The sequence below is a fragment of the Dipodomys spectabilis genome, unplaced genomic scaffold (assembly GCF_019054845.1).
Source record: "Dipodomys spectabilis isolate Male_0828 unplaced genomic scaffold, ASM1905484v1 ptg000061l, whole genome shotgun sequence".
Taxonomy (NCBI): Eukaryota; Metazoa; Chordata; class Mammalia; order Rodentia; family Heteromyidae; genus Dipodomys; species Dipodomys spectabilis.
In genome coordinates this window covers 4,969,973-5,042,061 of record NW_024870738.1, presented here as the reverse complement: position 1 = coordinate 5,042,061, position 72,089 = coordinate 4,969,973, and the positions used below count along the sequence as shown (strand labels likewise).

The 72,089-nt window shown below is 38.0% G+C and overlaps 1 protein-coding gene across 1 annotated transcript; it reads right to left on the bottom strand.

The window, feature by feature from the left end:
• Positions 1 to 45,863: 45,863 nt before the first annotated feature.
• Positions 45,864 to 70,214, bottom strand: Grpr (gastrin releasing peptide receptor). Its single transcript, XM_042680537.1, has 3 exons — positions 69,802 to 70,214; positions 48,035 to 48,386; positions 45,864 to 46,253 (listed from the first exon to the last, which is right to left on the bottom strand). The coding sequence occupies exons 1-3, from the start codon at positions 70,212 to 70,214 to the stop codon at positions 45,864 to 45,866; spliced, it is 1,155 nt and encodes a 384-aa protein (XP_042536471.1).
• Positions 70,215 to 72,089: the final 1,875 nt, after the last annotated feature.

Here is a 72,089-nt window from a genome sequence, read left to right as displayed (position 1 = left end):
GGCACTGTGTTTCATGCACATTTAGAGTGTGTCCCATAATTTCTTCCTGGACCTATGTTTGCAGAGCTCATTATCATCTCTGTCCCTCATCAGTCTGCCCTGACACCCTAGCCTCCAAACGAGAGATTCTCTGTCTTTTGTCACTGTAAACTTTGTGCTATTTTTACTGCTGCTGGTGTTGCTCTTTGCATATCATCAATACTCTGTCACCCAGGCCTTTTTATTCCCCCCCCCCCAGGACTTTTAATTTAGGTCTTCATTGAGGACTTTTCCCCCTGATTAAACTCTTCCTCTATTAATGTTATGGGCATTTATTTTCCTTCCAAGTATAGTCACTTGAGTGCTTTCAAAATAAAATTCTTTATTTTGTTGGCATTTATTATTTTTGGTCTACACCTTGTTTATTTCAACATTCATTGAAAGAATCTAAACTTGGTTTGCATTCGCTTATTTATTATCTTTTAAAATTCTTTTATTCTGAGCTGAAATACCTATGTAATTTATATTTATTGGCATATATATTCTAGTACAAGGATGTCCTATAGATGTGTATAGTGGACTTTGACAAGTTTACCCCTCTGTGATATCTTGATGCACATCTTTGAGCATAGTTTTCCAATGCAGAAATACTATGCTCACTTACAAATGGAAGTTATGAAGAGAATGCAAATAGAATTTTCAACATAATTTTCTCCTTTGGCGGTAGAGATTTAGAGAGGTTAAGTGTCTTGTACTACATTATAGGATGAAGTGAAGGCAGATTTGGGATAGGATTCATTCATCTGTCTTCTTTCCTAATTCTCTTTTCACTGTATAATGAATGTCCAGAATGATAAAATGGGAAAGGAGTATTCAGGATCACTCTATCAAAACCTCTTATTTTAAAGAGCAGAAAGCAATACCAAAGAAAGGTAGAAATTTGCTCTGCCAGTGATATACTTGGTCTTCCAATAAGCACTTCTCATCCTTAATTTTTTTTTTTATTGTAGAGGTGATGTACAGAGAGGTTACAGTTATTTAAGTCAGGTAATGAGTACATTTCTTTTTGAGCAGTGTCACCCCCTCCCTCATTTTCTCCCAGTTTTCCTCCATCCTCATCCTTTTTAAAATCATAAATTAAATGTGCTATGAAATCTCCAGTCTCAAGGAGACAACTCAGAAAAAGATGTGGCAGCTTCTACCTATATTTTAGATGGAGAGACATCCTCATGAGTGGGCAGAAGAAGGTACACTAGGAGATCTCTCCCAACCAAAATATCAGCCCACACCCATCCTTTCTGAAGATTAATTCTTCTGGGTTTGGAAGGCTTCATTGTATCTCTCACAGCATCCTGTTAAAATGTCCACAATCCTAGGAAGTGAGTCATACTTTAGTCAATTTAGTTGTTATTTGTGAGTATTCAGGTTTTTCTTTGAGAGAACGACATCCCTGATGTACTTTTGTAATAAAGGGAAAAAAAGAGTCCTGAAATGAAAAATCTGCCTTCTAGTCAAGCTCTCTAAGCCATGCTTGCAACTGAGTTATAATTAAAATCTTGTGGCTTATAGAGGCGACAGTACATCATGCCATCAGGAGGAAGCACAACACACAGAATACTTTCATCTAAATTATGTAAAGTGTAGGTACAATTCCTAGATTTCTTCCCCAATCTCATTTTGCAACTGTTAATGATCCTTTATAGAGGGAGGGGGATAGCTTAGAATGGAAACTTCAGTGAATTAATCTGACCACATCTTTGATTTTATTCACTATCTACTTATTTTATCATTTTGAAGTCATTCTTCCCTTTCTTCATTTTAACTTTTCTGAAACCAAGAAGGTTCCAATGGTTGGTGGTACATTACAATCATTGACATCCCGGTGGCCATTATCCCATAGTTATTGCACGGAAGGGCACCAGCTTGATTTGTGCTCATATTGTCATTTCAATTGATTTAAATATACTGTTATTACAACCCATGTTACATTTAACTGGGATTGAACTTGTCTTCTATGAATTATTTTATGATGTAGGACTAACACACTAAGATATTGTGAATGTGAGGAAGAGAATCAGAGGCACCAGGATGTAAGTTTAGTATTGATGAAACTGGGACCTGTCATTGATGGGATGATGATTAAATCACACTTTTTTTTCACTGCAATGACCAAGTTCTTTTATGAGTTTTAGGAAAAGATTTGCACAGGTAGACAAAAATCCAGCTGCATTTTATTATTCATCTGTATGTCAAAGCTTTTCCTATATGTCACCCAAGAACACTTGCCAAATGTTGGCCCCATGGAAGGAAAGCTCTGGAACAATGGTGGAGTACTATCCTCAGAAATGCTAATCAGCAGATCTCTCAATAACACAGAAAACAAAGATCATTTATCATATGACACAGATGTTAAAACAAAACATGGACATGGAAATCTTGTGTTGGAAATGATTTGAGAGAGTTGAATAATAAAGTGGAAAAAAATCTTTAAGAGCTGAATCAATTTAATCCATTCATATTTTTCTTTTGATCTATGCATAATAGTAAAATGTGATTAAAATGTATGTTTAAACGAGTCTAAAGATTTCTTTAAAAATTAGACAATAAAATTACAAGTAACTAAGAAGCATTTTATAACAATTTAGCTTGAAGTACTTTTCCTTTCTTAGTGTTAGATAAATAATGGTACACCTTCCAGTTGATGGCATTTTATATATTAGATTTGGTTTTATTTTGTGACAAAGCCTGGGGAAAAAAATCCAGATCTTCTGATTGTTTGTGGACCTCATGCTATGTCCATTATATAGAATGCATTGAGTAGAAGATAGTTGAATTAATAAAGAAGAGCAATAAAGACTATGAAACCTGCCTGAGGTGAATTCTCAGGTAATAGCAATATCTACTAGAGAATTAAGGAATTTTTTGAATAGAGTTTTCAAGTTGCTTTGACATTTACAATCCAAAATTACTCTTTGAAAAACCTGGTGTGTGAAATATTTCTGTTGAAGTATTATCAGAGGCAGGAGCTGAAATGATCTTGATTTGCTGTTTAGAGACTAGGATAATTACCTGTGATGATTTTTAATCATACCTGGGAACACTCTACAGGAGGCCAAATAGTTATAGCGTTAGCCTTTTAATTAGTTTGGTTGTTTTCAAGCAGCCGCAAATCAGATAAATGATGAAGGGCAAGTTTGAGAGAGCAAGAAGCCAGTTAGAGGCTGTTGGCCATCAGAAACTAAGAGGCACAATGTACTGTTCGTACATAATTAGTTTGGGCTCCACTTTGGGCCATGCCAAATTCATTAAGCATTGTCACTGGTTGTGTCTGAGACTTAAATACTGGAGTTTTGGAAATACCACTAAATGGAGAGGCAGAAGCTAGGAGCTCAGATCTTTTGAGATGTGATGGCAACAAATTGTAGTATCTCCTTAAGTCCACGGTTCTACAGAGACAAGTGTGTTTTTCTGAAGTTCAGTGAGGTTGCTATTGAGTATTTACCTTTTTCAAATGGAAAAGGAAGACATTGATCTTGTGGCTATTATTGATTATCTGCATCTTCACACTTGAACTCTACAACAGTCTTGCAAATAGCACATCTATATTCTATTTTTGCATGACAGAAATTGAGGCTCAGATGAAGTAAGTTAGCCACAGTGTCACAACACGAATGACAAAACTGAGTTGGTATATAAAAACTCTGCTGACTTCAATGCTCATGTTTGCCATTTAATATTCTTCTTAGACAGAGAAAGATGCATAAATGGTGTTGTGTCAGGAAATACAGAAATGAAGATTATAAATGTGACCTAACTGTGGTTTCATTTACAGATTTTGAGAAAGTCACTATTTAAAAAAATCAAAATATTATGGAGATAGCATATTGACTAATTTTTTGTTAAATCAGAAAATACCAAGTGCTGGGATGTTTGGTTCCTTTTCTGCCTTTTGTGTGCACTAAGATCAGTGCTTATAGAGCTGAGAACAAGAAGATTCCAGTTGTCTCAGCTCCCTAAGGGGCTCTCCAATGTCTTCATTGACTTATTCTACTCAAAGAAATTGAATTCATAAGAAAATAATCTTGTACTGTGGAGGGCTGAATATTAAAATTCAATAGCAAGTTTAGATGCAATGGAACACAACTATGAAAAAAGAAAGCCTCCAGGCACCAGTAACTCATGGCTGTACTCTTATCTTTTCAGGAGGCTGAGATCTGAGGATCGTGGTTCTAAGCCAGCCTATGCAGGAGAGTCTGTGAGACTCTTATCTCTAATAAACTACTCAGAAGAAGCTGTAAGTGATGCTGTGGCTCAAGTGGTAGAGTGGTATCCTTGAACAAAGAAGCTCAGGGACAGCACCCAGGCTCAAATTTCAAGTTCCAGGACCAGCCAAAAAAAGAAAGAAGAAAGACAGGAAGGAAGGAAGGGAGGGAGGGAGGGGGGGAGGGAGGGAGGAAAGAAGGAAAGCATGCAGAGAAGTACAGAAGTTCTCAGTCCTATCAGTAGCAAATTCTATGAAGTAAACACATGAATCTGTTGCTCTTGAGAATTGAAATCTTCTAAAGAGCTGGTTTGAAAGGTCTTGCTCACCAATAGCAACATACAGTCTTTGATCTTTATGGGATTTCTCTGTAACTAAAGGGAACTTCATAATTATGGGTAGACCAGTTGTTTAATATAATGTTGGAAATCTACATCTCATGAGTTGCATGAGTTTTTCTGTCTTGTTTTCTTTTACTGGAGCAGAAGCTAGGAACATAGCAGACAAAGCAGGACATTGATCTTGATCTGGTTGGCCTCAGTAGAATTTAACAGATTTTTTTAGGGCCAGAAGAGTCATGTAATTTGTGCTTAACCAGCATGTGAGCAGGAGACACAGGCATTTCAGAGTCAAGAAAGACATAGTAACCAAAGTTTCAGGCTGGATGCCGAGAGCAGCATATCGAGAAATGGAGAAGAGAGTTGATAGAATTCAAGTGAGTGGTACCATCCAACCTTCAGACTGGTTTTGATTGAATGGCTAGGCTCATCTTACACAAACAACATGATCCAGATTCCATCAATAAGGTCAAGTGCTTGTGTTCTGTGAAATTTCAGAGAGCTTGTTTAAATTTCAGGAAAGCTACAATAATCCAAAGAATCAATAGAGTCTCATGTTTTACAGGAAGATCCTGTCTCTTATCTACATTCTCCCTGTAGGCCACAAGCTTTCTTGTGTCAGAGAATTTATCTTATCTTGTTTTTGGTCTCCTGGACCTTAAACCTGGCCTGATACATAGTAGATATCTAATAAGTATTTGTTGAGCAAGCAAGTTAATGAATAAATGAATAAATGGATAAATAAGTGATGATAAAATAATTCCCTATGAAAATTTTTATTCTTTTGACTAAATACAAATCTTGGCTTTTTATAATTGTCCATAATGTACATATGAGAAAGAAGTACACTTTCCCTAACACCCTCCCCACCCCGTCCACGTCTAATATACTACAAGGGACATAGATAACTCATACTCTAGGAGGGAAAATCAGGCAAGAGTTTGTTTTCTTTGTGAACATCATCAGAAACAAGATAGTTGCTGTTGTTCATTTACTGATGAAATGCTTAAGGGGAAGCTGTAGATAATTTGAATCTGTGCATTCAGATCACAGAAATCTGCAGTCACTTTGGACATAGCAACTGTTTGCTTCTGTTTGTTTTAGTCTCACACCTGAGTTTTGCTTGCTCCAATGTCATTTTAATATTGTTTCCTTGCCAAGGCTGGCACTAAAAACAAGCTAGTGTTGGGATCAGAGCTAGATCATTGGCATGATTTTTATTTGAACAAAGGTGAGAATATTACACCCTCTGCAGGCATCTGCTGTAAAGCAGAAAGCACTAGCCTGGGCACTGGGTGTCTGTATTTTTGCTGCCTAACAACTTAGCCAGAAACTTGGCAGCTTATTGCAATAAATACTCACACTTTTGGTGAATGAGGAGTGTGGGCAAGACTTACTGGGTCTTCTGGCTCATGGTCTGCACAAGGTCACATGGTTGGCACTGCAGTCATTTCAAGGTTTGATGACTTCTGAGCTCATTGACATAGTTATTGGCAAAATTGAGTTCTCCATGGGCTGTTGGACTAAGGGCCTTAGTTTTTCCTGGTTGTTGACCAGAGACTGGCCCTCATTTCTTGCCATGTGGGCATTTCCATAGGGCTGTTTCCAACATGGCAGGTGGCTTCATCAAAGTAAGCAAACAAGACAAGCCAGAGAAAGAAGAGGGCAAGCAAGATAACAGTCTTTTACAGTTTCATCACTGAAGTGACATTGGATCAATTTTGCTATAGTCTGCTCATTAATCACTAGGTCCAGCCCGCATTCAAGGAGAGGGGATTGCACAAGGGCATACGTAGCAGGACATGGAGATCATTGGGGTCCGTTTTGGAAACTGTCATGATAGGAAGCTTAGCTTTCTGTCAAGTGGCAGTAATTAGCAATGTGATACTGGCTATGTTAGTTTGCGGTTAAACCTTCAGTTTTCTTGCTTGCAAAATGAGTGTTTTAGACTAAATAGCAAATTGCCCATTGATAGTCACAGGATAATAATAAATGTGTTCTGATTCTGAGATTGATTTGTTGGACATAATTATAGGCATTCAATATTTTTCATTGTGTTAGTTAAGTCTTTGGGTTGAAGGAGTAGGGTCTTCCTCAAGGGTCTTATCACAAGGAAAGTGATCATCTATATTTAAGACCCAGACAGTCTCAGCTGACATAGGAGGTAAAACGGTGTCTTAAATAATTCACTCCTTTCATTCTCTTTGGGGGCCCTTTGGCATGCATTTTTGCCAGTACAGTACTCTGTATTCACTCTGACATCTTCTTGACCCATATCTTTCCCTTAATTAGTTTCTGATTTCTCACTGCTTTTAAAAAGCCTAACAAATGGGGCGATGTCATTCTTTCTGATGGAGGCATAGAATTCCATTGTGTATACATATACATATATATATATATATATATATATATATATATATATATATACCACATTTTCTTGATCCAGTCATCTACTGAGGGGCATCTGGGTTGGTTCCTTATCTTAGCTATGGTAAATAATGCTGCAATAAACATAGTTATGCTGGTGGCCTTAGGATGGTCTTGTTTGTGATCTGGAAATACTTGGAAAAATCACATTAAGTGAAGTGAACCAGACCCAAAGAAACATAGGTCCCATGGTTTCCCTTATTTGCAATAACTAGTATATGTCTGGGACAAGCAGAAACGGTCAGATAAGATGATGTTAAGCGAAATGAACCCCAAGATAGGGACACAGTGTTTTTTTTTCTTTCTTGCTATTGTTTCTAATGTATTTATAAGGTACCATGTGATTTTTTTGTTGCTTTGTATGTCCTTCCCCCATGGTATAACCCCTGTTTTCACTGTATTTGATGTTGGTATACTTTGTGGAGGGGAAGGGAAAAAAACAAATCGTTTAAATAGGGATACAGGTTGACCCATTGCAACAATGAGATGTACAAGACGTTATGTTGAAAAGCGAACTTTACAATTTAGGCAGGGGTGGGAGTAGGGGAGTGAGGGAGGGGGGAGTGTAGTTGAGGAGGTGGGAGGGAAGGGATGGTAGGGGAAAAACAAAGGAGAAGTCAACAATGCTTGATAATTAGTGTACTCATTACCTTGCTCATGTAACTGTAACCCCTCTGTACAGTATTTTCACAATAAAAAACTTCTTAAAAAATGAAAAATAAAAGCCTACAGCCCATCATGACCTGGACCTTAACTTCTGACATCCTTTCAATAGTTAATTTATTTCCTGTCTCCCATGTAAATTCCTGACAAAGAAAATCTTATTATTACCTGAGAAAGACAATCATATTTCTCCAGGTCATCTTTTCATGTCAGTCTTTATAGGCTCCTTGGAAGTGATTAGCCACTCATATTCTATGTTTGAACATCTTATGGATGGAGGAGCAAATACAAGAACTACCTCTAGTGAATCCAAAATACTTTCACTTACATTTTTTTCCTTTTTCTTACTTGCACTTCTTTCTTTACTATTGATAAACAATAGTATACAGTATTACAAACATTTAGAGTAGGACTTTGCCCCAGACTCTTAAAGCAAAGATAGGTATCTGAATAATAAGAACAATGAACTCAAATTTCTTGAGTGACTTGTTCCATTATTAAAGTTTGGAAACTATGACTTCCTGACTCTCTGTACTTTCCTTGCCTTTAAAGTATATACAGTAGGAGAAATGCATTCAATGAAAATGTTTAAGCCAGTTTCAAGTACTTCCTAATTTATAGTGGAAGTCACAGCAGAAAACTCAGACCACAATTCTATGGCATATACGATGCATTCTTGCTTACATTCTACTCATTTTCCCCATCATTGTTCTACCTCTCTCCTTTTAACTTCTTCCCCTTGCAAGTACTCATTTCCTAGTACTTGTCTTGTTAGGCTTTGACTTAGTTTTTCTTAAGAATTAAACTATTTTTATTCTCCATAGATTCTATTATACTTCAGTTAATTCTTTTATAACCCTTAGGTGCCACCCAATGGGCTTAATTATAGATTTATAGTCACTTTCTAGCTCCCACTAATGAGAGAAACCATGTAACCTGTGTTTCTCTGGGTCTGGCTTACTTCACTTCACAGAATCCTCTCCAACTCATTTCCATTTTCTTACACATTGTTCAATACCAGTCTTTTTGATGGATGAGTAGAATTCCATTGCGCATATATAACACATTTGCTTTACCCATTCATGCATTTAGGACCATCTGAGCTGATTCCATATCTTGGCTCTGTAAATAATGCTGCAATAAATATGGTTGTGGTGGTGGCTTTAGTGTATCCTTGTTTGTGCTCTATTGGATAAATGCCCAGAAGTGGAATTTCTGGGTCACAGGGTATTTTTTATCATTAGTTATTTTTTTTTATTGAAAACATGATGAGTGGGGGGGGGGAGGGGAGGGGAAGGGCTGGTTATAGTTACATAGGTAAGGCAATAGGTACATTTGCTTTTAATCATCGTTATCCAATTCCTCTTTATCTCCCACTTATCCCTCCCTCTCTTCCCCCGAAGTGGTAATGTTCATACCCAACATAGTGTCAAGTGAGTATCAATGGTGCTGTGGTCTATCCGTTGTTCTGCTGTTTCTGTAATTCCCTTTCCCTTTCACATATTTCATTGTCTATTATGCAAAAACTGAGGTACAAAAAAAAACTAAGAGAAATGAAGAAAGAAAAAGACAACAATAGAGAAAAAAGAATGGCCTATATATGGGTCCAATGAGAGAGAACCTCTTGTTTCCATAAGTTGTAAGAGCTGATATGCTTCATTATATATAGTCCTTTGCACTAAGCATTTGGGTTGTTGAGATTTTGTGTTAAGAATATCATATTCATATTCTAGTTCTTACAAACGAGGGAAATCATACGACCTGCTTTTCTTGGACCCAGCAGTCCCACTTCTGGGAATTTACCCAACTGATCACAAACAAGGCCACACTAAAACCACCAGTACAACAATGTTCATTGCAGCATTATTTACCGTAGCCAAGATATGGAACCAACAGAAATGCCCCTCAGTAGATGAATGGATCAAGACCATGTTGTACATATATGCAATGGAAACTGTTCTGTTGAGTGGCAATTCCTTTTACAAATACCTAATATATATATTTATTAAATATATATTTATAGATTATATATATATATAAAGAAAACTCAGTTTACTGAAAACATATTTATTTTGAAGCAAGAGTGGAGAGTGTCTCTACTCCTTCACTCCAATATCTCCTTTCCAATTAGGAATCAACCTATTTTTATATTTTCTTAGAAGTATATATTTTTTCTTAGAAGTAGCTTACAGTACAATTTCATTGATGTGTGGCATCCTTATAATTAAATGAAGATTTAATAGAATCTTTCTCCCTGCTGATATTCACTTTCTTTTAGAAATTGCCTCCAACTTCTTTTCTTTTAGGAAATCTTTTGCAACTTGATTCCCAAGTCGAACTGATAATTGACTATATGATTTAAGAGCACAAGAGAATTGAGTATATTTTATTTAGTCTTCTTGTTTCTTGGTTGAGAAAACTGAGTCCAGGGAAAACCAAGTGCCTTACTCAACATCACACAACTAATTAGTGGAAGAACTGTGATTAGAGTTTATGTTTTCTCATTCTAGCTTGAAAGACCTTTGTATATCTCAATCAATCATTTAATGTTGAGTATTTCTTTTCAGTTTGGAGTTAGGCCCAAGAAATGTTAGAAATAATTTTACTGAAAGTTCCACTTACTTAAGCTGGTTCACAATGTCTCGAAGAACAAAGAGTATAGGACGTAGGATATTTGAGAGCAGGGAGTCTGTGCTTTATGCTGTTTCTCAGCTCTCCTTTCCACCTGTCAAACACTTATGGTGCTTCTTAGGATCTCTTATTTCCTTGAAACATCTTCCATCTAGCAATTTCCTTTTGCTTAGAGTTCTTGTAAAGGCTCATTTCTACCTTTCCTTGCATTGCTCTCTAATGGTATATGGATATAAGCCATGTTTTGAATCAGACAAGATCCTCCTTGAAGGAAACAATGGCAGAAATAGCTTCTGTTGAGACCCTATGACGCCCAGTACAGAAAGCGAATTTTTAAAATAATAATTAGGAAATAATAGTAATAATAATATGGTTTAAATCGAAATGACAAAAATAGCAGAAATAACAGAGTAAATTCACCCTATGATACTAGATGAGGAAATTTGATTAAATAGGAAATTTGATTGGAAAGGTGGTTTAGTGGTAGAGTGCTTGCCTAGCTTGCATGAGGCCCTGGGTTCAATTCCTCAGTATCACATAAACAGAAAATAAGTAAAAGAGATCAAATTAAGAGAGAAAAAATGTTTTAAAAAACATTATGCATTGATCCTTTCACTTATTCAGGGACTCCTGTGTTATTCCAGGCACTCATTTAACTCTATGAATAAAGGGCAGAGATTTCACAAAATGACCCTTGACCTAATGATTTTGCACTATGAACAATAGATCTATTTTGGACATTTGTTAAAAATATCAGGAAGCTGAGACATGTTTTGAATGAAAGGGCCACATAGCAAGGGGACAATGAATGGAAAAGGGAATGGTGGATGAATACAGTCACAGTACATAATGTACATATGTGAAAATAGAACTTGGAAACCTAATGTGGACAGAGGAAGGGGTAGGTGGGAGAGGGGGAGGGAGAAGAGAATGATGGAAGGGGGTGGCTCTGATCAAAACGCATTGTACATATAAATAAACAAGTTAAATGGTAACCTTTTTGTATACCATTTGCAGATTAAAAGAAAAACCACAGTAGTTGACCTGCATCATTTTGTCTTTCTAAGTGGCAGTGTTCTATCCTACAGATTATGTGAGAAAGTTCACTTAGGATACAGAGTAACCCAAATTAAGACCTCTTGTACATGACTGGCTATCATTTAGAAAGCCCGGAATATAGATCTGATTTCTGTGGGAGATAGCTCATCTTTTAATTTTTTTTTAATTGTGAAAATACTGTACAGAGGGGTTACAATTACATGGGCAAGATAATGAGTACATTTCTTATCAAGCATTGTAGCCTCCTCCTTTGTTTCCCCTTCCCATACCATCCTCCCACCCCCCCCAACCCTCCCCCCCACCAAAGTTGTGAAGTTTAATTATTTTTTTTTTTTTGCCTCACCCCCTTTCCTGATAATCATAGCAATACTGTGCACTCCAGCCGGGCATCTAAAGGACAAAAATGTCTTACAAAGTTAGCAATCAAAGGAGAAGATGTTTCTGAAATGGAGGAAGATTCGTGTCTACATAACAAATGTTTCGTCAGTAGAGTCTATATTTTTGTATAAATATCTGAGCTGATCAAGTGTAGTTGGAAACTGCTTTACTTACCATCACTTTTGCTCCAAGGGAAAGCTATACATGGTAAGTTTGAATGAATACTCTAATATGAGAAGAATTACCTTCCAAAGTGACAAGGGAAGGAAAGCTTACATTTCTAAAGAGCCATTTTGAAACTTCATTATATATGTGAAATTTATTTGCCTTTAGCTTTTCCTCTATGGAACAATGAAACATTCAGTCTCATGCTAATATTATGGTTGAGTTGCTAAAAATGAGTGTTATTGTAATTTATGAATTGTAATACCCTTATTGGTATTTTAGTTCCTCAAAGGGGCTTCTTGGTAGTCCAATAAAAATTTGTTCTTGTCTACTACACAACCCCCCACCAACCAGTGTGTTTTCTTTTACTATTATTATTATTATTATTATTATTATTATTATTCCGTTGTGAGGCTTGAACTCTGGCCTGGGCACTGTCGCTCAGCAATTTCGCTCAAGGCTAGTGCTCTACCATTTGAGCCACAGCACCACTTCTGGGTTTTTCTGCTTTTACGTGGTGTTGAGGAATCGAACCCAGGTCCTCATTAATGCAAGGCAAGCACTCTACCACTGAGCCACCTTCCCAACCTCAGTATTATATTTTGTAAGTGAAAGTGTGAAGAATTATAGCTCCAAAAATTGGGAAATTTTCTGAAGCTAGTTTTTGTTCCTGTTTGAATTTAAGGCAACAGAAACAAAATAATTATTTTTAAGTTGTGGAATATTGATTGTAAAAAGAAAGCATACTGCCTTAGGTCAGACTATGGAAATGCTTAATACACACACACACACACACACACACACACACACACACACAAGTCTGGATGACCATCATGTCATGCTGCTGCAAACCATGTTCTCTGGCAAGGATGCTTGTGTAGGTTGCCATTTTCTCACAGGCTTGGCATCTCAGTATTGTGGATACAGCTCATAAGCGTGGTTTGTAATGCAATTTTCTCCAAATTTTATATTGGTGAAACCAAGTGACCAGAAAAATATGAGTTAATTTGGGAGTTCTAATCCAATACTGGAATGTTAATGACAGTGAAGAGCTTCTAATCCTCCCAAATGAGGTCATGACATAGCAGAGCCAATAAGCAATCTTGAAAAGATCCCAAGAACCAAGTCTCTTGGCAGTGATTTAAACGTCCACACAGAATCCATTCAGGATAATTTCCATTTCAATATAAGAAACAAATTAATAATTGTTATTTGGGAGCAGGGGGAGGATTACAGCACCTAAGCATTCTGAGTATTATACTTTAAGGGACTGGTACTTTACTACTAACCTTTTGATTCTCAAATATGTCTATTATAATTGTCACTGGGTTCTTAAAAAATGAACTATTCAATAAATTTTGCTAATAATATGTATATAACTTGATAAATTTGTACAAGCCAGATCAAGATATAGAACATTTTCAGTGGCCTGGAAAGCTGTCTCAAGCCTCCTCCTAGTCAATACCTCCTCCCAAGAGATAGCCAGTATTAACAGATAGCATATTAATTAGCTCTGCCTGGGCCAAGAACTGCATATAAAGGAAATTATACAGTATGTGTTATTTGGGGTCTGGCTTTCTTGCTGCATCAGTTCTGTGAGGGTCATCAGTGTCACTGCATGTTGCCATGGGTCATTCTCTTTTATTATTGTGTGATATTCTAGTATGTGAATATACTGCAATTTATATATATTTTCTCCTATTGTTAGGCATATGATTTTTTTTCTAGCTAGGGGTATTATGAATCAGGCTATGAAAAGAGTTTGTATATGCTTTTGGAATACATATGTAATCATTTTTGATTATATACCTCTTAGTTGAATTGCCAGGCCATGTTCACCTTAAGTAGATGCTTGTTTAGCTTAAGTACTTAATATCAGTGTTTCAAAGTAGCCTTACCAATTTCCCCTCCCACTAGTAATGTATATGAGGTTACCAGTTGCTTTACATCATCATCATCATCATCATCATCATCATCACTTAATATTATTAATCTTATTAATTTTAGTGTCTTGCTAATCATGTAATAATGCCTCATTGTGAAATAAATTTCTTTTTCTGGTAATCAACTACGTTTTACATCTTTCCATACATTTGGATATTCTTTCTGGAAAGTATTTAAGTTTTTCAGATATTTCTACATTTAGTCATTTGTCTTTTTGTGTTTGTAGGATGTCTGTATATTCTGGATATGAGACTATTTTTGCCCATACATGAAGATGTTTTTCTACCTGTGGTTAGCTTTATTGCTATCATAAGCATGTTCTTTGATAAACATTATTCTCCTTTATCAATTCTTTGTATTTTAATATCCATTGGGTTTACTTGTAGATTTATAGGCACATTCTATTTATTACAAATAAAGGAAACCATGCAGCCTATGTTTCTTTGAGTCTGGCTTACTTCATTTAATATATTTTTTCCTGTTTTTCCATTTCCTTCTGAATGGGGCCATGTCACACTTTCTGATGGAAACATAGAATTTCACTGTATATAGACCATATTTTCCACTTAGGGGCATCTGGGTTGATTCTATATCTTAGTTATGGTATACAGTGCTGCAATGAACATGATTTTGCTGGTAGCTTTAGTGTGGCCTTTCTTTGTGGTTAATTGGATAAACCCAGGAGTGGGATTGCTGGGTCATAGGGAAGCTCTATGTTTAGCCTTTTGAGAAATCTCTATACTGCTTTCTAGAGTGGTTGAACAACTTTACATTCCCACCAACAGTGTAGTAATAGTGCTCCCTTTTGGCAACATCCCCGCCAGCATTTGCTATTGTTAGTTTTCTTGATAATGACCATTCTAACTGGGGCGAGGTTGAATCGTGATAAATTAAACATGACTCTAAACATTCACACAGTGAGATCAAAGGAGGATATTCTTAAGAGAAACACAAGGGCTCAATAGCTATGAGCATATGATCATATAAAATGATGCTTATAGAAATGAACTCCAAGAAATGGCAACAAGAGGTTTTAAAATTCTTCTTTCCCACCCCTAGTTTCCCCTCCCTTTTGTCATTGTTTTTTATTTCTGTACATTTTGCCTTGGATGTAAGTTTATCTGATTTGGAGAGGGGAAGGGGAAACACAGACATGGTGGGACAAAGGGTGAACTAATTCAGCAGTGATACTCACTACACACTATGTTCAACATGAACTATACAACTGAGGGGGGTGGGGAGGGAAAAACTGGGAGAAAATAAGGGAGTAAGTGACACTGTTCAAAAAGAAATGTACTCAATACCAGACTTATGTAACTGTAACCCCTCTGTTTATCACCTTTACAATAAAAAATTAAAAATAACTAGTATATGTCTGAGTCAAGCAGAAAAGGTCAGATAAGTTGATGTTAGGGAAATGAACCCTAAGATATGTTTTCAATTTTTTTTCTTTCATGCGATTATTTCTAACACATTTATAAGATGATTTCTTTGTTGCTTTGTATGTCCCTCCCCCATGGTATAATCCTTGCTTTCACTGTATTTGATGTTGCTGTAATTTGTGGAGGGGAAGGGAAAAAAACAAATCATTTAAACAAGGATACAGGTGGACCCATTGCAACAATGAGATGTACAAGTCATGTAGAAAACGAATTTTACAACTTTGGTGGAGGGGGAGGGTTGGGTGGAGGGGCAGGGGAGGGAGGATAGGAAGGGATGGGAAGGGGAAACAAAGGAGGAGGCTGCAATGCTTGATAAGAAATGTACTCACTATCTTGCCCATGTAATTGTAACCCCTCTGTACAGTATTTTCACAATAAAAAAGTTATCAATTCTTAATCCCATGGTTAATATTTTCATTATATTTTAAAGAAAAATGTATACCTTTATACTAACCTCACTCTCTGACCTAGAAAAACACAACACTATTATTGATATGGACAATTGAAAAAAATTTTAATGTCACAAAGCCCAGAATAATGTCTAGACTTTAAAAGACTTTTAGCATAAAATACCAATGAGACTGTCAAGCAACCAGGCCATCATATTACTGGTAGGTGTGTAAACCATAATTTAAACATTTTGGAAGTTCGTTTTTAACTTCTTATAGACATTTGCCCATGTCACAACTCCAGAGTTTGACTTCTAATGCTTTCTTTAAGGAAAATGAATAAAGACCCTCAGAACAGCTTTGCATAAGAAGATTTATAATAATTTTATCTACAATAGTACCAAATTAGAAATAACCCCATCAACATGTTAGATCAGCAAATTGTGACAATATTCATGCAAAAATTCAGAAGTAAAAAATAATGAACTATGGATACAAGAAATAGCCAGTCTCACAAAATTATTCTAAGTGTGGGATACCAGACACCAAGAATACATATTGCATTATTTTATTTGTATGGAGTCATAGAACTTGCAGTTAATATATGGGGCAAGAGAAATTATAGCATGGGGACAAATGTCAGTTCTAGAGCATTTTTTTTCTCGCGGAGACAACATACTACAGAGTTGATGAAACATGTAAGAAGAAAACTTGTATTATTGAAAGGCAAATCCAAATCCTGCTGGTAGATAGTTTCCATCTCTATTTGAGGATACCAGCATGGCTGCTCTTATTAGAGCCCAGGAAGAATAAAGCATGTGTATGTGTATCAAAGCTTTATACTGGAGCACAGAAGGACATTGGTAAGTGATTGGTTCACTGGGAATTAACTGAGAGATTAAAGGGCTGGAGAGGAGGCTGAGCTGAAGATGAAGGAAAGGAAGAAGGGCCCTCAGGTACCCAAGGGAGAAATCAGTTAGGAAGGGCTTTCAAAGACAGGAAGCAAACTGAGAATGGCAGTGCGTTTGTGTTCTCTCTTACCACTTGGCTGCAATCACTGCTATGCTCAATTTAGTCTGCACTTTATTGATTATTGTTGTGTGTGCTATTGTGTGACCTCTGGGCTGTTGGATTTCAGGTTTTGGCTTGTTTTGATACTTCTCAATCCTCAGTGTGCTGTAATCACAGCACAGGCTTCAGGCAGCTTTGTTGTTGTTGTTGTGATACTTATTGTTATACTCTAAGTGGAATAGCAGCTACAGATGAAATTATTTCTATTCAGGAGAAAATGGAATGATAAGTCAGGGAAAGTATGGTATATAAAATTACCATGGCAAAAAGGAATATTTGTATGGAAGTCTTATTTCTATTGTTACTCTTTTTGAGATGTTCTGTTTTCACATAAAATGTCTAGATATACATACAGTGGGGAATGGATACCAAGAGGGAAGATTGCAAAATAGCTGAAGGACAAGAAGACTTACAAATCTAAAGCAGCCCCCGTGTCTAGCAATGGGCATGTTTTTTTCTGCCAATTCTTTACTTTGTGAGGGGCTAGCTTGTCATTCAAAGCTGGGCCACGGTGTTCCCCTGTTGAATGCGAGCAGTTAAAAAAACACTAACATCTCACAAGCCCACTCTGTGATCACCATCGATGAAAACAAAGCACAATCACTCTGTAATCATGTGTGAACACCAACAAAAACGTTAGCATTGTTGAAACCACAAAAAATAGCCAAACAGCTCTCTGTCTTGGTTAATCTAAGTGTATGCTGCTGCTTCATGAGTGACAGCTTTAGTCTCATGTTAGTCTCTCTTCAGAAAAGATTTTGTTACGATACCTAAGCACAGGCTATCATCCACTTCCTGTTAGAACCTAAGCCAGTATTAAGAACCCCCTTCCTATTATGACTATTAGTGAAGCAGATGCATTATTAAGGTTCTAGGTAATTTTTTCAAGACATTGTCCTTTTGTCAGGGCATTTAGTGACTATGGAGTAGTTAAAAATCAGGTTTCTTTCTTTGCTGCTGTTTTTGTTTTCTTTTTGTCTTATTTGTTCATTTATCTGTCTTTGGGCGAGTAAAGGGGACACAGAAACAGAGGGACAAAGGGTGAACAAATGCAGCTGTGGTACTCACTAGACACGATGTGGAAAATGAATTGTACAACTTGTAGGTGGGGACGGGAGGGGAAAAACTGGGATCAAGGGAAGGGATGACAGTGTCCAAAAAGAAATGGACTCATACCTGACTTATGTAACAGTAACCCCTCTGTATATCACCTTTATGATAACAATAAAAAATTGCCAAAAAATCAAGTTTTGGTGTTAGATATGTCTGAGCTTCAATTCTAACTTCATCAATTACAAGTTCTTGATCTTGGGAAAAGTCACTCTTTGTGTTTTAATTTCTTCATTCAAATAACAGAGACAATAATAATAGTACTTGTTTTGAGGCGTTTGGTGCATTGTGTTTTGTTATGGTAAGCTTTCAATAAATGGCAGCCACTCTTTACATACTTGCTTCCTATTCGGAGTTTTTAAATATTTGTTTTAGGACAGTTTCATGTGGATGTCAGACATTCAGTTACATGTTTACAAATATATAAATGCACATAAATGTGTACACACACATATATGTCATATTATATATATATATATATATATATATATATATATATATATATATATATATTACAACTCATGGATTGGTTATGTCAAATGAATCTGGCCACCTCATTTTGTAAATCAAGTTTTATTGGACTACAAACCAGACTTATCAGATTATTTATTCTCTAGGTTCTTTTCCCACTATAAAAGCAGAGGTCAGTAGCTTGGACCGAAACCTCATGCAAAGCCTGAGATGTGTACAATCTGGCCTTTTGAAGAAAAGTTTGTGGGCTTATAATGTATATTACTATATTTTGAATTGGGCCCTCACTTCAATGCCTCTGAGAAAGGCCAGTCAGATCTCATCTCCATTTGACTGGTGTAAAAGAAATCCTGAGATTCCCAGGAGGTTTAATGTCTGCCTGGTTCGTTGTATAGCAAGTAAAGAATTGAACCCAAGTGCTGGAATTACTTCAGGTGTACTACACGTAGAGACTGCTAAACTACTTGTAAATGTGCTCATGTTATGAAACTTTAGAAATGGAAAGCTGTTCCCAGATGAACTCAGTTAACAAAACAAGCCTCAATGTCTCTACTATGGCTTTGGGGCAAGTGTTAGAAGATTCCCCACAGATCCTATACATTTTAGCTTTACACCATTTCTTAGAATTTCCCTGGAGACTTAAGCTCAACTTGCCCATAGGGGAAGCTGTCTTGCTAAAGTATCCTTTATTAGTTCCCTTCTCTTCTTTTGCACATTTTCCCACTCTGGTACCAATGTCATCATCACTTCTCAGATAAACTACTAGCATTTATATCCTTCTTTCAGACTCTACTCCTGGGGAAACCCATGTCAAGACAAGGTTCGCAATAAACTGAAGTAGTCTTGGAGAAGAGCAAATATTTGTTCTCTTGTTGCTAGCTCACCAGATTGTTTCAAAAGGAAGAATCACTCATCGGGATGGGGTTAATCTTTTGTAGTTCGTTCTATTAACCCAACTCCTAGTTTACTGATGAGGGCTCACTTTTCCTGCAATCACTGGTCCTTAATAACCTATGTCAGGGGGGAAGTATGCGTCAGCCAAGATTCAGCTGCTCTTGCTGAGTTGGAAAATACTGCAGTATCATCAATCAATGCCATACACGTGCTCTCAGCCGAAGGGCAATTAGTGCTAGTCAGGATGAAAACTAATATAAGGCTATGGATGAATGGGTTATTGAAGAGACTATCAAATCAGCCTCGCTGTTAGAAGTGACCACAGGCTGTGGGATTGCTCCCCGTCTGTGGCAGGCAATGGCTAGTATAGAACAACCTGTTTCCAGCATGGAAGGGATCATTCCACATATAGAAACATTAGACATTTGTACTTCTTCTTCCTTTCTGTGTTACCCCAAAATGCACTCAACAAAGGTAAATCTACTCAAAAGAGTTTGGTAATGTTTACTTTTCAAAAAGCAAGACAATCAAGTCCTTTCAATGCAGTCACAATATATTTTACAAGCTTTCCTTTTAAATTCTTCCTTTGTGGGTTTCTCTCACATGTCTCTATTTTTCCTTTGGGCTTGTTTCCCCTGACCTTGCTTAATCTCCCTGTCTCTGCCTGGGTCTGCTCTGTCTCTCTTTCCTTCCATGTACTTTCCACTCTTATTTCCTACCTTTTCCAGGGGATTTCTGTCTTTCACTGTCTCTGTAGCCCTTCCTTTGCTCTGGTTCTTGTTTAGCTCCTTAGAATATTTTTGCATGTTCTCCTATTCTTAACAGCGGGTTCAATAGATTCAGAAAAGCAGTGACAATTTAAATCTTCTGGTGTCATTTGTGCCCTACCAACCCAACATAACATCAGTTCGATCCATTCAGACGAACATCCTACTTGGAATTTTAAGAGCCTGACTGCTTAACGTAATCCTGCTAGATGGATTTTCTGCTTCTTGGTCTTTATTGAAGACCTGCTAAATGTTACCTAAGCAGTGGAATGCCACAGGGGTCAGCCACTTTTGACAAATAGGCGATGACAATAATACAACAACAACAACAAAAACAAAATCACAGGCTGAAGTTCCATGAGAAAGAAAAGAGAGTAGGAAGTTAAACAGGCAATAATATTTAAGGAAATATTGATTTAAAAATTCCCATAATTGATGAGAGACATGTTTTCAGACCAAAACATTCTTTGGGTCTGATCAGAATTAATAAAATTATGCCCATAATTAGCTATAGTGCAGCCGATATGAGGAACAGCAGGGATAAAGAGAAAATATCTGTAAAGAAACCAACTAGAAAAGACAGCTATAAGGAAATAATTAGAAAGAGCAGAGTTTTCCTTAACAATGACATCAAGAAGACAGTGTAACATATCCAAGCTAGCAATTTATGTGCATATATTCAAGAAGGAGGCAAAATACAAATACTCTACAATTCACAAAGACTGGAATGTATGACCTACAGGACCCTGTTGAAAAAAGTATTAACAATGTGGACCATCAAGATGTCAGCATAAAGGAAATGATTAAGGTGTGTGGAACAACAAACAAATAAGTTGATGAAATATGTCAGCATGTCTAATTAATAAGTGAATCAAGTAATTATTTGGTATAAACAAGAGTAAAATTGCATCTGAATGCAACAATAAAATGATGGATTGTTCAATGTAAGAGCAGAGAAAGTGATTTCACAGAAACATAAAGGTAGCTCACAATTAGTTGAAGGAAGCAGGGATGGAACACTCTTTTCTACTAATAAGTGGTTTTTTCCCCAGTTATTTAATTTTCCAGTTGACACACGACTTATTATTTGATTACACAAACAATAAAGCTTTTGGGGGAGTGAACAAGACATAGAAACTTAATAAGTAAATGACTTAATGGGAAAATTTGTTTTGGTCGGTCATGGGGCTTGAACTCTGGATCTGGGCACTGTCCTTCAGCTCTTCAACTCAAGGTTAATGCTCTACCACTTGAGCCATAGCTCAACTTCCAGCTTTTTCTGTTTATTTCATCCTGAGGAATTGAACCCAGGGCATCATGCATGTGAGGCAAGCATTCTACTACTGAGACACCTTCCTAGCTCCTTAATAGGAAATTTTTATAAGTTTTATAACATCAAAAATAAAGGAATTAATACCTATGATATACAAGATAATTAAGGAAATAATAAGAAAAAGAAAAGAGAAATTAAAGAAATGGACAGTTTATATGAAAAGTAAGTCACAGGAAGATAATAGTTTCTTTTCAAGATTGTTTTTGTCTATTCTGAGTCTCTTAAGTTCTGATTATGTTTTTAAATCACCTTTCAGTTTCTTCAAGGGATAAAACTGAGATTTTTGAAAAGGATTGCACTGAATCAATAGACCAATTTGTGGAGCATTGTCATCTTAACAATATTAAGATTTCCAATCCATGAGCATGGTCTTCTTTCCATTTATTTAGGATACTTTTTTTTGTCAGTTGTAAGGCTTGAAATCTGGGCTTGGGTGCTGTTCCTGCGCTCTTCAGCTCAGACTGCTTGAGCCACAGTGCCACTTTTGGTTTTCTAGTGGTTTATTGGAGATAAGAGTCTCACGGAGTTTCCTGCCTGGGCTGGCTTTGAACCATAATCCTCAGATCTCAGCTTCCTGAGTAGCTAGGATTACAGGTATGAGTCACTGGCACCCTGTCTTAAGATACTTTTAACTTCAATGACGTTTTGTAGTTTTCAGCATACAAGTCTTGTATTTCTTTTGTTCAATTTATTACAAGTATTTTATCCCTTTTGACTTCACTGTATTGGGATTGTTTTCTTTATTTCACATTTGGATTATTAATTATGACTGCCTTTTCCACATTTTTATTAGCATCCATCAGATGCACAGGGGTTCATTGTGACACATCTATATATGTGCACTGAACTTGTATCCTGCAGTCTTACTGAACTAATTTGTTATAATATTTTATTGTGTATTCATTATGATTTTCTTCATATCATCTGGTGATAGACAATTTTACATCCTTCTCTTCAATATGGATAACTTTTGAATAACTTTAATCTAGAACCTCTGGTACAAGGTTAACTAGAAGTGACAAGAACAGGTCTCTATATTGTTACTAAATTTAAGGAGAAACTCTCCAATCTTCTACCATTAATTACCCAGTGTTTTTCTTTGTTATTTATTTATTGTGAATGCCCTTTATTAGTTTGAAGAAGTTGTATTCTTTGTTTAGTATAAAAGACTGTTTAATTTTTGTCAAATGTTTTATCTGCATCTATGAAGATGATCATGTTTTTTGTCCTTTATTTGATTAATATAACATATTAAATTGATTTACACGTGCAGTAGCCAATCTTTTTTATTGCTGTGATAAAATACCTATCATAAACAACTTAAAGATTTGCCCTGGCTGGTGATCTCACAGGTTTAGGTCCATGGTTGTCTAGCTACTTCATTCTGGGCTAGTGTGTTAAAGCCAAACGGTGTGGCAAAAAGCTATATACTTCATGGTGGCCAAGAACTGGAAAGAGTAACAGCTAAGAAAGTTAATAGATGATGAACTTGGAATTCAGGATACATTACTAAGCTCAATACAAGAGATTAGAAAAAGACAAGTAACATTAGTGGAAATAGGCCTTTGAGAGGAAGCAATTAATTATTTCATGTAGAAACCAATCATAGAGATGTGATGTTGCCTTGAGGCCTGACAAGAATCAGAAAATTGATCAGATACTTTTTGTCTGCAGAGTGAAAATACTTAGAATGCTCCTTTTAGGCAAGTTTTTGTTTAGATTTTAAGTGATGCATGCATGTAGATGCTCTGTGTGTGTGTGTGTGTGTGTATACATGCATGCACATGCTTGGGCATAGTTGTGATAAGATTCCCTTTGATCATAGTCTCTCAATCATGGTCATCATTGCCTGGTATGTTCTGGTGACAGTATTTAATGTTAGTTTTTCTTATTGCTTCAAGAAGCAAACTCTTCCTGGAGTACTGGTAAATGAAGACTGCCAGTCTCTAGAATTAGAACTTACAGCCTAACGCACACTCATAGGTGACATATAGAGTTAAAAAAATGAAATAAATGCTATTTTCTTAGTGCAAATGAGTTTAGGGATGGCTTGTTACTTAGCATTATTGTGGCAATAGCTAACTAATGCAGTATTCTTTGTTCATTTTCCAATAGTAATTTCTCCTTTTTGGTTTTTTTCGTATAGAAGCTATTTATGCTTGAGACAATCTTTAAGCATTGTTTTGTCTCTTGATTTTGCTTGGAGGGTTTTCTAGTTATGAAAATATTCAGCATGGAAGTGGTGCTTTGGCTTAAGTGGTAGAGTACTTGCCTTGAACTGAAGAGCTCAGGAAGTGCCCAGGCCCAGAGTTCAAGCCCTACAACTGAGAAAAAATTCAGCATTTACTGATCTTCTTCAAGTGATGTTTTACTTAGAATAGCTTTATGCACAACAAAATACTTTTCTAAAGGCTTCTGTTTTCCCAATACTTTTGTAATGTTAGATTGTTTACATCTATATCTTGGGTTTTATTTGTATTTTAAAAGTACACATTCTTATTTATTTATATTTGTATGACAAAACTAACCAAAATATATTTTTAAATATATTACCAATAGTTGCAGTTCCTTTTATTTTTCAATTCATGATTTCTACTCTGATTTGAAATGCTATCTTTATCATATCTTAAATTCTCATATATACTTAGATCTATTTCTGAAATTTCTAATGCATTCAGTTGATTGCTATATTCATACACGATTTTTTTTATTGTTGTTGTTGGTTGTGGGGCTTGAACTCAGACCCTGGGCATTGTCCCTGAACCTCTTTGTGCTCAAGGCTAGTAATGTTTTACCACTTGAGCCACAGCACCACTTCAGGTTTTTGACTGGTGAATTGGAGATAAGAGTCTAGAATAAACAGAAGCAACAAAATTTGCCAGCCCAGGCTGGTTTCATACTTTGATCCTCAGATCTCAGCCTCCTGAGTTCTAGGATTACAAGCATGAGCCACCAGCGCTCGGCTAATGTGCACTACTTATAAGAGTATAATTTGCCAATATTTTAATCTTTGACAAGGTTAGTTCTTCCTTTATAATTCATATTTCAGAGCTTTGTTAGATTTTCTTGCATGTTAATTTTCCCATATGAACGTTACATTCAGCTTACATATTTCTCCATACAATACAAGGCATTTTTATTAAGATTTTATTAAATTTGTAGATTGATTATTTTTGGTAGTAAACAATTCTAACAAAAAACACAGTATGTATTCCTGTATATAAATTTTGCACACTTTTTATTAATTTTATTTCTAGTTTTTTTCAGTATTTTTGATATAGGTAGGGTCTTCTGTGTGTTCTATAATTGAATATTATTTATTTGTATGAAAGTTATTATTTCTCATATGTTAATTTTGCACACAGAAATATACTAAAATTTCCTATCATTTTGGGTTTCCTAAAATGAGCAATGTGTTAGGTTTTTTGGCAAAGAGCCATTTTATCCATGACTAATGGTAACCTGAAACCCTCCTTTTGAATTTTTATGGCTTTTCATTTATTTCTCTAATTGTTGGGTGTAAAAAGTTTAAAAATAATGATAATAAAATCTATTACTGTCTAATCCTTATTTAAACACAGATACATCTAACATTTTCCCATAAAATATAGTAAAATAGAATACTGAAATTTGGTTATATTTTATCATGATAAGAAAGCAAATTAGTCAGTTCTTTGTTTTTTTTAACAATTTATTTTAAATAATGGATGAATGTTGATTGTTTTCCAACTCTATACAAACTTCTATACAAGTATTATGTGTTTTTGGTTTAATTTGTTAACCTTCCAATATCTAGTCTTGCAAACAAGTTTTCACAGTCCCACATTAATAAAGTAGAATCAAACACCTTAATAACTAAGGAACGAACTTCCACATCTTACAGTTGTCAAGTTCTCATCACCGTTTTAGCTGTCAACTAGTTGTGATGCCCTTGTTCTGTTCCACAGTTCACCTCCTCTTGGATAGAGATTTCCCTGAAGAGACTCTCTGTGTCATTTTATCTTCATCTATCATCCTTTGACAATCTATTTTCTGACATTCACAATTGCTACACCAGTGCCAGTCTCTCATATATTATTGAACCACTAATTTCATGCTAAGGAATGCATATGCTTGAGTATTTATTTACTCTTCCATTGGAAAGTGCTATAATTATTTTGGCTTTGTACTGTGCTTTCTACAATTTCCTTCCCTATGGAGCTGCAGGTTAATATTGGACACAGGCAAAAGTTTTGAGGTTTCAAAGACAAAAGACCATGTTTACCCCATGCAGTCAAGCTCTGTGCAGGTTGTCATTGATCTGCTAGCTCACCTTGTCAACACAGAACAGTACCTGAACACAAAGCTCATTTAGCTCCTGACAGGCTCCTCCTAGGAGTTCTCTGGGACAAGAGCATATGAGTACCATGACAAAGCTAACTTCTCTTGGAAGCTACTCATTGCATTGAGGCTAGAGTAGTGAGAGATACAAGTTCAAATTTGTGTTTGCTTATACTCCTTTCCAACTGTCAGTATGATATAGAAACAACAGCCTTGCATGTAATGATCCGTACTCGCACAACTTCATAAGGGCTAATCCCTACAAGAAAGCCTTCACCCTACATGCTGCATTGTGTTTCTGCTTCTCTCACTCAACCCCACCTTTTCTCCTAAAGATGATTTCACTACTTCTCATCAATGACTTCAGAAAGTCCAGTGGGGCACAAAGATTTGCTATAGAATAATTGAGAATTTATTTTCAGCTGCAAGTTAAACATTCATATTAAAATATGACTGAGTCATCATGAGAACTTTTTGCTTCTCAAGTGCTAGTGAATTATTTTTTCTTGAAGAAGAGTGGTCTTCCATAGTTGTTGATTTTTTTTTTTTAATTTTATTTTATTTTATTTGAGAACATACTGTACAGAGGGGTTACAATTACATGGGCAGGATAATGCATACATTTCTTACCAAGCATTGCAGCCTCCTCCTTTGTTTACCCTTCACCTCCCTTCCCAGCCTCCCCCCTCCCTCCCAACCAATCATACCCCCCCCCCCACCGACATTGTAAAGCTGGTTTTGACATGACATTTTGTACTTCTCATTGTTGCAACAGGTCCACCTGAATCCTTAAACGACTTGTTTGTCCCCGTCTCCTCCACATGTTATACTGACATCAAATATAGTGAAAGCGGGGGTTACACTGTGGGGGAGGGACATACAAAGCAACAAAGAAATAATCTTATAAATGCGTTAGAAACACATGCATGAAAGAAACAAAAACATTAAAATACATATTTGAGGTTTTGTTTTCCTAACATCACATTATCTGACTTTTTCCGCTTGACTCATACCTATACTAGATAGGAGGGGATGTGGACAGAAAGGAACCTTACTTCATTGTTGGTGGGAATGTAAACTTGTTCAACCACTTTGGAAAGCAGTATGGAGGTTCCTCAAAACACTCCACATAGAGCTCCCCAACGACCCAGCAATCCCACTTTTGGGCATTTACCCAAATGATCACAAACAAGGCCACACTAAAGCTACCAGCACAACTATGTTTATTGCAGCATTATTTACCATAGCCAAGACATGGAACCAACCCAGATGCCCCTCAGTAGATGAATGGATCAAGAAGATGTGGTATATATACACAATGGAATTCTATGCCTCCATCAGAAAGAATGACATTTCCCCATTTGTTAGGAAATGGAAAGGCTTGGAAAAAATTATATTAAGTGAAGTAAGCCAGGCCCAAAGAAACATAGGTCCCATAGTTGTTGATTTTATATATACATATCTCTGTAGACAGATTAGAAAGATAGATAGATAGATAGATAGATAGATAGATAGATAGATAGATAGATAGATAGATAGATAGATAGATAGATTTAGTAGCTCTAACAATTAGATTTCACTTAAATTACTGCATGGCTACCCAGGAAGACCTTTGGTTAAATTCCCTCTTGAGAGAGTTTAAATTGTCCTGAATTGCCCTGATTTGTCTTAGCACTCAATATAAAAGTAGTGTTTTTTTTTCCTTCTTGTACAAAACAAATGAAACCAAAAAGTAAGACTTCTTTTTGTTCTAAGTCACAGTGTGTACATGTCCCCAAAGGCAGTTTGTACGCATTGACATGAGTGAAACATTTACGACTTAAATATTCCTGTGAAATATTTCTCCCAGTACAGAGATAAACACAGACAGTTGGATATAGTCATGTTGATTTTACATTAGAGAAGAGCTTAACTATTAGACTTTCTTCCCATGAGGTACTAGAATTGCATTTGATTCATAATGTAGCTCATATTTCCCCCACTCCCACTATTTGAAGCAGTAATCTTCTTATAGGTAAAACCCTCTTGCATCATTGCTCCTCAGCATAGGGAAATCTTGGGACTATCGATATTTGGGGCCAGATAAGTCTTCATTGAGAGACACTGTTTAGCAGCATCCTGAAGATCCTCCTACTAGATTCCAATAAGTACCTCTACCTCTTGTGTAACCATCAAAAATGTCTCCTAGGACAAGAGAGGGTAATGGGGTATGTGTGAATATGATCAAAGTACATTATACACATGTATGCAAATTTTAATGGATGAAAATCCATTAAGAAAAGTTCAAAAGCGATTTCTTTGGCCAAGGTTCTAGCTCAGTGTCAGAGTACTCGCCTAGAATGTGCACAGTCTTGGGTTTTGTTCCCAGTACAGCCAAAACAAATAAAAAACCAAATGAGCAAGCAAACTGACAAATACATAAAAATGTTTCCTAACATGGCAAAATGTGCTTTGGGGTGATGAGGGCTGGATAAAATTACCCCCAGATGGAAACAGCTGAGCATTTCATATGTGCATGTAAAGCAAAATGAAGGCTTTAATTATGTGCGAACGTGGGTTGGAAGGAGGCGACATCTCACAAGTAGAGGGCTTGAGTCAAGATCGGCACAATCTGAATAGTGCTTAATACTGTTTGTTTGGGAAAGAGAATAAAGAAGCCATTGGGATTCTATAGGGACCAATTCAATTCTGGAATCTTTATTTATATCCTGAGAGATGCTCCAGGATGCCATCTTTACTGACATACTAGAAAATAGATGATTCTCAGTTTTTGCTTCAGCTTCTCCAGGGCACTGGATAAGTTTAAGCCTGAGTGTTGTTAATTATATTCACAGACTACATGATAGGTATTGAAATAGAAAAATAATCAGTCAAAAATAATCATGCAGAAATATTATCTTTGGACTTTCATTTCTAGCAATGGGGTATGAAAAAATTTTTACACTGACCTTCCTTCAGGAAACACTATAGGATGCTGAATTAAAAATTATTTAAAAGCCAAGTGCCAGTGGCTCATGCCTGTAATCTTAGCTACTCAGAAGGCTGAGATCTGACGATAAGATTCAAAGCCAGCCACGGCAGGAAAGTCCGTGAGAGTCATTAACTACCACACAGCCAGAAGTGGAGCTGTGGTTCAAGCAGTAGAGTGCTAGCCTTGAGCAAAAAAACAAACAAAAAACTCAGGGATAGTGTCCAGGCCTTGAGTTCAAGCCCCAGGACCACAAACACACACACAAAAATCATTAAAACAGCTTGATATGGGGCTGGGAAGGTGGCTCAGTGGTAGAATATTGCCTTTCATGCATGAGGTCCTGGGTTCGATTCCTCAGCACCACATAAACATAAAACAGCTTGATAAGTGTGACAAGAAGGGAATGCATAGGTATTAAACCGAGTGCCAATCGCAACCCAGATAAGGAAGATTTGGCATTGTGAGTTCTGACCAAACTGATGTGAACTTGGATTTTAGTGTTGCTGTTATATGATATGGATGGATTCAGGAGAAAACCAGGGTCTGCTTAAGTATAAAAAAAAACCCTCAGTCATAACATTAGGAGTATCAAGGGCTATAGTTTCAGGGGACTGTAGTGAAAGTTGCTTTCTGAACCTTTGCACAGAAAGAGGGGGAAAAGATGCTCCCGGAAGTGGTAACTGCACGCTGACTATAGAGAACTAACAATCCCAAATTATGGTTCATGAGTTGTTTGACAAAATCTGAAAGCAATTAACACAGTGGTTTTAGACAAGTTTTATAATTGCCAACAACTAACAAATAAAAGCAACAGCTAAATCTTTGTATGCTAGGAACTATATTTCCAAATCACCAGAGATTCCAGCAAATAAAAATTTTAAGGAATAAAAACAACTGAAAAAGAAAGAATTAAAAATGCAAAAAAAGAATGAGTCCTTGGGTGGAAATTAACAGAAAAAAGCAAATGGAAATAGACTACAAAGTTTTTACATAGTAGTCACAGAATATAAAGCAGCTAATGATTGCTACATTTGAAGTAATCATTTAAATGATTATATCCCACTGTACAATGTGAAAAACACATCCACAGGAAAAAGCTGTGAAAATGACCATGTAGAATTGAAATAAAGCTTCTCAAATTTAAAAATAAGTGGCTCATAAAAGGTGTTTAATACAAACTAGACTCATTTGAATACAAAAAGTAAGCTGGAAGAATATTCAGAAAAAAATTAACTAGATTACATCAAGAAGACAAGAAAGGGAAATGAATACACATGGAGAATAATGTGAGAAAACATAAAAGCTAATCAGAACTGTAAGTGGCAAAGAGAGTAAAAGGGCAGTGAAAATATTTAAACCCAGCACTACAGAAAAAAAAAGAGATGGGACCAGCTCATCCCACCATGTAGATGAAAAATAATGAACAACACATGCTGGATTTAATCCCGAAACACAAAATTGCGTTCGTATTTAGATATCAACCATCGTACTCCATGACATTGACAGAAAAAGCATTAAAATGTTATCTTTACTCAGTGATACAGAAAAAGCACTTGAAAGAATCAGCATTTTTCACATTTTAAAAATTACCCCCAAATCTTAAAAACAATAGGCTGAGAGGAAATTACCTTAAGACATTACAAGAACTACTGAGTTAAAACATTAAATTGCTATTTTTTATAAGTGAAAATTGACTACTTTTATATCTTTCAACCTAATACAAAAAGCTATAGCAAACACCATAATCTTTGGAGACATTGAGTGCCTTCTCTCTGAATTCACAAGGTGAGGGGCTCATTCATTCCTTCTGCTCCACACTGTGCTGAGCTTCTGCAGGGCAAAGAAAAGAAATGTAAGAACAATTGAAAAGAAAGATACAAAATACCAGTATTTACAGAGGCTGTGATTATATGTATAGAAAAGCCAAGCTGGGTACATACAAATAAAAATCTATAAGAAATCTCAACATACACCTCTAGGACATGATAAATTATACAGGACTCGGCATTCACACCCAGTGAGACCAAAGGAGGATACTCAAGGGAGGAACACAAAGACACAGTGCCCTGTGCCTATGACATAAAATAACATTTATCAAAATAAACTCCAGGAAATGGAAACAAGAGGGTTTTTTTGACAGTCCTGAGGCTTGAATTCAGGGCCTGGGCACTACTCCTTAGCTTCTTTCACACAAGGCTAGCGCTCTACCACTTGAGCCACAGCACCACTTCCAGCTTTTTCTGTTTATGTGGTGCTGAGGAATCAAACCTAGGGTTTCATGCATGCTAGGCAAGCACTCTACCACTGAGCCACCTTCCTAGCCCCAAGAGTATTTTTTAAAATCTTTTGCTGTGTTTGCTTTCTTTTCTATTTTGTTTGTTTGCTTATCTGTCTTTGGGAAGATAAAGGGGGCACAGAAATGGAGGGACGAGGAGTGAACAAATGCAGCATGGTACTCTCTAGAGGCTGTGTTGAAAATGAACTATACAACTTGTGGGTGGGGACAGGTGGGAAAATTCTGGAGAGAGCAAAGGAGTGACATTGTCCAAAAAAAGTACTCAACCATTACCTGACTTGTGTAACTTTAACTCCTCTGTACATCACCTTTATACTACTAATAAAAAATTAACAAAGAAACCTAAACATGACTTGATATCTACATCTATAGTTATAGATATATAGATATGTACATACAATATATAAACATATTCAGTGTATAATATACATTCAATTTATCTGATCAATAACTTTAAACTCTGTATGCTTCTCATTTGCTGACTGACAAAAAGATACACAATATATGTCACTCTATATGTTATATATTATATATAAAGTGCATATTAATGTATATGTTTGTACATGTGTTCTATGTTATGATATATGTTACATATATTTCTTTTTGTCAGTTAACAAATGGAGAGGGCAGGAGATATATAAGCACATCAAAAATTTTAACAAAAATTGTTAAAGATTTAAATCATTTGAGTGGTTTGTCATATTCTGGATTAGACAAGTCAGTATTGTGAAGGTATAAAGTCTTTCTATATTTATCTATAGGTTAATCTGTAGCACTGAAAACTCCAATAACTATAGAGATTGACAAATTGATTCTAAAATTCATATGGAAGAATAAAAGTGGCTAAAAAGAGAAAAAGAACTTGTGGAGAAAGAGAAAGGAGAAGGGACTTGCAGATTATAGGGTGTACTTTAAAGCTTTAGTGATAAACACAATGTAAGTTGGTTCAGAAAGAGACAATCAACCAATGGAACCACACAGAGTCCTGAAATATACTTGTGTACAAAACTGGAATCTCAGCAGACCATTACACAGAGGATAGATTTTTCAGTAAGTGATACTGGATACAGATAAAAGGGAGGTACTCTACATTTCTCTTAACTTTAATTCCAGTCTCAAAGATCTATGGGAATATCTATGGGATCTATGGGACTGGAATTTAAAAAAAAACTAATATGAGGTATAAAGGTTTAAAAGAAAATATGGAGAAATTTTGATGATTGCAAAGTAGAACAGGATATCTTAAATAAGAAATAAAGACCATAAAACTTTAAGGAAAGCATTGATAAAATTGAAAGGAACCCAAACAGTTTTCTTTAAAACTCACTGTAAAAACAGGAAAACATCAGGCATATAGCATTAAATGGTGCTTAAAAAGCATATTAATTGGGCTGGGAAGGTGGCTCAGTGGTAGAGCGCTTGCCTTGCATGCCTGAGCAGGCCCTGGGTTCGATTCCTCAGCACCACATAAGCAAAAAGAAAAAAGCCGGAAGTGATGCTGTGGCTCAAGTGGTAGAGCGCTAGCCTTGAGCTGAAGAGCTGAGGGACAGCGCCCAGGCCCAGAGTTCAGGCCCCATGACTGGACTCCCCCCAAAACAATAAATTAAAAAATCATATTAATTCTATGAGGATTATACCGAAAATGTATAAAGAATTGATGTAAAATTCAATAAGAAGAAATGCAAACAGAAACTCTAATAGAGAAATGAATGTGAAATGTAAACAGACATCTCAAGAACGAGGATATCCATATGGGTAAGGAATTGGAAAGATCAGCGACCTCATCAAATGGGGAAATGTGATCAAAAAGCCCAAATGAGACATTACTACATATCTGAGGACCAAAGTTTGAACTAAATATTTTCCTATTCTCTCCCAACCTTAGTTCTATTTCCATTTTGCTCATTTGTGTATTTGCAGCTACGCTGATCCAGTCCATTTTTCTTTGCCTTTTTTTTTTTTTTGGTTGGTCATGGGGCTTGAACTCTGGGCCTGAGCGCTGTCCCTCAGCATTTCAGCTCAAGGCGAGTGCTCTATCCCTTGAGCCACAGCCCCACTTCCGGTTTTCTGGTCGTTAATTGGAGATAAGAATCTCATGGACTTTCCTGCCCAGGCTGGCTTTGAACCGTGATCCTCAGATCTCAGCCTCTTGAGTAGCTAGGATTACAGGCGTGAGCCACCAGCACCTGGCTTCTTTGCCTTTTTAATACTAGCTTGGTTGGTTTGTAGTATGATGTTTCATTTACATGATGTATCCAGAATAAGAAAATCTGGACAGAGAAAGTTCATGTGCGGTTGTTTGCAGAGGAGAAGCGATCAAGTAGGGGCTGCTGTTGGTGTTTCCTTTTGGAGGTGATAAAGTATTCTGAAATTAGGTAGTTTGAATTGTTGTTCATTTTTGTTTGTATACTAAAGATCTCTAAATTATACACTTGGAATGGGTTAATTTTTTTATTGTACAGGTGATGTACAGAGGGGTAACAGTAGCACAAGGAAGGTAATGAGTAGGAGAGATGTCTGAGTCCTCTTTCCTATAGATTCCAACTCAACTGCTCAGGAGCTGTCAGCAATGAGACTTGAACTCAGGGTTTGGGCACTGTACCTAAACTTCTTTTGCTCAAGTTTATGGCTCTACCACTTGAGCCCCAGCTCCACGTGGGGCTTTTTTTGGTGGTTAAATAGATAAAAGCTCTCACAGACTTTCTTGCCTGGCCTGGCTTTGAACTGCAATCTTTAGTTCTCAGCCTCCCGAGTAGCTAGGATTACAGGCTCGAGCCACCAACACCTGATCGAGATTCAGATTTTTTTCAAAGCTCTCCAAGTGAATCTAATAAAGGCAGCCCAGATTAAGAAACAAGGCCTAGGAAGTATCAGGAGCAAGGCAGGTATGGAGAAAGTCTGTCTCTGCATGTGCAGTAGGAGATAAACCTAGGGATTCATCACCCAAACCAGTGAAATTGTATTTTGTCTTAGGAAAAGGACACCAATAACTTAATATGAGCATGAGAACAATGTGATCTGAGGTATGTAAAAGGAGGCAAAAGCTTAATAACAATGTGAAGAGGGAATAAAAGTAGGACCTGGTAGGGGTCATTTGCAAGAGTTTGAGTAAAACAAGGAAGACATGTAGGACAGTGACACGAGATCAGGCAGATTCAAGAGCAAGTATAATAACGATGTCAATTTAAGCCTGGTACGGACACTAATCTAGCAGAATGGCCCCCACTGCCCCATCCAGACCTAGTTCTGCAGGCTTAATTTTTAGTTTCTGTATGGTAGAGAATCTCCAGGTCATAGAGGAAAAGTTGAGGCCACAGGCAGGCTTAGGTACTTGGACTAAACATCTCATTGCTGAAGATGGTTGCTGGGAATTTGAACTCTCATACAGGAGACTCTGGTGCTGGTAAGATGAGAGTGATCTGAGAGATAAGAGTTAGAGTCACTGGGAAGATTTTAGTTTAGAGGATTAGGGGAATTTAGCGAGCTATTAGTAGGCAAGGAGAACACAAGAAGAGGTAAAGGACCTTGAGAGGAAATGTTCTTGATTCTGAGCATAATCAGCTGGCCTGTAAGTGGGATGGACTTTATTGTTAGGCACCTGCACAATTTGGAGCAACTCTTTTGTACATTCCCTTCAAATATCCAGCAAGAAATTTCAAGGCACTGTGAGGCCTAGAGAGCAGTATGGGACACGATGTCCCTTTATTCTCTTCACCACATTCAGATAGGACCCAACTGCTTTCAGCCCTGGGCTTGGGAAATACTTTCCTTATTCATTTGTCAAAGCAGAACTGCATCCTCCTGCTCTAAAGAGATAGCAAAGGAGGATTTGCATGTAGTTAGGAATATCTGAAAGAGCAGGTACAACTAGATCTTTACAGTATCTAGTCAGCAATCCAATACTTTGAGGTGGTTTTAGTGGAACAGATGGCTCAGTTTTTTTTTTAAAGCAGATATTTAGAAACAAACAGATACAGGTTTCTGTTATGGGATTTCTTTTTTACTATTAAGATTTCTCATGAGAGAATGGAACCCATAAAGTCTCCTTAGCCTTTTGGGGGCTAGGTGTGACTTTAGTGCAGGAGACAATAGCCATTGTAGGTTGTTTTTCATTTATATCCCACTGGGAAGTAAAAGCAATCAATTGTGTAATGAATCTTAAATGAGACTGTGCCATTAGAGCAAAGCAGTCATGTAAGAATGATGTCCTGTATTCATATACTGACGTTTTGTTGGGAGAGCAGGCTTGTGGGTGGGGGACTTGCTACAAATGTTTGTAAAGTGCATTCAAGAAGACATTCTAATGCTCATAATCCAATGTGCTAGTACCAGAGGGCAGAGAGAAGCAACCAGGCTTATCATGGGTTTCTTCCTTCTTTGCAGCAAATGATATCCTTGGCCAGTGGTCACAATTCATGCATAGGAACCTCTCAGGGATTTATAAAAGCCAGTGGTGAGGCAGTAGATCAAGTGCATTTATTCTGCCAGTCCTGGACTTGAACTCAGGACCTGGACACTGTCCCTATGCTTTTGTGCTCAAGTCTAGCACTCTACTGAAGCCACAGCTCCACTTTTGGCTATTTTGGGTGGTTAATTGGAGACAAAAGTCTCCTGGGCTTTCCTACTTGGGCTGACTTTGAACTGGGATCATCAGATCTCAGCTTCCTGTGGAGTGCATTTTTAACCAGTTCCCTCCCAGGCAATGCCATTACTGCTGGTCTTCAGACCATACTTAAGTAGCAGTGTTCGGTGACACCCTCCCCCCTCTCCCCAAGGAAAGTGTGGATTGTTCTAGCAAAGAACACACTGGCCTAGTCCCTCTGAGAAACAAAGATTCTGGGGTGGGCTCAAAGCTAGCATGGGGCCTGGAGCAACATGCTCCACCTCTCTTTGTCTCTCAAAAAGGGAGTGTGCTTTCAGAAGTTCACTTTTGTAATATTGCACACAATTCAGTCCCTGTTCAAAGCAGGGGAGGCTTAGTTTGACTTCTTCTTTTAACAAGAATTACACATCTCTCTTGTTTTAGAAGTCACTGTTTACCAATGATGAGCCAAATGAATAGGAGGGATGCCTGGTGTGTTACGTCACAGTCGTGCATGGCTTTGCTTTCCGGCCAGCAGAAGTGACGGATGCATCGCTGCCCATTTTGTCTGCATCATCTTCAAGCCAATTAGTTTTCATTTTTCCCAATTCTGATGCTGAGTGAAGCACAAATTATGACACTTTCCTTTCACATTCTCATTTGTGAAATGAGGGGATAAGTGGCACTCTCTTGAGTGTCTTCCAACTCCAACAGCCCCTGCTTCTAAGGGAATATTAAATCCTTTCTATTACAGCCCACTAATAAAGGTTTCTTTGAGACATGGTAGGCTGAATGCTTACAAAGGGTTTAGACCTGATAATAGGAAAAATCACTTGGACTTTGGATGGAGCTCTGAGCAGTTAACATGGGACATCCTTAACTGTCAGTTTGGCCTTTTAATGCCCAGAAATCTTAAAAGATAGTAGATTGTCTGTATCTCCACCCACTCCATGAAAACTGAAGACACAAGGTCTACTTCTGGCACAGTTATGATCATCTTTAGCCAGTGAGAGTATTGATTTTTCCAGAAAGCATTTGCAACTTAATTGTGGGATGTACATCAAATAGGTAGAATACCTGCCAGGGGAAGTGGTAAGACATCTTGGGGCCAAAGGACCTTCTCCCAAGTCAACACCACGAAGGTAGCCATGGCTACCAAGGTGGTTTAAAAATGTTGTTGACTATATCTGATAGACACTCCTGCTGACCTCTTCTCACCTGGGACCAGGGAGCTTACATATCCCTGTTTACACCCACTATAGTCATATTATTTATTTGCTGTCAACCTCTTTGTTTTAGCTCATTTTCTGTTGTCACTTACACAATGCCACAGATTGGGTGAGTTATAAAGAAAAGGGGTTTAAGTTGGGCACTGATGGCTCATGCCTGTAACCCTAGCTGCTTAGGAGGCTGAGATCTGAGGATTGTGGTTCAAATCCAGCCTGGGACAGGAAAGTCCATGAGATTCTTATCTCTAATTAACCAGTAAACAGCCAGGAGTGGAATTCTGGGTCAAGTAGTAGAGGGCTAGCTTTGAGCAAAAAAAGTTAAGCTCAGAGACAGAACCCAGGTGCCGAGTTCAAGTCCCAGGAATGGTAAAAAAAAAAAGAAAACGAAAAAAGAAGAGAGATTTCTGGTCAATCAGCTGCATCTGGGGATGGCCTTCTTTCAGGCAGTCACAGAGGGTGCAGGGCATTACAGGGCATTACAGGGCATTACACGTGTGTGTGTGTGTGTGTGTGTGTGTGTGTGTGTGTGTGTGTGTGTGTGCGCGCGCACGCGCGCACGCACGCGTATACATGCTTGTCCTAAAACCACCAGGGTTCAATCACAGAGGACCACACCTGATGACCTTATCTAATCTTTATCATTTCCGGAGAGCCCTAGCCCGATCCATTCCTAACTACATGAAATTGAAGCCTTGAAATGCACTCAGACCATATCCAATGAAATAAAAGACTGGAGAAGATGTATTTTGTAGTTAGCAGCCTGACTGGTTCTAATGCAGATATACCAAAAAACTGAGGGTCACAAAGCCATAGACTGCATTCATGCAACAGCTATTTTTTAATTATTGAATGTTGGATACATGCATCTATGCATTTCATAAATTATGTTTCACTTAGTTAATTTCTTACCTTCTACAACCCTGAACACTGAGCTTACTAACATTGGATTTGATTTAACAGCACACAAACCAAATAGAATGTGATAGAAGCATTGGAAGTTTTCTTGGAGAATAAACATTCAATCACAGAACAGACTTCATACAGTTTTACATAGCCATACAGTTACATTTGTAAATTTTACAAGGATCTGAATCACTCATCTTAACATTGTGAATTTCTTCTATATAATTCATTTATCCAAAGAGTCTAGGCAAAGCCAAGTTATGACATTATTTACAGTAAGTACTACACCTGGAACTTGTTCAGAGTTATTTAACACACAGTACATTTTTCAATGCAATAAATATTTATAGTTAACAGTAACATGTGCAATTATAATTTACAAAATATGTGTCTAATATTTAAAACAAAATGTAAGATAACATTAAAGAAGTTCGTGCCGTGGACTTTTACAAGTCACTGAACTTTTTCAACAAATAAGATCACCCCAAACCCTACTGACTTGAATACAAGAAAGGCCATGTTCAAACTAATAAGTCTTGACTACAGAAAAAAAATACTTTAAAACATCAGCTCTCATTGTAGTGGTATAAGTGCATTATCCATGTCAACAGCTAACATTGAAGCAAAGTGATGAAAAATTTGGATTCACAACAGGGCCAAATTATGCAACATACCTTAAGCGTGGAAGTCCTGAGTTATACCAAAATTTTCAAGCTTGTCTGGGAGTTAATGAGGTCTTGAATATATGAGGTTTTATCATCCATTAAAATGATTCTTTTAAAAGACCATAAAATTTATGAGAGTTCTTTTCTAATATTATATGACTCTGGGAGTGAATTTTAAATTCAGAGAAAAATAAATCTTATCTTCTAGGACTGGGTGAGTTCTGAGAGGGCAGAGTACTGGTAGTAACTGTGTTTATAACAGGACACTCAGGGCTGAGCACCTGGTTAGGGTTAAGCATCCAGACTCCTTATTCTGTACCTGAATTCCTTACCTGGCCCCTTAGTCTAGGAGGTCTTTTTCAAGTAGAGAGTCCCCAGGCTCTTGGAAAGTATCTATTGAAATATCCTACTCTTTAGGGGGAAAGAGAAGTGAATGGTTTCATTTCTTCCTGACACATTTTGCTCTAGCTAATCCTGATTCAAAGAAGGAGGCCTGGATCAACTATTTTCACTTGAGTCCTCATTCTGGCTTATTCTTTTTACCAAGTTATATATTTTTTTCTGTCTTGTATTAGCCACAGAGCCAAGTGGGAAATTTTCTTTGGGTCTTCTGATTGCAACAGAAGGAGAAGCAAGTGAACTATGGGAGTTCCCTGCTCAACCGCTAGTCCTGGGGCTTGAACTTAGAGTCACCGTCCCTGAGATTTTGCTCGAAGCTAGTGCTCTACCACTTGAGCCACATCTCCACTTCTGGCTTTTTCGGTGGGGGTAGGGGAGTGAGGGATAATATGTAGTTTATTGGAGATAAGAGTCTCATGAACTTTCCTTCCCTGGGGTAGCTTCAAACTCCAATCCTCAGATCTCAGCCTCCTGAGTAGCTGGGATGACTGTCCTAAGCCACTAGCACCTGACTTCTCCTCACCCAATTTTGTTCAGCATTTGAGCCTCAATCTTCAATCTCAACCTGTGTATTTCAATATACTTTTTGTGCGTTCTTTGACTCAACCCCTTCCTTGGGCCTTTGCACAAAATCTAGATTGAGTAGGGAATGAAGCTTTTTGTTAGGTGCTATGAGCTTCACTTCTCAAACAGGCTGGATTTGAGAAGTAACACCAGGTGGTGGTATGGGAAAGGGCTACAGCCTCAGTTTCACAGTCATAGCTTCCATGGGACCTTAGTGTCATGCACGTTCCCAGCAGTGCAGTACTTAGCACATCATCAGTGCGTAGTGCCTGTAAATCTCTTCCTTCCAAGCACTTCCTGAGCCACAAGACTCCATCCAGGTTTAGGACAAATGGAACATATTTTATCCTTTTTTTTTTGTCTGTTTGTATTAGTGATTCTAGAGTTTGGACTCAGGACCTTGCATTTGCCCTGTTGGCTTGCTCCTTTGGTACTTTACCACTTTAGCCACACCTCCAGCCCATTTTGAAGGGGGCAGTTATTTGGGAGATGGAGTCTTGTGAATTTTTCTCCCCAAGCTGGCTTCAAATCACAGTCTTCCAGATCTCAGCTTCTTGAGTGTCTAGGAGTAACAAGCATGGGTCACTGGTGCCTGGCTTTCATGTGCTTTGTTTTTACTCCCAAGGATACTACCCTTCTGTACCTCAGCCCTGCACTTTGTTATGATGTGGAATGAAATGTAGCTTCCATTAACATGCATCTCTTGGAGAAGCCATCAATGACCCTGATAACTCCTTTGTGTCAAGTCAACTTATTGTGGGGGCACCAAAATATCCCGTAAGTTGGTAACACAATGATCAGTGCCATTCTTCCTTATTAAAGGGGAGGTCATGTGAATAAGGCTTGGTTAGTCTATGTTAGAACAAAATGAAATCAGATTAAAATGAACCAAGGGAAATCACCTTTTTGCAGGTCAACTCTGCTCTAATAGAGACAATTTCGTTTTAGTCCCATAGTTCCATGGACCTTTAAATCTACTGGTAGATGGTAACTAGTAAGTGAATTCAAGATTTATGAATTTCCATAGTAATGAGAGTAAAACAGCTCTTTGACCAGCAGGAAAGGCTTGGGTTTGATGAAGTAATAGGTATGAAAATGGTTTATAGACCACAAATACTAGATAAATGCAAAGTATAAAATACTCTTTTGAATCAAACATGAACATGTATTATTTTAACACGAATACTTTAAATTAAATATATGACCAATATAAAAATCTTTTTCTGTGCCAATCCTGAAGCTTGAACTCAGGGCCTGTGTACTGTCTCTAAGCTTTTTTTGCTCAATGTTGGCATTCTATCACTTGATCTCCAGCTCCATTTCTAGCTTTTTGGTGGCTAATTGGAGCTAAGAGTCTCTCAGACTTTTCTAATTAGAGCTAAGAGTCTCTTGGATTTTTCCTGTCTGGGCTGGCTTTTAACTACAATCCTCAGATCTCAGCCTCCTAAGTACTTAGGATTACAGGTGTGACCCATTGGCACCCAGCAACATCAGAACTTTAAAAAATCATTTAAGTTCCACTGGATGTGTTTGGAATGTGAGGTGCTGCAAGAAGAAATTTGTTCTCAGTGTGCTATTCATTGATTAATCTGGATATATTCAGTGAGATTGTACAATATTAAAGTTGTGTATTTTTGTTGTAGGGGAGCAGTGTCTGGGGGAGCCATGAGGAATGAGCATCCAGATGCAGAATAAAACAGAGCTTGTAAAGCCTTGGCTTTATTGACTAGTACACAGAGCCTAAACTCTTAGGAATGAGGAATTCCTTTGTAACTGTTATCCATTTTGGGAACATGGTCAAAAGTTAAATGTGTGATATGTGCTCTATTCCATGCAGAAACCCAGGGCTAATTTGATCCAACTCTCTAATAACATATTCCTCTTGATGTGGATGATAGGCATAAATGGCAAAAAAAAAAAAAATAAGCTTGTCTCCCTCCCATTTCACTACCATTCAATTGCCTACCACTCATTCCATTTTCATATAGTTAAGCTGATTGTTTCTGGCCTCTGGGAAAAGGGACATAGTCACCTTTTAGTTCACAGATGAGAACGCCATTAAGTATGTCATTCCCTATTACCAGAAACCATTTGGTGTGTAGAAAGGCTTTGAAACTGGTAACGAACTGCTGTTAATATAAACAAAGAGTTAGTAATCCAAGTCTGCCCATGTCCTACAGACAAGTTCATTTATTTCTGTTTCATGAGCACTTTTTTTTTTTTGGTCGGTCATGGGGCCTGAACTCTGGTCCCTCAGCTCTTCAGCTTAAGGCGAGGGCTCTACCACTTGTACTCCACTTCCAGGTATTTCTGCTTATGTGGTACTGAGGATTCAAACCCAGAACCTCATGCATGCAAGGCAAGCACTCTACCACTGAGCCACCTTCCCAGCCCTCATGCGCACGCTCATAACAAATTGAGCTTGCTTCACCTGAACCAGCCTTCAAATGGGTTATTTACCAAAGGGTTCCCCATCCTCCAAGAGCATTAAGGGCAAGGAGGGAGATTGAGGGCTTGTTAATGAGGCAGAAGGCCGGCTTCAGTGCGGGAGTGAGAGCAGCAGGAAGAACAGGGTTTAGCCATCCAAGTTTATGGAGAGTCATAAAGTCATCAACAGGGCGGGGCCCTGTCCTCACTAAGCAGGGAGGATCATCTTGCTGTGGAATATGGCTCCCCAAAGCAGCTGCACCTTCCCTGGCAGCAGCAGCCTGTCGGTGAGAAGACTGCTTTGTTTATTGCTTAATCTATCACTGTTGAGCTGCCTGCCTCAGGGAGGCTCAATTTAAGATAGATTGAAAGGTAGTATCTGTCAATTGAATAAACACAGATGGTTTTCCACGGCAAAAATTGATTTTTTTCCTTCACCAAAAACATAAGCACAAAACGTGATTATCTTTGGAAGCCAGGCATGAAACGTCTCAGCTCCAGTCCCTACTATATTCTGCCCTGGCAGACAACTGATACCACATGGGCCTTGGGTGTCTTCCATATGGTTTTAGGTTCTTGATGTCAAATATGAGTCAACTTGTTAGTTAATTCACATAAGGTCTGTCAATCCTTGGTCACTGGCTAGCAAAAGCTTGATCTAACACTATAATAAAGAGTCTCAGGAAAGTAATATGGTTTACCTAGGAGACCTAACTGTAGCTAGACCTCAGTGTTCTTTCATCCAGAGTTCTATGCATCCAGAAGGCTATATACATTATCAAATACTTAGGTAAAGAGCAACTTATAGTCAAGAATTTGAAAGTAGCTTAGATGACAAAATTATGGAACAGGTATTGAAGATGCATGGGATTTGCAGAAGGATGTATAGAAAGAGTACTCTTTAAATAAAAAGAAGATGGAGCAATATGTGTTCTTTTTTATGTGCCAGTCCTGATGCTTGAACTTAGGGCCTAGATGCTGTGCCTGAGCTTTTTTGCTCAGGGCTAGCCCTTTTGCTATTTGAGCCACAGCTCCACTTCCATTTTTTGGGGTGATTAATCAGAGATAAGAATCTCATTGGCTTTCCTGCCCAGCCTAGTTTTGAACTGCACTCCTCAGATCTCAGCCTCCTAAGTAGCTAGGATTATAGGTTTGAGCCACTGGCACCCAGCTGCAATATGTGTTCTTCTGTATATTTAGGCTCTAATTCCAAATCATTCCCAAATTGTTGGAATATCATTGGTGTAAATGATTCTGAGGAGTCCCTGAAAGCAGTGAAATGGTCTGTCTCCTTATATTCTGCTATTGTACACAGAAGTGTGGAATAATGGTTGAAGGATTTCCAAAGAATAACTGGTGTAAGCAATTAGGCTACATAAGTGTTTCCACTGCATATTCTACAAAATTCAGAAAATTGAGGGAAGGAGTGGATTTTGGAGGGACCGGGGAGAATGATGAAAGAAGCGACATTGGTCAAGATGTGTTGTGTACATATACCACTTTGTTGAATGGCAACTCCTTTACACAACTACTTAAAATTAATTTTCATGGTTTCCTTAATTTGTGGTACAAAGATTGTACCTATAAATATGTAAGTAAACATGTTGGGCTGTGTACAAGTGGCTACAAATGAATTAACTGAACTATAGTAGACTCTCTGGAGAGCTCAAATAGTGTCTTTCAGAAAAACTAGGTCAAAGCCCAACAAAATCAACACCAGGAAATGGGTACATCCAAGAGAGGGGTGACCAGGGGGAAAGGGGTAGACAAATGAAGGGTGAGAGGTAGAGAATGGAGTAAAAAAGAATTCATTGTATATGGCACAAAACTAAGAAGAGTAAGGGGAAGGGCAGGTTGAAGGTGGGTGAGAATGTTGCAGGCGCAGCACTGATCAAGACATACTGTATTCAAACACAGCTTTGTTGTATGGCCCTTCCTTTGTACAACTACTTAAAGATAACACATTTTTTTCATTAAAAAGCATAGAACTAGATGGAGAGAGGAAAGGTGGGAAAATGTAGTCATGATATCCTGGTTCAGGTACATTGGGTACACAGGTAAGGTTGGGAGAGATCAGGGAGAAAGATGAAAGGGGTGATGATAATGATCAAGATGTACTGCCCTCATAAACTGACATATTGAATAGAAATCCCTTTTGCACCTATTTAAAGACAATAAAAATAAATTTTTAAAAAGTCAGAACTAGAAATGATAACTGGATCTCTGTTCTCATTGTAGAAACAGAAAACTGAGTCTGGAGAAGGGAACTTAATAGCCAAAGCCAGATACCTTGAGACAGAGTTGGAATGGCAAGAAGTCTTGGTTCTTTCAGGTATGTTAATGTGCTGTGCTTTTCAAATTGCGTGACACAATTATGGAGTACTAGCAAAGAAAGTATGTACAGAAAGCAGAAGCAAAGAGGCTTCACTCCAGCTATTTCAACTGTAAAACACAATTGATTTTACAACTTGTGTTAGTCCAAACTTAAAGCTCTACAGACAATGAGCACTCCTGTTAAGAGACAAAAATTAAAAAAAGAGAGATAGAAATATCAAATGTCCCCTCAGGAAAATAGAGCCATTTCTGTCTCATTTAAGTGGAAATCTGAACTACCATTGCCTTAGCATGGAAGGGCTACATGTTAGAATCTGCACGTGAGTTACCATTTTTGGGATATGTCAGAATTGGCTTGCCTTTGAGTCCAGCAAACCTCAAATCAGTTTTTAAAGTAAGACAATCCAAACTTTGTAGAGCCAATTTTAGTCATTTTGAAAAGAAAAGGATTTCAGTCCAGTCTTTATCTGCACCTATAATATTTCCTAAGTACTCTTTTCTAAGTAGAAATAAATACCTTTCTTCTTTCAAACTAAAAATTAAGCCTCTTATACATATTCAGACAGAAACACATTAGTAAAATTTTATTCCTTTCCTCCACAACTCAGGGGAATTATGGGAACAGCATGTTAAATGTAAACATGTTTATATTTCCACTCAGATATGATCTTCTCTGCCTGGTATTGAAACTACTGCTTCAATGTGTCAAGAAAAGACAGTCAAATCTAAATAAATACACTTGTCTCAAACCATATATGCCTAGAATAAATACCATCTTTCATGAATTGTTGTAGATAGATTGTACCTATAAATTTATAAGTAAAAATGTTGGGCTGTATACAAGTGGTTACAAATGAATTAACTCTAGTAGCCTCTGGAGAGTTCAAACAGTATCTTTCAGAAAGACTAGGTCAAAGACCAACAAAATCAACACCAGGAAATGGGCACATCCAAGAGGGGCGGGGGACATGGGGAGGAGGGGTAGACAAATGAAGGGGGAGAGGGAGAGAATATTATGATCATGATATCATGATCAATTCTTTTCTCTTCTGTGGTAGAATGGCACTATAATGATCATAATTAGAGAGCAACAATGATAATTTCCAGCAAGGGAGGTCAGTGTGAGATGTCTCTCTGGCCACACATAGATCTTGATATATTTATCTGTGTGTTTGGTTGTAGTTTTGTCTTCATGTTATGTTTTAAGTGTCTTTCTGTATTTTATATCCTCAGTAACATCGTTTAAAAAATCAATATCTGGAGATTTGTTTTATATGTTTTATATGCCTTCCAGTATTATAAAGGAGGCCTCAAACATGAGGCTCTTTCATAGAGCTGACTTTTCATGTTAGGAATTAAAAAAAGTTATTCCATGGTATTATAGACATTATTGGGGGGAAAAGCCAAGTCACATTTTTTAAGCATTAACTTTTGCTTCAAGAACCGACAAGGCAAAATCTTTCACAAAATACACTTCCAAAGTATGATTTTTCTGCTATTTAAATCTCTTTGTTCATATAATTTCAATGACTTAATTGGCCATACTTGTATACCACGGCTTGATGCTTAAAATCATAATTGGTTCCCTTTTCTTAAACGGGGCAGATTTGCTCCCTACTAGAAAAAAGACTCACAAGTTACAAAGGGAACGTGCCTTCATGGTTTTCTTTAAAACACAATAGATTTCTTTGAAACACAATAACGATCCTTTTGGGGTCATTCATTCATCCATTGACACCACCTAGCATTTCGCTGGATCTGAGGAAAGTACAGAGACAACAATAGATTTGCAGGCTCTTGATCAGCCACAAAGCAAGCAGGATTCCCTGGGAAGGCATGGTGAGGTATAGTCTACACATACCCTTCATGGCAGATATTTCCATTGATGAGGCTGAAGGTGGCTGCGGAGGGATTGGTGCTTTTGAAAGAGGTCATGCAAGTAGTGCTTCTGCCAGTGCTATGGGAACGATTCATAAGGCCTGGCCGGCAACAGAGGAGCTGGGTGTTGAACTGTTTCCTGAAACTCTTACTCAGCAGGTAGAGGGCAAAGGGGTTCACGCAGGAGTTGGTGAAGGCCAGGAGGCGGGCACAGATGCTGGTGACAAAGTGGAGCATTGAGGTGTCCACCTCAGAGTAGTGGTAAGAACGGTACAGGTAGATGACATGGTTGGGGAGCCAGCAGAAGGCAAAGAGACCCACAAACACCAGCACTGTCTTGGCAAGTCGCTTCCGGGATTCAATCTAAGGAGAAAAATCACATGGAGAGAGAGACAGAGAGGCCAGAGAGCAGGGTCAGAGGAAGGAAACAAAGACTCAGACAGGGAAATAGATGAGGAAATACAGTGAAATAAAGAGGTGAGTGTACAAAGCCACAGAAAAAGAATTCAATAGAGGAAGATAAATGCGACAGAAACAGACAGGAGGGCAGGAAGAGAGAGAGGGGAGAGAGACAGAGAGATAGAGAGACAGAGACAGAGACAGAGAGAGAAAGAGAGAGAGAGAGATCCACAAGGTAGAATAGAGTTAGAATATGCTGCCGTGAAGAGATCTTTAAACAAAGTTGATTACATGCTTGAATGGATTGCACAATGAAATTCTAGTAAGTGCCCTCTTTTTTCCTCCAGAGAGCACTAGTGGAGTTTATCAGCCATGCTACTTCAGGCCTTTCTTTGCTTCACAGTTAATGATTTCTTATTCCCTCTGATGCTCATAAAAACAATCAGCTTAGTTCTTCCTCATTGGTCAAGCCAAGTGAACTCCCCATTATTATTTTTTCATCTTAAGCTATTTCTGGACTACACGATATAAGAAGTTTATGAGACAAAATGAAATGAGCACTTCCTTTTGATCGTAAGTCTCTCTGAAACCTCAAGGGGAAACTTCTTCCTTATTAAAAAAAATTAGGAATGCAGGCACTGTGTGTGATGGCCTATAATTGAAGCTATGTAGGAGGCTGGGATAGGAGGATCACAGTCTAAGGCAAGCTAGGTGAAAAGCATGAGACCTCACCTGAAAGGAAAAAGAGCAAAAGGTGCTGGAGTGCAGCTCATGTGGTCAAGTACTTGCTTAGCAAATACAAGGCTGTGAGTTGGAACCCCAGTACTGCCAAAAACTAAAACCAATTGGGGTTACAATGTGTGCTTGCTCCTGAAAGGTCTTTTAAGTAGAGACATTTGCACTGACAACTGGTACATTTTCTTAGCAATTGAGACTACATTTTTTTTTTCTGAAGGTGAGGCCTCAAGTATGGTCAGCTATTCACTTATGTGGAAATACATTTTTTTGTGTATCACTTGATATGCATTTGGGTTAAAGGCAAGAAAGACCGATAAAGATGAAAAAGTCAAAGCACCTAGTTTATATCATTTGGATTTCAAGGATGAAATTATGGGAGTTATGGGATGGGAGATGTGCAAGTTTGGACCCCCAAGCCTTGTACAGATTGTCTCTTGCAATCCTTCCAGAATCTTTCAATATAGGGATGAATATCCATATCATAGGTAAGAAAGTGAGAAACAGAATAAATCATGCAGTCTCAACTCAAACTCATATCATTGTGTTTTTCAATCAAATTTCTTTTCTTTCATTTGTCTCCTCCAACTGCATGTGAGAACATTCTTTCTAGCCAAATGACACGGTTCAAATTTAAGAAATCATCTGCCCGCAGATTACCTATTTTCTCAGGGTGCCAGGAACTCATGCTTATAATCCTAGCTACTCAAGAGACTGAGCTCTGAGGATTGCAGTTCAAAGCCAGCCTGGACAGGAAAGTCTATGAGACTTTTATCTCCAATTAACCACCAAAAAGCTGGAAGTGGAGCTGTGGCTCAAGTAGTAGAGTGTCAGACCTGAGTGAAAAAGGTAAGGGGCAATGTCCAGGTCCTGAGTACAAGCTGTAGTACCTGTATATACACAAAAAGGTAACTGATGGCTACCTAAACATTACACTTGTTCGTGGAATCCAAAAGAAAGGCAAGAGACAAAATCGCCAAGAAGGAAATAAGCCAACTCTAAGTACCCACCTGCTTCTTGACATGTATATTCCCTTCCACAGGAAGATTGTAAGCACTCTGTATCAAGTTTTTGGCAATGAAATAGTAGTAGACAGAGATTATTGACAGTGGAATGATGTAGAAGACCAGAAAGGAAGCCATAGAGTGGATTTTAGGGTGCAGCTCATTGGAATGTGGGTATGGAGCACAGCTGATGAAGGTCTGATTGGTGCTTTCTTCATGGAAGGGGTGGAGATCTGAAAACACAGCCTCTGGGATGGCCAGCAGCATGGAGATGATCCAGATCAAGGCAGCTTTCAGGCAAATCTTCATTAGGGCATGTGATGCCTGGATATCCATTGGTCGGACAATAGCTTTGTACCTGGGCAAGAAAGAAGGAATACACTGCGTAAGTTGCCTAATACAGATCCAGACTAGAAGGAGGCAAGTCAGCCTTCTGAGATGCAATATTTAAGGATGTACTCACTCTCAAGTTCATGAACATGGTGACTTTGAACTCACACAGCCTCAGCAGTGAGCACCTCTTCCTTCAGCAAGAACAATCTGACAATGCCCACATTTCTTCTTCTTCTTCTCTCTCTCTCTCTCTCTCTCTCTCTCTCTCTCTCTCTCTCTGCCTTTGTCTCTCTCAATTTAGGGGTTGTTTTATAAACTATATATACATATATATGTTGTACACAATGTCATGTTACCAAATATGTATTTATTATGGCTAATTAACATGCACCTTATCTCACATGACCATCATTTTTGCTTCTGTGAGACCATGTGAAATTGACTCAATTATTTAAAAATATAATACATTGTTATTAACTATAATCATTATGCTGTATAATTCATTATCTCTCTTGATTTCAGAAGTGCTTCTCAGAAAAGATGATGTTCCTGTCATTTTTCTTATCACAGAAATTAATAACAAAGCATGTTGTTGCTTAAAGTGAGACAGAGACAAGGAGGTTAGCTTTTTATTTTTTATGTTTGGAAAATCCTACATTATGAGTGCTCAAATATAGCTCAAGAACTTAAGTCACTGAATATTCAAAACATGTCCCTTCCTTTTTTCAAAGGATGGAGAATGGATGGTCTATTGGAAATTTTATACCCAAGAGGAGCCTTGTCATTGTCAAATCTTTCCCTTTCCTCTTTCACTTTCAGATTATTTTCTCTTATACTCCCTGTTGGCTAGTGAGACATTTGTGCCCCCTTTTTTGGATCACATGCTCTGGGAAGGAGATGCAGAAATGCAGTCAGGAGTTCAGAACATTTGTTGATTACTTGGAGGGCTGATAACAGGAGGATCATGGCTTGAGACAAGCCAAGGCAGAAAAGTCACAAGACCCATTTAAAATCTACTGTCACATGTCTATCATCCCATGCTTCAAGGGAGGCTAAGATTTGGAGGATCAGACCTGGTCATAAAGAAACATCTTTGAGATTCCATTTCATGGAAGGGAATCTAGATGCTGTAGTATGTGCCTGTGATTCCAGAGATGATGGGAAGTCTAAAAGTAGATAGATCCCTATTCACCTGCAAACCCAGGCAAGAAATGAGACCTTATTCCATAAATAATCCATAAACAACAGGACCCAGGCATGGTTTAGGTGGTTTTGCACCTGCCTTAGGAAACATGAGGTCCTGAGTTCAAACTTCAGTATCATTATCAACAATAACAAAGTCTGTTCAGTAGTAATACCTGTGAAAGGAAAAAAAAGAAGGAACATAACTGGATGGAGGGAGCTATGAGACAATAATGAAGATCTGACAAAGTCTACACTAACAAGAGTGACAAAGCATAGTGGTTTGCCTGGAAAATTCACAGATTTAGCATTAAAAGTCCTGTGTTCTGGGAGAATGGTCAGTTAAGTAAACTGAGATAACTGGTCAACCCTACGCTAGTCCAATGGGAAATTGAGGAACTTATTGTCCAGTGCACAATCCTGTCTTGGGTGGAAACGGATAGTCACTGGCTGAGGGTTACTCCAACAGTAGTGTGACTTCCATTACTGCCTGGCTCAGTAACTGGGCAGGAACCAGAGGACTCAGTAGCACATCACCATGTCTGATCCAACACCCCATACAATTCCTAGTCCATGTATCTCACTCAAATACACTTGTCTAAGAACCCATCAGAGAATGAGCCTTTGATGGACAGAGAATGTCTTTTTCCATCTTGATACCTACTCACATTCTGACATGCATAAATTATACAAACATTCCTTCAGTTGATGAACTAAGCTACTCTAATGTGGCAGTTGATAAGTTGGGGTCAACTAAATGTGAGGCTCTTTATTACTGAAAATACTGTATTCAAACTGGTTTTACTTCATATCATAGAATTTAATGAATTTCCCTTTCTTAGACAGCTATTGGGTGAACGCTCTAAGATGCACCCTGACTTTTCACTCATTTTCCTCCTCCTGTATAGCAAAGCGGAGTGAGTTCTTAAGTGGCAAGTTTGGAAGAAAGAACCTATGGTTATCCAACTGTCCCTGACTAAGGCAATGGCATATCTAAAATAGATGGGGGTGTCTGTAAATCGATTATTGCTGCAGGCCTAAGTCACTTTCTCCAAACAGCTTTATTAAACTTAGAAGTGATTGTTCTATTGTTTTCAGTGTGATTTCTTTATCTAGCTCTATATTCTTAATTCAGGTAGGGAAGAAGAGGGCTATGATTTGGTGTGTACTCTCAATCACCCAAATTCCATAACATCACCATAGTTCTGCTTTAATGTACCTGGGTTTGTTTGCATGTGAAACAATTATAAGAAACATATAATGATTTCAAAGAAAGTTCTATTTTCCTCTTTACTAGCCATTTCAATACTTTTTATTCTTACATTGAACTGAATTCATATTGGCTTTTTGGTTGGTTATGAGACTTGAACTCTGGGCCTGGGCGCTGTCCCTCAGATCTTCAGCTTAAGGCTAGTGCCACAGTGCCACTTCTGGTTTTCTGGTGGTTTATTGGAGATAAGAGTCTCATGGACTTTCCTACATGGGCTGGCTTTGAACCGCGATCCTCAGATCTTAGCTTCCTGAGTAGTTAGGATTACAGGCATGAGCCACCGGCTCCTAGTCTGAATTGATTTTTTAAAAATTAAAAGTATGTGAATGTCTTCAATCAAAGATGCCTATAACTGAGGGTATTTCTAATAAATTTGCTAAAACGACAACTTATGATTTCTGCATTTTCTGGCAGATAATAGTCATAAGTACCACCAAGTCTTTCAGTAAAGGTGATTTACTCATGCATGATTCAGAAACTAGTGTGAACAGCTTACCTTATCTCTCTTGGGAATCTTCTGTTCCTAGGTTCAAAATGCCTTGGGAACAATTGAAAACTATTTTGGATTCATGACATTTATTCATGAAAGATAATATAAAGCTGCGTATGATGTTGCAGGCTTATAGCTCTAGCACTTGGGAGGCTGAGGCAGGAAGCTCAAGAAATTGAAGCTAGTCTGGGCTACATAGCAAGATCCTATTTGAATTTCCCTACTTCCAATAAATCACTTAAGGACATTTCTTTTCATCTTTTTCACAAAGAAACATTTGAATTTAAATCTAAGCCTTTAGATTTATGTGCCACTTTTGAGAATGTAAGGATAGAATAACTTATTAAATAATGTGTTGAAGATAGGAATTAGGCAAATTATGAATTGGAAAATTCTACAAAAATGATGATTCACTTTTTCATTTAAGGAGGATATTTTTGTATGCATCTTTGGTGATAGCATGGATTATTTTCATGTACTGAGTAAAATAATGGTATTGTAGTCATACATTTCTTGAGACCTTGTTTATTAAAGACATACTAACACATTTACCAGTGAAATAATATGGTATCTAGCATTTATTTTTAAACATCAATATATTGATATATCATTTGTGCAATGAAGATATACGAAAAACAACAAATATTTTATCTAATATTTGCAATATATCAAAGAATGGAAAGAAATCCTATTTCTTAAGCCGTTGTTTTGTGCCAAGCAAAAAAATGACATCTACATTATCTCACTTACGTTCCACATAACCCTAACAGGTTCATATTATCCCCATTCTGCAGATGGAAAATTGAAGCTCAGGTAGTTTAGGAGGTGGTAGAGTAAATATCCAATCTAAGACAACAGCTCCTTGAGAGGGAGATTTGGATAACTCCTATCTAGATGCAGAAAAAATAGACTAGAAACCAGACACTGGGCTCTCAGGAGTCAGGATTGCAGCTACTTCACACACACACACACACACACACACACACACACACACACACACTCATGCACGTGCACATGCATACTACCTCCACATCCCTGAGCATAGGTGGCACAGATGGCCTACTTTGTGAACTGCTCATCATGCCAATAGAGTGACCACCTCTCAGGTTCCAGCCATCAGCTTGAAAGTTTCTGAGACCCTTGTGTTGAGGGAAGCAGGTCTCTCAAAGGCATACAAGTTTCTCAAATGTATATAGACTATACTACACCCTCCCTCCATGTCTAGTGGTCTGCGGAACATGGAACTGATTATTCTATTTCTTCTTCTTCTTGCTTAGCCTGTTTTGCCCAGAGCTCCCAATCCAGGGAGCCACTATTAGATTGTTCCTTTTTAGGGATGAAGCTGGTTGAACTGGAGTGGATACGTCATCTAAACCAGTTAATTTATGGAGAGAACGCAGTTAGCAAATGATTGAAAAGATTTTAATGTCAAGGAAGTGATCAAGGCCACAAATGATAAACATGTAAAGGTGAATAAGCAGAATAGATGGCTTGAGAGAAAGGAAAAGAGAAAAAGACATAAGAGGAAAAACTGAGGTGATGTGGCCCTAAGTAATACACAAAGTCTTTGTTTCCTGCCCAATAAACTACTGCCAAATGTACAAGAGATCTTTTGTACTCTTAATATATCTCCATTCCCATTGTACTGGAGTTAGGTTATGTCTTCTGCTCTTTGCCAACAAAAGAGCTTTGTCTAGGACAATAAGATACAATGGCCATTTATGTATTTCTATGATCATTATATATTTCTATGAGCATTTCTTATATATCACTCCTACCTTGGTGTCTCTTGAGAGACTGAACTGTAACTTCCTGTTGTTCCCAAGAGATATACAAGTTCCTAAATTGCCATTACATCCCACCTTCATCTTTTTCTGTGTGTGCAATCTTAGAATCGCTATGTGTGTGAATTCAATCCTTCAAAATTTCAGCTTAAGTATCATCTTCACGAAGCTCTTGCTGAGTATGTCTCAAATTTTGTATTCTTTCTTTCAACCTATTTGAATTTTATGACTAGATTATCAATTCTTTTCATTTTTGTGCTTACAATGATCTGTCTTGAATTAATTATCTGCTAGCTTTCTATGAGTATATCTTTTCTATGAAACTTTCTTATAAATTTCCCAAGGTCAGAAGCTTACATTTTGTGTTGTTCTCGTCTTTTTGTATCACTAAAAATGCCCCAAGTCCCCTGTTCTACATATCACTTACTTTACAGCAAATACTTGCTAATTAATTGTTCAGTAGTATATGACTTACAGACAAGTCTCTTATTCTCATAAATGAGAGACTAGATTTTCTTATATATAATACTTAGTGAGAATTATTCTTCCATAAACAGACAAATTAACTCCTCTGACGACATTATTCTTTCCCACCTCCAAAACATCCGTGCTTCATTTTTCTTATGTAAACAATGAAAAAATATTCTTCAAAACAAGATTAATGTATCAAAGAGATTCTTGACAAATAAAAGTAGCTGGCTGTCAAATTCAGGGATGAAACCTTAGCCCACAAAAGGTATATCTGTTATGCAAATATGAGCAGTTCATTTCTATACATTCAGCATTTTAGTCCTTATTTGTTCATAATTACTTACTGCAGTCAATAGAAAATTGTTGAATAAAAACATTACAATCCAAATGTCCATTTCATGGAAAATACTGAAGTGAAGTCGAAAGCTAAATGAACAAAATGGTCTCTAGGGTAAATGACACATTTTGTACATTTAAATGAGAATTCTACCTAGTAAGATTGGGCAAAACTATGAAACACTGGCTTTGTTTTGAGACTACAGCCAAGAATTTTTCTGGAGAAATGTGAGACAATTATTAGCTGGCTTGTAAGATGGCAATAACCTGGAGCAATGAACTCTTATGCCCCTTTGAGCTATTTCTATGTAAATAGAATGTACTGATCTTTGGTGCACATCCAATCATTTTCCTTAAGTATGTCACAGATTACAGTTATCTTTTTCTGTTCTTTCCTTAAGCTAAATAGATTGAATGTTGTTTACCATCCCTTCCCAATATACTGTAGCCTTGTCTGGATTCTAGCATGGGATAGGAATCAGTGCAATCTCTAAGGGGATGGAAGGATAGAGGGAAAGAAGGAGGACAAAAAAAAGAAAAAGAGGAAAATGGAGACAGCATGAGAAAGAAGCAGGTGAGAGGAGAAGATGGGAGGGAAAGGGAAAGGACAGGAGGGATGAGAAGGAAAGACGGAAAGTAGAGCCTATCTAGAAATACAATTGTATTGCAGAAGTACCAATCCCTAGTTGGTCTATTCATAAGGACTTGGTCAGGATACTTTGCTACCCAGAGGAAGCTAGACTAAGGGCAGTGTGCTGTTGAAGGGAATTGGGAACAGTAAGAGAAGTCCCCAAAGCCCCTTCTCTGAGAATTATTTAGGAATAGTCAGGGCTCTAGCTAAGAAAGTGATGACAATCTTGGCGAAGGATGAAATAACTATTCAGAAAGCATGTTTCCCAAGCTTGTAAAAAAAGAATATACATTGGCAGCATATGGCTACAGACCCTGGGGCTTGTAGAGTTGCCACAGTTGTAGCTCTTGTTTTCTTGTCCAGGATTTGGTAGAAATTATATTAACAAGGGCAAGTATGTATCAATGTTAAACTTGGGAAAGTTGATGAGCAGGAAGTCAGGTTCAATCCTTTTTCCTTCTTGTAACAATACTGAATAGATTCGTCTTGACCATTAAAAGATAAATGAAGATAAGGAATGACCCAAGCAGTAAATGTCAAATCCAAGGCAAATATACCCGTTTTATTTGTGTAGTAATTGGGAAGTGAAATGAAAATGGACTTTGGCTAGAAGGGGGAGAATGATAGAAGGGGTGATATTGATCAAGGTGCACTGTACTCATAAACTGACATGCTGAAGTGAAACCCCTTTATACAACTACTTAAAGATAATAAAAAGAAAAGCAAAAAAGAAAAATGGGCATATACCTACATTCTATGTGTGTCAGTGTAAAAATTATACACATGTACCATTATGCTCATTATGTACAGTAAAAGAGCACTTTAAATTTATTACTCACTAAAAGAAAACAGACGTCATTGGGAAAATGGTCAATCGTAATCTGAATCAGGAAGTATGCCAGGATGAACCTCAAATAGCTTATTGTGCCAGATAAAAAGGAAATGCTTGCACAATAATGGATTTATAGCAAAGAATATACAGGGCATCCTGAAGGGTCTTGCTTGTGAAATTCTTGAGAAAGAATCAAAATGAGATTAAGAAAAAGACCAACTCATAAATGTAGAAGAAATAAGAGAACTGGAAGCATCTCCATTTGTAACCTTCAACATAATAATTGAATTTAGGTAAAAATAATGAAATTATTGGAGGACTGGTTTTGGGGAAACAGGATATTCACACAAGGACCTCACCTCAGACCACTAACTACAAAGGAGTGATCTGGAAATAAACCCTCAATGGTTTTCAAACTCAAGACCAACTTCTCCAGTGGGAAGATAGGCATAAGATGCAGGGCCTATGACACTTTTAGGGCTCCAACATGCTTTAATCTTCTTTAAACCCAGAACAAAAAATGAGTATAATCTCTCTCATATTATATTTGTCTTCATACCAATACAGTCATGAAATATGATTCTTCTTTCACTACTATAATAGATAAAAATTATGGGTCACTTAGAACAGATCAAGTACTTATTCTGTGAAGTTTGTTTAAATTAACTTTTTTTTAATCTTCTTAATAATCCTATGTGGAATATATGACTATCAATGCTTGTTTATAAATGAGGAAACTGAGGCTAAGTAACTTATGTAAGACCATTAGAGTTAAACATAGGAAATAGAGTTAGAGCCAGTACAGGGAGTCCCCCAAGCCTGGGAATAGGTCACACAGCTTCTCATCATGCTGGCCCTGTGGTTGGCCAGGCAACCTTGGATCTCTGGCCTTGCAAATAAGGAAGAAAACTAAAAATTACCATAATGTCTGTCTTCTACCTGCTGCAGCCATGGTGAAAGCAGTGTGTTTCTAGGCAGAAAGTTCTTCTTTGAGTCTGTCATTTGAACACCCTTACTTCACACACACACACACACACACACACACACACACACACACACACACACACACACACACACAAATTGTAATTCCCTATCTCCTGAGACTCATTCCTTGAGTGAGATCTGCATTCTTGAATATATTTAGAGATCTCAGGGTGGAAAGGAGTCATGTGAATAAATCACTGAAGTCCAGGTGAAAAATGGCAACAGTGAAAAACTAGAAGTCATAAGCTGGAATGAGGCTAGAGAAAAAACCATGGACACTGGAAAGGCTTTAGAAGTCAAGGCACTGATCGTGGGGTGTAAGAATCACAGAAGCTGGAGGCAAATGGAGGAATGGAAACAGAGGGACAAAGAATGAACAAATACAGCAGTGGTACACATTAGACACTAAGTTGAAAAAATGAACTATACTACTTGTGGGTGGGGAGCAGGAAGGAAAAACTGGGAGAGAATGAGGGAAGGGGTGAAGTCCAAAAAGAAATGTACTCATTACCTGACCTATGAAACAGTAACCCCTCTGCACATCACTTTTATAATAACAATTTAAAAAGCACTATTTTCTTTCCATTGAAGAACATTTTTTAAAAAGAATGGAGAAGCTTAGGGATAAACTGTTAAAAGATGAAATCGGTTGTTGGACATCTTATATAGCACTTTTGCATTAGGCACTGGACAAATATTGACCGTTGGGCCAAAAATGAGTTTCAGCAGAATGATCTCATTCTAAATTCAATGTTAATCCTGTAAGGGTGCCTGTCAGAAGGGGTATAAGCAGGATGAAATATTACATTTGCCAGAGGATATGTTTAAAATAGCCAATGAAAGGAGTGGCCCAGTTAACTTTCAGTAGAATGCAAACATCCTGGCACAAGTTATTTGTAGTCCATTTCTCAAAAAATGTTATGATGACAAGAACATATATTTATGTTAGACTTTCAGACTTTTTCAAGACTTTATGAGCCAAAAAGTTTGAAGAACATTTGTAGATTCCATTTGCAAATTACAGTTACACAATATTTTGTAGCATAGAACATAAACAGAATGAATACAATCTATGAAGGCAAAAAATAATCTTATGTTCTGGGGTGGAATGTATAATAGATTGCGAGCCATCAATTGTCTTTAGAAATTGTCATTCCCTCCCAAACAGTCTCTGAGGTGAGGATTTAGGCGAAATGAAAGGAGAGATGTGAGAAATCATAGGGAGTATTGAACATTGAAAGAAGACAGGAAGAGGACCCTTAGACAGACTGCAGTGAACACATTTTCAGGACTGTATCCATGAGACATACGGTTAGAGTGTTTACCTGCCAATTCTCATCCCTCTCTATCCTGGGCTGCTAATTCCATGACACCACCATGCCTCAATCCTTCCCTCTGAGCAGCACTTGCCCTTGGTCAGAAAAACACCGGAAGCCTAGATGTATGTGTGACTTCCTGGTGCCCTAAGAAACAGGACTACCATCTACTGGGTAGATTCTTTCCCCAGTCCATTCAATTTATCAAGCATATATGTAGAAAATGAAATCGTTGAGGTAATTTTTCATTTCAAATATATTTCCAAATTCTTGGAAAGAAAAACAGAAGTTCTAAATGACCTTATGAAAACATATTTCTGTCCAAAATAAGATTCATTGATGGTATTCAGAAATAATATCCTAACATATGACTCATTGTGTCTAATTATAAAGATTCAACAGCCCCATCCCAGCAGTGCCTCCAAAAAAAGTTCAACAGTCCTATAATTTAAGTAAACTTTTCTGAGAGGTTTGCCTCAGAGGTGCATGGGGTCCATTGGCATAGGAGGTGGATCCTGGCAGCGCTGTAAAATGGACGAGCCTACGAAGGGGGACAAAGAGGCTGGGCGGAGCCTGGGAGCTCTGAACTCCCCTTCCACTTCCATAATGCTATTTTCTTTTGTGAGAGTGCATTATCTCAGGTACTGTTTTTTTTCTTTTTGTCAGTCATGGGCTTGAACTCTGGGCCTGGGCGCTGTCCCTCAGCTCTTCAGCTCAAGGTGAGCGCTCTACCACTTGAGCCACAGCACCACTTCCGGTGTTCTGATGGTTCACTGGAGATAAGAGTCTCACAAACTTTCCTGCCCAGGCTGGCTTTGAACCAGGATCCTCAGATCTCAGCCTCTTGAGTAGCTAGGAATGACAGGCATGAGCCACTGGTGCCCAGAGCTCAGGTACTTTTTATTGTTTGCTATTTAACAAAAGTTTACATAATATGATGTGCATGGCATAGCAGCACTTCATGAATTTATCTGCATCAAAAAGATTTAATTTTTAATCTGTATAACAAAATGAGAAAGTAGATATTAATATTGTCATTTTTAACAGAGGAAGGAACTGAGGCCCAGAGAAGCTAAAGTACTTGGCTAAGACCATATGGCCAACAGTAGCAGAGCTGGAGTTTGAACAGAAGCACTTTATACCACAAGATTTTGATTTTTCCATTTTAATTTTTCTTTATTCTATGAAATGGAAGTAATGAGATCAGTTTATATGCTATGATGAAAAGCAAATGGATATTTCAAAGGTTCTTTGAAAAATAGGAAGCATTATTTACAAAACAAATGATGATTACATTTGCTGGCAAGGAATGACTATCCAATAGAATTTTAACTAGAAGAGATTTCAAAACCCACCTCTTGGCTTCCTTCTTAATATAAATTGTATGCTAATTATACACCCACTTTTGACTATATTTCATAAGGAAGTGATGCATATGATATCATTTTATCATTACAGCAATAATGAAAGTCCTATGAAAAAGTAAACATTTTTATCCACAGTTAAAAAATCAGATGCTTTATAAGTGTAATTTGTTGGAAGTCTCATAATCGAGTATTAGAAGTACAGGACCTAGGGCTGAGAAGGTGGCTCAGTGGTAGAGCACTTGCCTTGCATGCATAAGGCCCTGGGTTCGATTCCTCAGCACCACATAAGCAAAAAGAAAAAAGCCAGAAGTGGTGCTGTGGCTCAAGTGGTAGAGCGCTAGCCTTGAGCTGAAGAGCTGAGGGACGGCACCCAGGCCCAAAGTTCAGGCCCCACGACCGGACCCAAAAAAAAAAGAAGTACAGGACCTAGATATCTCTTTGAATTCAGTGCTTTATTTATTTTTTGTTAGTACTGGGGTTTAAACTTAGGGCCTTGCATTCACACTCAGCTTGCTTGCTCTACCATTTGAGTCATGCTTCCAGTCATGTTTTAGCTGGATCATTTTGGAGATGGAGTCTTGCCTAGTCTTCTTTGAACCCCTGGACTCTGGATCTAGCTTCCTGAGTAGCTAGCATTAAAGATGTGAGCCAGTAGCATTCAGCAATGCTTTTCAATTTATTCTCCCCCCCACCCCATTGAGAGTGTTGGAAATATTACCCCAAAGGATTAGTAAATGCAACAAAATAAGGAGAATATAAAACAGTGCACTGGCTGTTAGACTTATTAATTTGTGATAATGAAGACAATAGACCACTAAGTACTCATTGCTTATCAAGCTCAGTCAATTTATCACCACATTTAAATAGTAATTGACATTTCAGGCTCTGTTTGTCACTATGAATATAAAAGTCCCTGGCCACTGAGGATTTAAAATTTGATTAAGGAAGCAAGATATGCCCAAGAAAGGCCCTTAATGAATAACTCAATGACTCTACCTTTGTGAAGAGCTCTTAGAATAAGCGATGCTAGATCAACATATAAAGTACTATTATCTCTGTACAGACAAATGATGATATATTTAATTACAAACCTACTTTTTGAACAACTATGGAATATAGAACTTATAAGTCATCAAGGACCATTTTTAAACTAAAAGAAGAAATAAGATCAGAGAACTCCCACACTTAGTTAGCTGAGAACGAAGCTTACAGCCTATGCTGCCTTAGATCCCAAGTTCAGTGGATTTCACATTTGACCATTATATTTTAGGTTCTCAGGGCTTTTTAAAAGCACAAGAATACTTAAAGCTAAATATTTGCTGAATTTGTTTTCATCTTATACTTCACCTATGCTTTTTGTGTGTGTGTGTGTGCACGCGCAAGCACGCACATGCGCGTGTGCGCACTAGTCTTGGGGCTTCAACTCAGGGTCTGGGAGCTATCCTCAAGTTTTTTTTTTTTGTTTTTTTTGGGGGATATTTTTGCTCAAGACTAGCACTTTACCATTTGAAACACAGCTTCATTTCTGGTCTTTTGGTGGTTGATTAGAGATAAGAGTCTCAGGGACTTTTCTGCCTGGGCTGGCTTTGAATTTTGATGCTCAGCTCTCAGCCTCCTGATTAGTTAGGATTACAAGTGTGAGACACTATCACCCAGCTAGTTAAGGTATTCTTTAAACCATAAGTTTAACCTTTGATTTCACTTATGTTGATATTCTAGGGGGAAATGGTACCAACTTTTGTTTTTCTGCTCTTCTGTAATATTTTTAACCATTTAAAGTAAAAGCAGAAGAAAAATAATGAAGAAATTCTTAAAAATCTGTTTTGATTATGTTTTTAAGCAGCAAGAAACTCTTAAAACTCTGTTCTGATTAATTTTTTAAAGCAGCATTTCCTGTATGTTCCAATAGGGAAACTACTATGACTTGGTTGTCACATAATTTTATGTCACTTTAAAATTGTGCTCAAACTATTTATCATAAAAGAGTTCTGCCTGGTATGACATTTCCTAACCAGATAACAAACAAAAGAACACCAAAAATAAAACACAACGAAACCCAAAGCAACCAACCAAATGCAAGAAAAAAACACTAGCACAGGTAAAAAGAAAACCGTGGCTTAAATATATGTAGAAAATATCAAGAAATAGGCACAGTATTGTCACAGTAAGTCCTTTCAAGCTTGAAAATAGATTCCTTTATGTGACAAATTTTTTTTTGTTTTCCCATTATTTTTCTCTATATAAACCTTTAGCTAGTATCACTGGTTAACTGGCCTGAGTACATCAAATACATGAAAAAAAATGAAAGAAGAAAGAAAAGAAGGAAAGGAGGGATGGAGACATAATAAAGAAGTAAACTTTAAAGAAATGTATTGTAGGAACATTTTGGCTTTTTCCTGTGAAACTTCAGCCATTATCACTTATTGCATAAGTAAATGTTGGCTGAAGCTCCTGCTCACTGGGGCAAGAGGCCCGACCTGGTTTGAGTCTCCCAGAGGCTTTGATGTGCCTCCATGCTTGGCAGTGCCCACGGCTGCAGGCATCCGCTGAGATTTCTGACTTACTCACTTTGAAGTTAGCCAGAGCAACTTCTCTCACTCTAAATTGCTAGGATAGTTTGAGGCTCTTGAATGCTGACCCTACACGCCTGGATAGGTAGTTCTGAACAACTCTTTAGCAGAACTAGGATGTGTGTAGTTTCAAGGGCAGTACATCAGGGTTTTCAGAGAAATACTATGGGATTTTTCCCCTTCTGATTATGCCAAAGTAGCCTGTGGCTGACCAAGTCTTCTAAAATAAAAACGCAGAAAGAAAAATCCCTTTGAAAACATTAGAGAAATACCAAGGCAGGAACAATGTGAGAGGTCAAAATGCTGGTGAGTTCTTATTATTCAGCATTAGTTTCCCCCTTAAAGCATTTATAAATATCAAGCAAGAGCAGAGAAACTCCAGTGCTGAACAGAGCATCTAGGTGATGGTTAAGTGGAGTCCAGGACCCAACAAGGAGGGGAACCCAGGTTAACAGTCAGGGTTTTGGTTCAGATGCTCAAAAGGTTAAAAGCGAGATCTGGAGGCCTTGTGGCCAAGCCCAAAGTATTTGCACAAAATAATAATTTAAACCTGAATGTAAATATGTGAGTAAATGCAGAGCATGTATAAACAATAAAAACAATATTTTATGGAGTTTAAAATAAAGAATTCAAATACAGAATGAATAAAACAACAACCAAACAAAAGGTAAGAGGGAATTTTAAATAAAGTTTGTGTCCTGTTATCCTTGAATTGTTCAGGAAGTAGGAAAGTTCTATTTTATAGTAAATTCTAGTAAGTCAAACATACATGCTCTGAACTCTACAGTAGTCCCTCAGTGAATAGTAAGTAAAGCTTGCAACATCAACAAATTCATGGAGGGAGGAAACAGAACATTTTAAATATTTAATTAATGTAAAAGGAGGTAAGAAGGAGGGAAAAAACAAATAAGGTTCAAATTGCAATTCAAACATATAAGAAGAACTGGATCAATCAGTATATCTTTGTAAGGCAGTACAGTAGTCAAATTACAAATAGCAAATTGACTGCATAAATACACTTGTGTTAACATGCCCATGGAATTTCTATCTTATTACAAGTGAGATTAAAGAAAAGTTTCAAAATAACTACCTTGCTTGGTAACACTAGATGGGTGCTGGTGGTTCACACCCGTAATCCTCACTACTCTGTAGGCTGGGATCCGAGGATTGTGGTTCAAACCCAGCCTGGTCGAGAGAGACCTTGAGACTTTTGTCTTTAAATTACCAGAAAACCAGAAGTGGGCTGTGGTTCAAGTGGTAGAACATTAGCCTTGAGCTGAAGAACTCAGGGAAAGCACCCAGGCCCTGAATTCAAGCCCCATAACTGACAGTTAAAAAAATAACATGCAAGCAGAAAGTAAAACAAAGGGTTATGTTGAGGTAAAAATAAAATAAATACACTTGTATTATGTAAACTCAAGAAATATCAATGCTAATGAAGATAAAAAAAGGCCTTATGAAAACATCTATGGGAAATAGGTTAATAAACATGTATATGAATATGTAAGATTATTGCAGATATAAGAAAACTTGCAATGCTATGAATTTTAACAGCCCATATAGGAAAGAAACTTAATAATGATTGCTGTGGTTTGAATGTGCCACTTCCCCCCCCCCCAAAAGAGAATCATGTTGAAGTTTGTCATTCTAACTCTTCACTTTTAAGAAGTAGGACCTTTAAATATGATTAGATTATGAGGGTGTACACCTCATTAATGGATTAATGTCATTATTCCAACAAGGAAATAGTTCTATGGAAAGGGAATTGTTACTGGAAGCAAGGTCAGCTAAGTCCTTTGTCCTCATGGTTTTGTTTGTTTGTTTGTTCTGTTTGTCTTTCTTCCATATTGTGACACAATATGGAGTGTGGTGGGCCTTAGCCAATCTTTCCACCATATTTTGGACTTCCCAGTCCTGATTCATAAATAAACTTCTATTGTTTATAATTTATTCAGTCCATAGCAACAGGGAGGGGAGGGGAGAGGAGGGTAAAAGGGAGGGGAGAGGAGAGGGGAGGGGAGGGAGAAGGATAGGAAAGGAAATGAGAAGAAAGGAGTGGTAGGGGTGGGGAATGGAAAGAAGGGAAGAAGAAAGGAGGGAAGGGGAGAGGGGAGGGGAGGGGAGGGGAAGGGAGGAGAGGAGAGGAGAGGAAAGGAAAAAAGGAGAGGAGAGGAGAGGAGAGGAGAGGAGAGGAGAGGAGAGGAGAGGAGAAAGGCAAAAGTTTCCAAATCCTGGTAATTTTAAGAGACAAGCTAAGATGTAGCCAACATATTTAATAGAGTGAGTATGATAGACTAAATAAGGCAGTTCTTTAGCAGATGATATTATGCTATTTTTCAGGATTTTGTGATCATAGAATTTATCAACTCATTTGGATTTGAAATTTGTCATGATTTCTAAATCTAATGTGTGATTTCTAAATTATTACATTCATATCTTTACCCAAGTTTTAGGTTAATATTTTGTTTGTTTTTTCTCAAAAAACCTGGATGAGCTCTTTCATCTCCGGTTGGAAACAATGTTATCCAATTGTCACTGAATTGTCGAAGGAATTATGAATTATCAGAGGAAATAGGCAATTGATTCAGAATCGAATCTAGTACTCCAGTTTCACTCAGTGGGATCTACCAGAATCCAGTCATTTTTCCCTGCTTTTATGTATTCATCAATTTATCTATTAAACAAAGATTTATTGAACACCTATTTTAAGCTAGGAACTACTCTAGTGTGAGAGATTATACTAATGAGATACATTATAGTGTTGCAAGAAAAATAGTAAACAAATGAGCAAAATAGTTGTCAAGAAAAGAATTCTGTATGATAATTAGCCAAGAGGAAAGACTTATCTATATGAAAATTATACATAAATGCATAGGCCACATTTATTCATTACCCAAGTCTAAAAATAGTACTAATTGGTCAGTCTGTTGACTAGAAAAAATAAATCAACAAATTGTGATATATACATCCAATAGAATACTACTCAGCAAAAAAAGAGTGGACTACTTATATGTTCTAGAGCATGAGTTAGAAGAAACCAGACTCACCAGAAGTGGAGCTGTGGCTCAAAGTGGTGGAGTGCTTAGCTCTGAGCAAAAGAACTCAGGGACAGTGCCCAGGCCCTGAGTTCAAGCCTCACAACTACCAAAAAAAAAAAAAGAAGCCAGACTCAAGAAGTTCCATGTGGTATGATATAATTCTCTTGACAGTCTGGAAAAGATCAATAGTTATCTGAAATGGGGTTGAGGAAGGGAATAGACTACAAAGGAACATGAGAGAATGAGGTGGACTGCGGATAGAAATGCTCTTTATCTTGATTAACTAGTGGTAATGATGTGCTGCTCATGTCAAAACTCAGAGAAATGTCAACCTAAGACTTCAGTGTGTGTGTGTGTGTGTGTGTGTGTGTGTGTGTGTGTGTGTGTGTGAATTATACCTTGATAAACCTGAAAAAAGAACCTGCTTGATAGGATAAAATGAACCTTTTCACAATCTCTTGTCCTGTTATTGGGAGGTAAAAGAGAAGAATGGAAAGGTCTTTTTGTCTTTCATTCGCTTCTAAAACACATGTGTTTTAATTAAGAGAGAATTTATGCCACCCCACACATCAGGAAGATCTCTAAGTGCAAGAATGTAAATTGAGTCTATTTTTAAAGGATGTTATTGACAGGCACAGTTCAAAAAAGCCCACCAGGGAGCCTTTGCAGGCGATGTTGTACATTTTATGATGAAGTTTGTGCTTTTTTTTGCCTCTATGCATATTAAGTTGCCAGAAATGATAATTAATCACATAATAGCCTGACACTGCAAAGATAATGTGTGAGACATGAGAGCAAAGTTCATGGCTGACCTTCTCTTCCAGGGCCCTCTAGCTGGGAGATCCTCAAGGGGAACCCCACTTTCCCAGCACCTGTCCTCTGACAGCTCCCAAATCTGCTGGCAGCGGTGGTAGTTCCATTGCTGTGGGGAAATCGAAGTTGAATTTCCTTGCAGACAAGCCGCATTTGCCTCAGAAAAACAAAACCATAATCTTATGAATTGTTCATGCAAACGGCTCCAACCAAAGCACTTCTCAGCAGCAGCCTTTATAAGGAATTAAATGGAAAAGTGAGAAAAGTGGTCAAGCTCTTTGAAATCGAAGGAAGCTGAGCACAAAAGTAAATGCAACTTTGAAATCACTAAGAGATTCCAAAGGGATACGCCTGGACTCCCTCAGGGTATCGTTCTTCTTTGGAATTGGTTGCTTCCACTGCCCAAAGAAGGGAATTGGAGTCAGACTCTAGATTTTGATACTGGTTTTTTTTCTTTTCTGAAGAAAAATTTCCAGATCCAGCAAAGACATTGGGACTTGGAATGAGGAAAGTTAGGCCTTTGGGTGCACTCGATTCTGATTTTGTTAAGAAGGTTACATCCCATCAGTTCTTTTGGTCTCTGTGTCAAACAAGCATTTGAACTTTAAGGTGACTTCCATTTCTAGCTTTTGGGTTTTATCGTTTAGCACTGCTCAAACATCAACCAAGTAAAAACAATCAAACTAGAGTCATCATAGCACTTTACCTAAGGTGGGCCTGACTACTGTAGAAGACACTGACTCCATGGAATTTCCCATATGATTAAGAATATAGAAAACGCATCCAGAAAAAGGACACAGTAGTACAAAGCAGGATGTATTTAACTGATAAACAATACAGACAAAGATAACTTGAAGAACTGGAAAATAAATCAATGAAAGTAAAAGATCAGGGAATGATTCATAAAAGAAAAAAAAGACTTGGATGGTGCCTTGAAGAGCTGATAGAATTTGGGCAAAAAGAAAATAGGGTCAAGCCCTCAGAAAGGGTGAAAGACAGGATGTGGGAAAGGGGAGAAGTCTGGTGACATGTGGGAGGGAATGTTTAGTTTAGAGCAGTGTTAGTTCTGGCAAGTGTTGGGACAAGAGCATGTGAAAGTAGACTCCTAAGTGGAGAAAGGCCTGCAAAAGCATTTGCCAGACACAGTACAGATCTGGAAAGTGGACTCCTTGTGGATTCCTCACAAAGTCTGATACCCAGATATCGTGTGGGACAAGTAGAAGAATTGTAGGAAAGAGGGAATCATTCTGGAGAGTATCAGGACAAGAATGGGTTAATGAAACAGTATATAGGAGAGCATTGGTATATATGCAAGATCAGAGGATTTGAGATGAGAGGGAGGACAGGTACCAATATTGAAGAAGCTTGAATGTAAACCTTCAGTTAGAAAGCTATACTAAATCCAAAATTCTGGATTCTGGGACTGCCTTTAAATATGTATTTGAAAGGGTGACAGGGACATAAACTTTTCTAACAAAGACTCAAGTTCACCTGAAGTAGTGGAAGATCTTAGAGGGGAGGTTGAGCTACATACAGGCATTAGTGAGAAACCTACAGAGGCAGGGATGAATGATTCTCACTATAGGCCCTACTCACAACCCACTTAAACCCTAATTCAGTAGATTCAGGATTGGGCTTCCCAACCTGCCTTGTCTGAAGAGAATGAGGCTTAAAGGAGAAGGAGCACAGATGAGTGGAGAGAGTAAACAATTACAGTCATAACACTCCATGTACATATGTCAAAAAGAAACCAGGTGATTTGAAGGGATAGGTGGAGTTGGTTGAGATGGAGAGGGAGAGAATGATGGAAAGGGTGACATTGACCAAGTATTTGCTGTAATGATTACATTTGTGTGAGATTTTAACTTGGCATAAATAATCTACAGTGATTGAAATCAGAATCGTGATTGCCTCTCTGTGGGGGTATTAACTAGAAAGAGGCCTCAAAGAACTCTGAGAGTGTCAGAACTCTTTTAACTCCTGAGTAGTGGTTATGCAGTTATCTAAATATGTAAGAATGTATTGAGCTATTAATTTGTTTAGTTTACCATTATGCAGATTACACCTTGTTGAGAAGAGAAAATAAATATAGACGATATATATTTACACTGACAACCTCATCGGATATTATAAAAATCCGGTACCTTTTAGAATTGTGATAAATAGAAAAGTACAATCTTACAACATTTAAGTAGCTCAATACCCATTCTTGTTGTAATCAGCTAGATGTATTACCAGTGATTCAAGCGATTCATCAGCTTTTTCCATACCATCTTTAAGTAGCTCCACAAAGGGTTTCAATCCAACATGGTAGTTTATGAGTACAATGCATCCTCATCAATGTCATTCCTGTCATGATTCTTCCTTGTATCTTCCAACCTCACCCATTGCCTCAATTTTCCTGGCTCCATTTTCATATGTGAACATTGAATATTATGGCTGCATTTGCTTACCCTTCCATTCTCCACTTGCCTCTCCCTCCGCAATTTCTTAATCAGTAGCGAAACTCAGGAAGTTAGTTGAGTGGGAGCTTGCAGTACTGAACTTATTAAAGATAGAGAGCATCTATCAACTTCCTCGGGATACACTGTGGCTGCCAATATGTGCAATCTAGCTTTGGAAAGAGCTCTCCCTTTCTGCTGCTCATGAGCTCATGTGCTTTGCAACTCTGGGAAGTGGGGGGGGGGGCCTGCAGCTGCATCTTTACATTCCATGTCCTTGCTTTCCTCTCTGCATCCCCCAAAAGACAGTAAACACCATCTGTCCTACTGCATTCACCAGCCCGGAAATCCAAATCTCTTCTTCCTATCAAGAAAAGTATCCTCATCCTGAAGTGCCCTGGGCCACTGATAACCAGCCCCAGAACGTCTGCCAGCTCTGAACTTTGGTAGTCCTGAATGAATGCTAGACTGTCTGTGATCATTACTACCTGGTAGGCAAATAAATGTGCAGGGCAAGAGCAATCTCAGAGTGAGCAGAGGGAATGAGAAGACCTTGTCCAACTGGTTTCGTTCTGTCGTTTGTGGACCATTACTTTGCAATCCTTGAAAATGTCATGCAGGTCCAGCGGTGTACTCCAGGCAGCCTAGTATAAATACATGGCTACAAATACTGATAACACTATCTTTATTTGTCCATTACTTCTCAAGGTCGGCTCACCTGAGGACTGTTTGTTCCTCTCCCAAATGAGAATCCAGCACCACATGTATTAAAATGTGGTCCATTTTCTTCACAGCATAAACTTTTAAGAGCTTCTTCTATTCCTTTTCCCATATTCTGTCAAGCCTTATGTATCTTCAACATACAACATACATCTGATTTTAAGGTAGCAATTTTTATCCACTGGTTCATAGTATCGGCTTTCCTTAATTCGACCAGTTTATGTTGTGTCTGAAACTCTTATTACTGTGTCCAACTTTCAGAATCTAGAATGGCATTAGGTTCAGCAATATGTGTGAACAACCTGTAGATATTTTTTGACCTGTTAATTCAAGCAGGCGTTGCTTACACAGTAAGGGTTGGATAAATACTCAAAATTGAAAAAGAAAATTTAAGACTGCATACATACAAATGTTTGTGCAATATGTTCACACAGCAATACAGTTCACAAATATTTTCCAGAATAAAGCCCTGGACTAGATTTCCTCTTTCCCCCTCCCAAAAGAAAAGAAAAACCCACCGAAGATACTGTATATAGAAGAATGTCAATGAAGACATTAAAATTAGGAGTTAAGCTTGAGTGGAGCATTCAGGTGGAAGAGAGGAACAAAAATACTCAATTCCATTTTAGACTTCAAAAAGCCAGCACACAACTAACTATTCAGTCACCAAGATCCAAAGACAAAATCAGCTGCAATATAAAAACTATCTGAGGAAAATAAATCTCAAAGAAATGAGGTGTACTTTCTTCTCTTGGTGATTTCTGAAAGAATCCTTTGAACAAGTGTGGTGGGTTTCTCCGGTTCTCTGAAGGTTTTGAACTGCTTCTGAGAAACATTTGCCTGAGGTTGAAGCTATGAGATGTGATTGTCTTTCCCACCCGGGCAATTAATTTTGCAGGGAGAGCAAAGTTAGGACAAGGCAATGGTTTGTCTTCGGAAAATACACCTCAGTTCGAGAATTTTTTTTTAATTCTCATTTGTCACCTTCTGTCTCTACCATTCACCCATTTTTCTTTTTCAAACCAATCTAGCAAACTCAAAAAGTAATTCCCAGAACAAAAACATGCCTGGAAGGGAATCTGAGTTGGAATAAAACTTCCCTTTACACAAACAACTCTGTCTGTCACGATACGGTGGTTCATTTAGCAAGACATCTACCATCTGGGAGAGCATGTAACTTTCAGTCAGTACTTACCTGTCTGCCGAAAGAGCTGTGAGAGTGAAGACAGATACCCCCACGGAAGTAAGCTGTATAAAGGGGATCAGCTTGCAGCCAATCCTGCCAAAGAGCCATCGGTCAGCCAGGTACCTGCTGGCATCCACAGGAGCACACGTTACCAGGAGGAGCAGATCTCCCAAAGCCAGACTGGAGATGAACAGGTTTGGCACATTTCGCATGGACTTGACTGTACAGAAGATCTTGATCAGAGTGATGTTGCCAATGAGGCCTATCAGGATGATAAGCCCATAAATTGCAGGAATAATATAGAGGATCCCCGGGTGTGACCAGTCTCCATTCATGGGGAGCTCCACACTGTCATTGGAGCTGTTGCAGTATACGGAACGGTCCACGTCCAAGTTCAGAAGGAAACAATTATTTGGATCCATCTCTAAACTTTTTCTCCTCCCAGACTCCTTAAGGTGCTGTGGCTTCACTTTTGGTGTTTGCAATTAGATGAGGATGATGAGTAGATTATCTATGCTGAGCTTTTGATCTTCTTTAATAAAGACTACGAGGGCATCTAGACTATGGCATTCAAACCTATCTGTCACGGCTGGTGCTGTACTGACCTCTTCACACTACCAGTGCAATCTACCTCTAAATCCAAGAAATGAGCAGCAACAGGAACTCAGCCCAAAGAGGCTTTAGAATGAAGCTTGCTCTCTATCAGCTTTCTACCTCCATCCTAGTCTGAGTCTGCTTGGCTGCAGCTTCCTAAGAACTTTTGGCCTGCTAGTTTCACACAGCATTTCCTGCCTTTTCTGATACTTAGAACCTGAAGGTTTAAAGTGAGTAGAAAAAAACTGCACTGAGCAAACGTCCAATCCTATAGGCAGGATGCTTTACACGTCACCAGCTTCACCAGCAAACAGCAGCTCTCCTGAGCTGAGGCTCTGAAGAGGAACCAGGAGCACATATAGACAGAGAATGCCAGCCCCCTGCTGGACACTTCAATCACTGCCTAGCCACCTGCTTTCTGCAAATGAGAATCAGTCAGCCAACTGCAGTTTCTACGTGGCATAGTAGAGACTTTTGGCTTCTCATTGAAGCATGCAGCACCTGTAGTAGGTATTTAATAAATGCTGCTAACACTCTGCAAAAGCACAGGCAATCTTTCTGACACTATCTCCATGAATTCAAATGGGGCTTGTCCCATTTTCTCATCTTTTCTAGGATGACATACTAGGGTTGCTAGAAAAGGAAGTCTGTCTGGATTTAATGCACAAGGATACACAGGGTAACCATGTGTGACCTGCCCTACTTGGCCATCTTGGAATGGGGAGTGCTACTGAGAAATAGAAGCACAGGATTCATTCATTAAGCCTTTAGTAATAGAGTAATGAACACAGGAATAGCAGGATTTTTTTGTTGTTGTTGTTTTTGTTTTGTTTTGGTGGCAGTACTGGGGCTTAAACTCAGGGCCTGACCTCTTTTAGATTTTTCACTCAAGGCTAGCTCTCTATCACTTGAGACATACCTCCACTGTCAGCTTTTTGGTAGTCAGTTGGAAATAAGAATCTCATGGATTTATCTGCCCATGCTGGTTTTGAAATGGGATCCTCAGATAAATGATTTCTCACACTTGCTTGACATTACATGTTGCACAGCATCATAGAATATTCTAATGGTATTTTAGTGCTGAAGGTATATTAAGGTCTGACACCTAATATTTTCTAGGATTAAGGAAGTTTTAAAAGGTTAGAGAATTTTGATGCCATTTCAACTAATTAGCTGTAATGATTCTTCCCATTCCCACCGTTATGTGTCATATTTCAGCCTAGAACCAAAGTCACTCAGGCTTTTTTAATTTAGTGAAAAGCATGAGATGCCTGTGATTTATCAAAATGATACAGAACAAATATAATAGAGTCCCTGTTCCCAGGGACTGCAGTCAGTGAATAGCATTGGACTCTGACTCAACATCTTGTCTTATGTGTTAGGGTAGGGTGTCATTTGTACTTTTGTTTCATTCCATAGCCACATTTTCCATTCTGCCAGAGAAGTAGAATTTCTGCAGAACTTTAATGACAGGGATAGGGTGGGGGATGTGTAACTTGGTAAACTGTAGGAGGACAGGTAGATCTAATGGAACCAAAGAGCACAGAGACTTAATTTCTTCCTACTAGCTATGTGATGGTGCTGTGTCTTCCAGTACAGCAAGCATAGACATACACTGAGAAGATTAATTATAGAATGAGTGGAATTTGTAAATGGAACCAGAGTAAAGAGAAGGGGTTGCGCTGGGTCCACTTGCGATGCAG

Excerpts from the sequence above, each read along its gene's own strand:
- Grpr (XM_042680537.1), bottom strand. The coding sequence starts at position 70,214 with ATGGATCCAAATAATTGTTTCCTTCTGAACTTGGACGTGGACCGTTCC. Across the intron at positions 48,387-69,801 it reads ACAGCTCTTTCGGCAGACAG|GTACAAAGCTATTGTCCGAC; the intron begins GTAAGTACTGAC and ends TTTCTTGCCCAG. Across the intron at positions 46,254-48,034 it reads ATATACATGTCAAGAAGCAG|ATTGAATCCCGGAAGCGACT; the intron begins GTGGGTACTTAG and ends TTTTCTCCTTAG.